The 72,089-nt window shown below is 36.9% G+C and overlaps 3 protein-coding genes across 3 annotated transcripts; all 3 read right to left on the bottom strand.

Annotated features, from left to right (window-relative positions):
• Nucleotides 1-1,052: 1,052 nt before the first annotated feature.
• On the bottom strand, nt 1,053-10,796 carry chst12a (carbohydrate (chondroitin 4) sulfotransferase 12a). The gene is made up of 2 exons (XM_048192689.1): nt 10,213-10,796; nt 1,053-6,415 (listed from the first exon to the last, which is right to left on the bottom strand). The coding sequence occupies exon 2, from the start codon at nt 6,360-6,362 to the stop codon at nt 5,052-5,054; it is 1,311 nt and encodes a 436-aa protein (XP_048048646.1). The 5' UTR covers nt 6,363-6,415; nt 10,213-10,796; the 3' UTR covers nt 1,053-5,051.
• Nucleotides 10,797-12,892: 2,096 nt separating this feature from the next.
• On the bottom strand, nt 12,893-22,653 carry eif3ba (eukaryotic translation initiation factor 3, subunit Ba). The gene is made up of 19 exons (XM_048192681.1): nt 22,409-22,653; nt 21,830-22,022; nt 20,278-20,397; nt 18,874-18,931; nt 18,631-18,759; nt 18,361-18,518; nt 17,828-17,959; nt 17,663-17,729; nt 17,533-17,579; nt 16,716-16,926; nt 16,557-16,629; nt 16,349-16,471; nt 16,177-16,255; nt 15,951-16,089; nt 14,240-14,365; nt 14,069-14,146; nt 13,854-13,962; nt 13,441-13,552; nt 12,893-13,355 (listed from the first exon to the last, which is right to left on the bottom strand). Exons 1-18 carry the CDS (start codon nt 22,509-22,511, stop codon nt 13,452-13,454), a joined length of 2,046 nt encoding a protein of 681 aa, XP_048048638.1. The 5' UTR covers nt 22,512-22,653; the 3' UTR covers nt 12,893-13,355; nt 13,441-13,451.
• An 8,663-nt stretch (nt 22,654-31,316) lies between these two features.
• gna12a (guanine nucleotide binding protein (G protein) alpha 12a) lies at nt 31,317-70,345 on the bottom strand. The gene is made up of 4 exons (XM_048192672.1): nt 69,485-70,345; nt 57,940-58,155; nt 34,701-34,751; nt 31,317-34,007 (listed from the first exon to the last, which is right to left on the bottom strand). Exons 1-4 carry the CDS (start codon nt 69,803-69,805, stop codon nt 33,438-33,440), a joined length of 1,158 nt encoding a protein of 385 aa, XP_048048629.1. The 5' UTR covers nt 69,806-70,345; the 3' UTR covers nt 31,317-33,437.
• Between the last annotated feature and the right edge of the window lie 1,744 nt (nt 70,346-72,089).

Here is a 72,089-nt window from a genome sequence, read left to right as displayed (position 1 = left end):
AGTCAGAGGAAGACAGATTCCTGTCTGCTTCAGTACATTGGTAATACCTACAGCACACAAAAGAACACTCAAAATACAAGTCCTAACAGCTCCTCTTTTCTTAATAATGGCTGTATTATCCAACACGAAGACACTACAGGCAGTTTACCGAAGGTAGTGAGAAATATTTCAAAAACATATGTCTGGACACTGTGTTGATCACAAGACCAATCGGTTTATTACTATTAAAAAGCCTTTCAATGCCTTTGTAAGTTCCCGTTATTTGTCAGGGGTCGCCAACTTTGGCAAACGAACGAAGGGATAATCGCTGAAAGTCCCTTGAACTTGAACATTTTGAGGTAATTATTCTTCATAGTCACACAGCCTGTTTTATTAAGTTGGGTTCTATAAATAGTATTTTAACTGTTTGAGATTGTTTGTTGAACATGCAGTGAACTTGTGTACTTCTGTGCCATCTAGTGGTTATGAGGCTGTCAACATGTCAATACTCTGTAGTAGGAACATATTTTATGTATTTTTGTTAGGGATGCACAATATCTACCAGCCAATATACAGATTTTAAAAAATTTTATATATACATCTCTAGTATCAGCCCGATACAAATAAATGAATAAAAAAAAAAAATTATATATATATGTATATATGTATCGGGCTGATACTGGATATTTAATTGCATATTTTACATTTATATTACCTCTGTAGTCATCTAACACTCACATAAAGTTAATATTTAAAATCTCTCACACACACACACACACACACACACACAAAACCTGTTCAAATGAATTTTGAATGTTATCTTTAGCAAATATCAAAATGAATGTTTCATACTGTACATTATAATATTGTGATGGCTAAACTCAATTGTAGCATTTTAATTTTAACGTGTCATTGTAGTAGAAAAATTATATGTACAGTGCATATATTTATCAACATGTTTGAATCGCCCTTGTGTGTGTTTACAGTCAGGTTGAACATCAGCAGAGCTCTTTTACTGGTCCTTTTATAAATGAACAGCACTTCTGTAAAACAAATAACAGGCAGATAACAGCTTTACAGTGTTTTCACCATGCACTGACCTTTATTGTTTTTTTCTTTTGAAATTGAAGCATTAAATAATATCATAATAAATAAAAGAAGAGCTATGTACACTGGCCAATAGGGAAAAAGCAAACCAAACCAAATGTCAAGAAAACATTTTTAGGCTAAGACCTGATTTAATGTAACAAATGTTTCCCTTTTGCACTCAGCATGATCTCCTGAAAAATATTTCATGCAACTAAGAAATTCCTATGACTGAAAAGTACATCAGAATAAAAAAAAAAAATATTTTCTCATTAATATTGGCATGAAAACAATCACTAAACAATATAACACTTTTCTTTGTACAATGTGGCACCAACTGTATACAAAACACAGATTCTCATTCTGAAACAGAAATCAGCATAGGCAACTGCACACACGTGTTTTAAAAACTTTTTTTTCCTCATGTAACAGAACTTGTGGTTTATGAAATAAAAAAATTGGAACTGATGTGACAAAACTCAACAGCACTGCCTGAATTGTGGCTAAAAATCTGATCTTTTCCATGACGCAACACCTATTATAAGCACTACTACATTTTTTTTAGTAGGAGTAGGAGATTTGATTGTTTTAACTGCAAGTCAGAGACTTACAAAAATACTTTTTTGTGTGTGTAAACTTTTCTCCAAAGGCACTGCTACCAAATGGGCCCAAGAGAACTGTCTGAACTGGGGCGTCCCATTCCCTTTGGCCCATCACTTCCACAACAAACATGCTACACTTGTGCTCCACAGTATTAAATCCTATTCCTAACAATATATACCATGTAATCCACTTTCTTCCATCCTCTAATCTTTCACTGCCTTTAAGATTGGTTTTATACATGCGATCAGATGTGCAAAACGCGGCATGATGATGGAAAGTACAAGAAACACTTTCTTGGTGAAGAAAATACTATAAAAATAATCATAATAAACCCTTAAATACTTCTTTTGCACATGCCCACGCTCAAATCGCGACTAGAGGAGGAACTATAAACAAAACTGACATTTGTGCTTCAGCTGTCTAAAGCAATTTCACCGAATAACTCTTCCTAAGTAAGAAATAAATACCCTGTGCCTTCAATTATATCCCTAACAATATCCAAAAAGGCCATTATTTTACCAGAGCAAAAAACGGTGAATATCGTTTGCTACAGTATTCTTGAGTGATGCATATTTATGAAGGACTGCAAGGCAGGCATGCTAACATCTATAGCATGCTGCAGATCAGACCCTGCTACACACTAATAGAAGAAAAGGATCAAAATGATGAAAGGCAAAATTTCCTTGACAAGAACAGGCCATAATCTGAATACTTCAGCCTCGGTTACAAAGAAATCTCTTTTGATGTGAGTTAGTCCATTTCCATGCTTGTTGGAAAAAAAAAAAACATTTCCATGGAAACAATAACTGAGGTTTTGCGTATATTAAAAAAAAAAAAAAAAAAAAAAAAAAACACTTAAATGCACCATCTCAAAGAAAAGAAAAACTGCTGTAAGAGCAGATCCCTTTATGATTAAAAAAAATGTGTCAAATGTTTGCTTGCATTTCAAAATGTTAACAGATTTTTCCCCAAGGACAAAAGTGCCTTCACTTTTCACATTTACTTGTAAAAGTTTACAAAAATATTCTAAAATACTCTAATATGTGCACTTGTTAAATGTACAATACTTTTTTTTTTTTATTTCTTGTGATATTTTAGTTTGGTGGTTGTTTATTAACTAATACATACGACTATACAACTAAAAATGTCTCTTTCTGGGATTATAACATCCATTCTGACCTACATCCATCCAAATGATAAGAAAAATACTGATGAGGTGATGAGTTTTAAAACACTGTTCAGTATATTAAAAAAGAAAATTGTGCAGGCTTCACTGAGTAGGTAACCATCTAAATGTCTCTCTCCAAATTGACCATGAGTTCCATACAAATGCAAACAGTAACACATTTAGGAGGGGAATACTAGGAAATGGACTGAGGAAATGTAACCTGTGTGCAAGGAATGTATATTCACTACAGTATCACTTTCAATGCCCACAAGCTCCACAAAGACTTGAAGACTCTTTCACATGACTCACATCAGCGTTCCCCCAATGCACTGAACCATATAGTGCGAAGCATGAAGCTACAGCGTTTCTTTTCATGCTTTTTCATGTGTCGAGAGGTGCGTCCTGACGTGAACTACAAGGACCTAGGCAACACATGGACATAAACGCTCACAAACCCTTCACTAGTGACTACCCTGAGCTTTGATGTCAAAGGCAGCAGACCAGTAAAAACATCCAAAACACATTTCGAGTCCTTCAAAAAAAAAAAAAAAAAAAAAAAAAAAAAAAAAAAAAAAACAGGCACTGGTAAATCATCTAAAACAAAACTAAAATACAATGGCAATATAACTATAATATAAACTGGCAAAACAAACTACACTCTTAAAATAAAGGTTCTTTATTGGCATTGATGGTTCCATGAAGAACCTTTAACATCCATGGAACCTTTCCATTGGACAAAAGGGTTTTTTGTAGTGGAAAAAGGTTCTTTAGACTATGAAAATGTTCTTCACACTGGTTCTTTAAAGTAAAAGGTTCTTTGGGTTTCTTCTATGGCATCCCTTCACAAACCCTCTTTTTGAACCTTTATTTTTAAGAGTATTCAATAAAATATTTGTGAAAAATACTTTTGTACGAACGCGACATTGAAAAAAAATTGATACTGTTGCCATGAAGCAAGAAAGCATCCCCACAACTCAATTTATGGCCACGATTTATTAATTTGTCCCCTCATTTTAGTAAAATTTAATAGTTAATTTATTTAACCTGTTAACTGCCACACCCCCTTTTTGAGATGTGAAAATAGCTGTAGTTCATGAATGCTGAGCAGATTTTTGCAGACGTGAAAAAAAAAACTGTAAAAAAGGTTATAGATTGTTTACTGTAAACCAAATGTAATGAACTGAACATTTTTATACAAAACATATATTTTACAAAATAATTTGAACACTAAACTTGCTAGACAAATCAAAGCCATGTGTCTAAGTTGTGTTCCCAATTTTAAGTTGATATTACAAAAATTAAGCCCGCTGAAAGGATTTAAATTACCATTTCTATTGTAATGCAATGTCCAATTTCAAAATGACAAAATTCAGTTCAGAACTACAAACACAAGTAAAAAGTGTTAAAAAAAACTACAAAACATGGCGGATATGCGTGTCAGATGGTGAGAGGTTTAGATAAAAGTTTGAGTGACTAAAAATCAGTTTAACCTGATAAAAAATATTTATTTAATGTTATCTGTGTTATATTTCATCTGCAATAACAATGTGGACTTTTATAAAGATCCGTTTGGCCATTAACATTTAAATGCATCATTATGCATTAATACGAGGAAAGTTCTCCGCATGAAAGACCCACGACTGCAGATTAATGTGCTACTGCATTTCTCTCCGATACAGTAGGAAATTAAATGAAATGTGGAGGATTTAAGATGATTGACAGGCCAGTTTACGCTAACAGGATGCGACAGGGAGCACACTTAAAAGTATGTACTTTTTCTTCACAAAAAGAGTACATAGTTTTAGGGGGTAGTGTAAGTAGGCGAATTGAGGCGCAGCACATAACAAGGGAATTAATTAGTACAAAGTGGTCACAATTTAACTAAAACGAGGGAACTAATTTGTACAATGAGGGAACTTAATTCATGGCCACAGTATCTTGTTTTTGTCCAAGCACATAATGTACATGGCTTCATAGTTTTGAATGGCCATCAATAGAGGAACATGCTTTTTGAAAGCTGGTTTAATTTCAGTATCTACCTGCAGGACTTAACTTGACCATGCTAACTAAACAAACATTGAGTCATGTGAAAAAGCCTTAATAAACAGCATCATGTGAAAGAGCCACGGATTGATAACCAGGCAGCATGAACTCCTATCGCTGTGTTTGTGCTGTGAATCTTTTCAGCACCCCAGTAAAGTTGATGATCGAATTATCACTCATGTAACAGATTCTCTGGTTTGGAATATCCAAACAGTTTAAAGTCGGCTTCATAGAGCCTGTACAGCTCTTTTCTGTATTCCAATGGTATGTTGGCGAACCAGTCCTGCTCCCAACTGCTGACCGTTCGGTTACGATGACTTTGCGGGAACTCGACGACATTGTCTACGCGGAGAATCCGCAACAAATGCTCAGCATCCTCGTCCAAGGTCTCCAGCTTCCCCACAAAATCATAATTTATCTGACAGGGATGGCACAGACGGTACATTTGTCTCCAGTGCTCGTTGAAAGGCATCTCTTTCTCCGTGTTAGGATCCAATAAATACTGAACGAAATTTGAGAAAGACGGTCGAATCCCAGCGGCAAAAGCATCCACGACCGACGCTGGAGGATCCGAGTAATTGCTGTATTTTTTCAGCATGACAACAGCGAATCTCTTGTAGAAGTCCTCGTTCTCTTGATCGAATTTGTTGCGATAGGCAGAGATAAGTCGTACAAAAGGATCCCTGACAAACAAAAACTTGGTGTATTTCTTAAGCTTGATTTTCATGAGGTGCCGTGAGAACTTTCCATAGCGCTTCCAGAACTTGTTGAAGGTGAAGTGCAGGCTACTGTTATGGATGAGCTCCTGAGGAACATCTAGAGGGTCTTGGTAGGGCACGCCGTCCAATAACAGGCTCTCGCTCAAAACGATCATAATGCGCTTCCAGTTTGTGCAGGCCACCTTGGGAACGTAACAGTAAATGATTCCATGCCTGTCATCAACAATGAGGTGATCCAACTCTTTATTGGGTATGTCATCGAAAGTCCTGTTCTTTCCAGGGAAGTCTAAAAAACTTCTGTTACTGCACACATCTTGGATCAGCTGCTTTCTACTCTCTTGCCTCTGTTTTTTCTCAGGGTCAATTGGCGTCAGATGGATCTTCCACTCTCGCCTCGGGACAAATTTCTCTTCTGATTTCTCAGAGGACTGATTGTGAGGGTCTCCAGGGGGTGGCTCTCCTCTCACCTGTTCGGTGGGGTCTGCGGTTCCTTCTAAAAACTGGTTGACAAAAGCATCTATGTCCATCAAGAACGAGCCCTCTTTGTCTTCCTCTACTTTCTTTTCAGGGTCACGACGACCCTGTGGAGAGAGGCGGGACGGATGGGGCCCGGAGATGGTTGTGTGCAGGTAAAAATTAGAGGCCCCCACGTCATCCCAGTATATGATTATAAGAAGGATCATGAAGACGGCACCCACGATCATAAAAATGCGAAACAGTCTCGACTTTCCCATTTTGGTTGATTTAGACTGAGAAAGTGCCATTCTCACCTCAACTCCATTCCATAATCGACATCCCAGACTGCATGCATCATACTCTGAAGTAGAAGAAAAATCAGAAAAAGGTAGTCAAGACTGTGCCCAAACTAGTTGGTTCAATGTTTTGCAATACTGCGATTATCATTATTAGAGATCGACTGATATATCAATTTACTAATATTTTCCATGATATTTAAGCATTTTATCATAATCGGATATCGGTTTTGTAATATCAGATTTACCGATAAACGCCACCATCTTGTGGGTGTTTTGAGAATTGTGTGCAGGATCGCCATTACAGCGCATTTGAGGGGAGATGAGACAACAGCGTGTACAGGTACAGTATACTTACCTGTAAACTTAGTAAACTTCATTTAACATAACAGCCATTAATGCACAAATTAGATGTGTTACATAAATGCCTGAAATGTAGCTAGTTTATGCAGCTTGTATCTAAGCTCATGGAGTCACATAAGATAATCTGTCAAGTCCTGTCCAACAAAGATGTAACTTTGCATGAATTAAATAATACAGCCATGAATGAGCACATGTTGGAAATAAAAGCACTGAATTTAATTCTCTGTGTTGTCTATGCTCATCATTAGTCACGTCAAGTCGTCTGCATTTTGCTGGTCACTCAGCGGGTTGATGCTTAGGAAATGCTCCTCCAGCACGGCCATGGAACTTTTAAAGGTCCCGTTCTTCGTGATCCCATGTTTCAAACTTTAGTTAGTGTGTAATGTTGTTGTTAGAGCATAAATAAAATCTGTAAAATTTTAAAGCTCAAAGTTCAATGCCAAGCGAGATATTTTATTTAACAGAAGTCGCCTACATCGAACGGCCAGTTTGGACTACATCCCTCTACTTCCTTCTTTAATGACGTCACTAAAACAGTTTTTTGACTAACCTCCGCCCACAGGAATACACAAGAGTTGCGTTTGTAGAGTGTGTTTGTCGCCATGTCGTCGAAACGCTGTTATTTTCATCCCGCAGTCCAATCACCGGGTCTGATTCCGGCTCAAATTGATAGGGTAAAATTAAAGACATGTTTACAATAACACTGAGCGCGTGCATCTCCACGTTATGGTAAGAGGCGTGACCTTTCCGGGCAAGGAGCGCTAAGCTGCTGTCGAATCACAACACAGGAACCGCTGGCACAATCAGAACTCGTTACGTATTTCTGAAGGAGGGACTTCATAGAACAAGGAAGTCATCAGCCCGTTTTTATAACAGTGGAAACAGCGGTATACAGATAAGTAAATTATGTGAAAAATACTGTGTTTTTTTACACGTGAAACATGAACACATGTTATATTGCACACTATAAACACAATCAAAGCTTCAAAAAAACACGAAAAACGGGACGTTTAACAAGATTCACTTGTTTAAAACACCGTAATTATATAAACATTTACTATATAACCATTAATTCGCTAATAAACATACAAGTAAACAACTCTATGGGCGAAAAACTCCATCTCATTTTTTCCAAATTCAAAATCATCTGACATCATTGTTTTACCTTTTTTTTTGTAAAAGCTGTTTAGCTTAGTCTTGGCACGTTCGCTCTATAGACACTGGATCTTTGGCACCTCAAAATAATTGAGGTGAATAATTATTTATTACGAATTGTTCAAATTTTTATATTACATTTTAAGAATACTTTACCCATCAGCCGTATAAAATACACAACACCGCTGTATGTGGCATCAAAAGGCACGCACACTATGTAAACAAACCCCACATGCACAAGAAGCACATGGCAGAATGAGTGAAAGAGACGCATTGAATGAAAGTGCACGTTCACTCTCTGACAGCAGAGGGCGCTGACGGAACAGCAGAAATGCAGCGGTTACCCCGGAAACCCTGTTAACAAAGCAGCTGTGCTACTGAACAGTATTTAAAATGCGTCAAACAGCCATTCAGTTTTTTTGTATTCGCAATGTTGTTCATCACAGCACCAAATACTTAATGCTAAAAGGACTTAATGGGCTATTTATTTTTAATCTTAAACATTTTTATATTTTAATATGGACTACAACATGCCCTATAATAATTGAAAATTTTCTGATTATTTGTTATTGATCAGTAACACTTGATGAATTAAGGCTTCATAGTTAACATGTTAATTCATTATTACCAAACTGACAATGAAATACTTGTATTATAGCATTTATTAATCTTAGTTAATGTTAATTTCTAGTTAATGTTTATTAACATTACTAAAGTCAAAAGTTATAATTATTATTTAATGGACCTAAAACTAACAATGATCAGTTGTATCCTATTTTTAAACCAATATTTAAAAAAAAATACCTTCTGTAACAAATGTAGCTAATCTTAATGCATTAACTAATGTTAAATAATGAGACCTTATATAGTGTTACCTGTTGTTCTTTATAATTCTTTTGCTCTTTAATCATTTTACTTCATAATTTGTGTACTGCGTTATTGTATTTAAATGTTCAGAGGTTTTTTTGTTATAAGAAAAAGAGTTCTTAAACCTGTTATACTGTGACAACACTTTTTTTGCAACTTATTTCAATATCGTGACAATACAGTGATAAAAGCTTAAGCAATTATCGCAACATGAAAATTTGATACCGTCACATGCCTAATATGGAGAAAAATCCTGCAATGTTTTCCTCAAAAACCTTAATTTCTTTTCGACTGCAGAAAAAATGACGTAAACATCTTGGATGACATGGGGGTGAGTAAATTATCAGGAAAATTTAATTCCGAAGTGAACTAATGCTTTAACCAGTCAGCTCTTTTATTATCGGATGCTTTAAGATAAACATTTCAATATCAGTATTTCTTGTGCATTTATTTGGACAGCTGGCCATTATCACAAAAATAAATCCTGACAGGGTTTGTTTGAGCATAATAACCGCCTGACTGTACATTATCCCTCACATAATGTAAAGGGTTTTAGTTCAAACAGACTTATTTAGTAAGTAATGTAATATAACCCCCGTCAATGTTTATTCTGCCACAGGGGTCTCATATCATCACCCTGAAGGGGTTTACAGGCTATTTACTGAATAATAAATTAAATATTGATATGATTATCATCCTCCTGGCTTGTAGGGAGTGTGGAGACTGAATACGAACACAGCTCCACAGGAAACAGCAGTGAGTAATGTATCGTTGGAGCAAAACCATTGAATTCATCTGGAACATTTGGCTTGTGTCAAACCAAGAGGATGATTAACACCCAGCTATTGGCTCGTTTCGTGAATGGCGTCACAGCACAACACAATGATGTAGGTTACAAACAAAATATGCGTGCATAGTAGAGAGGCGTCATATAATCACTCAAAAACTGACATAAAGGTTCACGAGATGACTAACGTTACACGTGCGGATGTTTTCTATGTGTGATGATTTTTTTTTATTTAAATTCAGGTCAATTATTATTCGGGAATACACTGGACAGCTATACATTTGCCATGCTCTCATTTCAAAGGCAAATGCGAGCCCTCACATTCAGCTGGACACAATGCAGCTCTTTGACACCATCTCTCTCTTACTGTGGGAGGAAGCTGCAAACATTCGAGCTCGTCCGTGAAAACTCCTCTTGTGTGGATACTTTCTACTATGCTGCTCGTTTCGGTTAAACTGGGTGATACTGTGTTTTTTTCTTTGGCGAAATGAAGATATGAAACCAAATCTAGAGCAAGTGCAAAGACGAGACTACACCACTTTTTCCGTAGGAAGTCATCATGAAGCTACTCGTGTTGTGGATCGGTTGTGATTCGAGCACACGGAATATAAAGAACACTACATTTAGAAGGATATGATCGAAATGAATGTGTAACGTGTCTAAACGTGGCTGTAACGACCACGGTCTCACCTCATCGCAGGAGTCTGAATTTCTCGGCAGGCAGACGGCGTCAGCTGAAGAGGGATGTGCGCGCGGGGTGTTGACACAGCAGCGCTTCAGTGCTCCGCTCAGATATCGCGAGATTTCGGAGTGAACGTAAGGTTCTGCTGAACCCTTGAGTTTTGTCAGCAGAGACTCTTTCTTTCGCTTTTTGTGCTTTACTTGTCTTCTTAAAACTTTACAAAAGCGTGCGTTTTATACAAAATACCACATAATGACAGGGGTAAAAAAAAAAAAAAAAAAAAAAAACGAGTATCATAAACAATAGTTTTCGCCAAAATGCAACAGTTGTTAACGCTACTACAATAAAACTTTGGTGACTTAATTGGTATTAGGCAGCACCATCAAAAAGGAATTCAAATATGTTATAATTAACATATGCAACGATATGTTTATTATAGCAATATCTCAAATAGAGATCATGAGAACATATAAAATCAAACGTGAAGGAATTATATTCTATAATTCTATAACTTTCAAGACTTAATAAGATTTCTTAACTGAAAAAAAAAAATGCTTTTCTTACTTACCAGATATCTTAAATCAAGAAGCATTTTCTAGAATAGTAAAAAATATTGTCTTGTTTTCAGAAAAAAAATGTCAAAATTAAAGGGTTAGTTCACCCAAAAATGAAAATTCTGTCATTAATTACTCACTCTCACGCCGTTTTACACCCGTAAGACCTTCGTTCATCTTCGGAACACAAATTAAGATATTTTTGTTGAAATCCGATGGCTCCGTGAGGCCTGCATAGGGAGCAATGACACTTCCTCTCTTAAGATCCATTAATGTGCTAAAAACATATTTAAATCAGTTCATGTGAGTACAGTGGTTCAATATTAATATTATAAAGTGACGAGAATATTTTTGGTGCGCCCAAAAAAGAACAAAATAACGACTTATATAGTGATGGTCGATTTCAAAACACTGCTTCAGGAAGCATCGGAGCATAATGAATCAGCGTGTCGAATCAGCTGTTCGGAGCGCCAAAGTCACGTCATTTCAGCAGTTTGGTGGTTTGACACGCGATCCGAATCATGAATCTACACAAAAGATTAATTACGCTCCGAAGCTTCCTGAAGCAGTGTTTTGAAATCGGCCATAAGTCATTATTTTGGGTTTTTTTGGGCACACCAAAAATATTCTCTTCGCTTTACAATATTATTATTGAACCACTGTACTCACATGAACTGATTTAAATATGTTTTTAGTACATTAATGGATCTTGAGAGAGGAAATGTCATTGCTCTCTATGGAGGCCTCACGGAGCCATCGGATTTCAACTAAAATATCTTAATTTGTGTTCTGAAGATGAACGAAGGTCTTATGGGTGTAAAACGGCACGAGGGTAAGTAATTAATGACATTATTTTCATTTTTGGGTGAACTAACCCTTTAAGAATTTTTAGATATTTGGACTAGAAACAAGACAAAAACTCTTAAGGCCCGGTTTCAGACAGGGCTTAGCCTAAACCAGGATTAGGCCTTAGTTCAATTAGGATATTTAAGTAGATTTTTTAAATGTACACTAGAAAAAAAAAAACATTACTGGTGTTCATCTTGAGACAAAACAGTGGCTCTGATATATATAAAGTATCTCAGTGCAAGTTGCTTTCAGTTAAAACAGCTCAAACATGTATTTTAGTCTGAGACTAGCTTAAGCCTTGTCTGTGAAACCAGGGGTAAGAAAAGTATTTTTTGCAGTGTTAAAATTATATATATACAGTCAAACCTAAATGTATTCAGACACCTTGAACATTTCATTCATTAATACAGTTTATTCACTATAGTTTAAAAAATGGTAATAAAATATGACAAGATCTCAGAGTTAAACTGTCAGAAAAGTGTTATCTGACATAATTAAGATTAATTTTAAGCAAAACATGGTCAGGTCAAAGTGTCCTAATAATTTTTTTTATCTATTTTACTGGTAGTCCACTGTATGAAGAATTTTTGGGTATGTCACAGTTTACTTTATTTTGCTATCCTCACTTACATAAATGAACTATAGTGTCTTGCACCCACTAGTAAAAAAATATATCTATAAATCATTTTTGGTTTGACTGTACAATATATATATATATATTATACACACACACATACTGACATTATTTGATTTCCTTCAACTGCCCTGCCTATTTTATACATTAAGTATAGAAAAAATATATTAAATTCAGTCAGATGTTGCATAATTTCTAAACTCAAAATCTGTCCTTCAGTTAATCATTATTAAACTTACTTATTACACATTATAACTAAATTAAACTTACTCAAGAGAATAAAATGCTTAATAAAATTTAAATGTAAGTGATCAATAAGTAGACCAATAAATCATCCACTGATGACATTATTGCCAAAGGCATCATAAACACTAAGTGCAGTTCATAGATCCATTAAAAAGGTAAAGTAAAAATTGGGGGTGGGGGCATTGTTGTAGTACAAAGGTTGAAACTAAGACAACTTGAATGTCAAATAATACTGAATGGATATTTCCTTTATACTTTTTCCAACATTTCCCAAAATCCCTGATATTGTTACTGCACAAAAATATTATTCTTGTCCAAAATATACTCTTTATCAACTCAAGCTCAGTAAGGCAGAACTAGCAAAAGTTTTATCAAGTTCAACAATAGAGAAAAACAACAAAAGACTTCAATTTCACTTAACTTTATTCCCTTGTTGTGCATTTAATATCAGGTAATCTGAATGGAGGAGGATACAGACCACTGTAGTGCCATTTTTGCACACTAGAGTACAAGTTTGCCTTTTGGAAAATCTTAGGAAACAAAAAGTTTTCCTTCAGTGAGATGATGTAAAAACAGTTTGTGGCATTTTGTGCCATGGTAACACCCTTTTGATGAGGTAGATCAACCAAAGGCAGGAACAAGAACACGTTACGATCAGATCCACCAAGAGCAAGCCTGGATGATGTTGGCAGGGCAGCTTCTCCTAGAGCGGGATGATTTTGTCAAAAAGCAGCAGTCAACAGTGGCACCAAATTCTCCTTCTGCAGCGACCAGTATTAAAAGGCACTTGACTGATGATAACAAGGAACACTCTTATTGGGGGATCTCTCAATTTGCTAGCCCACACTCCTCCAAAAAAAAACGGATACTGAAAATAAGAAAACAATACAATTACGATTGTGCCAAGGTATTACAAAGACCATATCGGAGTAATATCGCTGCACATACAGTACCTGCTGTTGGATTACAGATCTCCGATGGGGATAATTTCTTCATTGATGAAAAACTCAATGGTCTCTTCCTCCCAGTCATCGATGTTGCTCTCTAGCTCATCAGTGTCCACACCTGGAAAAGATCAGAAAATCCAGTGATGACTAGAATAGTTTAAAACTCATACTCAGCCTCTAGGAAGGGCTGTCACAATAATTACATTTCTGTTGACAATTAACTGTCACCGACTGAGCCTGGTTTCTCCCAAGGTTTTGTCCCCCCTCCATTCTGTCACCTGATGTAATTTGGGTTCCTTGCCACTAGCTATGTTTCCATCCACCCATTTTTATGTGCATTTTGGGATATCACATTAAAACAAAAAATCGTCTATCGGCCCAACCCTATGCTGAACAGAGCCATTCTCAGTATTAGTTACCTCCTCTGAGTTCCAGGCGCAGAGGTCTCTGCTCCTGGTACATTTCTGTGGCTCTCTCACGGTACTTGCGATACTCCTCCATCATGGCACGTCTCTTGTCCACCAGTTCCTGTAAAGCACAAGGCACTCATTTAAATTTGAGCACAAAAAACTTTAATCTGCATGTAAATACTGTGTGCGTCAGAAAGAAAAAAATTAACAGATCAATCTCATACCTTTGATGCCTTGGACTGACTGAGACGATCTTTCTGCTCAAAGATCTTGGAGTATTTCTTCAAGTCCTTCTTAATGAGCTGTGGGTTTCAAAAGGCAAGGTAGGGTTAGAATTCACTCTAAAGGGAGCTGACAGTGTAATAAGAGTGACCCTGCATCTGACCCCATCCCACCTTTATTTCCTCTTGAGACAGGAGAGAGGGTGGACGGGGCCTCCACAGCAGCTGGCAGAAGCGTTCCTTGTTGTTCTTCTGCAGCAGACGGCCCTGGAATGTCCACAGCCAGAAGGCGTTGTCCACCTAAATCAATAAAAACATTTTTTACCAAAGGGCTTCTGAGATGCATTTCCCACCCAAACACATTAAACAATAATAAAAAAAACACTGCCATTGTCCCCATTTATGCTCCCATTAGGGTCCATTCTTAGGAAGTTTTGTTTCAGTGTTATGCAGACGACACACAACTTTACCTGCCATTGAAATGAAAAGATGCCGGCCCTTTGAAACTACTGTTGGACTGCTTCAAGGACATTAAAGCTTAGAAATGTTTTACATCTTAATGAAAGCAAAACTGATATGAGATTAGCCCCAAATAGAAGTCGCACGGTGCTCTCTACTTCCCTACACTAAATCCACTGTTAAAAATGAATAAGGGTTTAATAAGGGACACTTTAAACTTGATAAATAGGTCAATTCTGTGGCAAAATCGAGTTTATCATCAGTTATGGCTTTTATCTAAGGTCAAGTTTTTTGTCATTTAACAACCTTGAAAGGTTTATATGTCTTTATTTCATCTCGTTTGGACTATTGTAATACCCTCCATGTTGGTGTCGGTCAGACCTCTCTCTCCCGCTTGCAGTTAGTGCACATTTCCAGTGCATTTTAGGATTGATTTTAAGGTTTTGGTACAAAGTTTTGGTGTAAGTCCATAAACGGGCTAGTCCCAACCTACCTTTCTAACCTTATACAACCACACGTCCCATCAAGGTCCTTTGGGTCTTCTGACCACATGCTTCTGGCTGTCCCTAGAGTAAGGTTGAAGCACAGGGGAGAGTGTGCTTTTGCCCATAAACTCTGGAACAATTTACTACGGTCTGTGAGGCTGGCCCTAACATTGTCTGCCTTTGAATCTAATCTTAAAACATATTTTTATGCTTTGGTGTTTGATTCAGTTTGAGAGCTGTGTTTTTTTGTTTGGTCTCTTTGTTGTTTGTTTTATAGCCCTGTATGTGCAGCACTTTGGTCAACTTGTGTGGTTTTTTAAATATGCTTTAGAAATACGATAAACCTGAACAATAACATAAAATTTATTTCAAAAATGGGTATTTTGTACAAGCATTTAAACATACACTACCATTCAAATGTTTGGGGTCGGTAAGATTTTTTATATGTTCTTGAAGGAAATGTTATGCTCACAAATTTATGCATTTATTGATAAAAATACATTAAAAATAGAAACACTGTGATGCATTAGAATTAAAAAACAAAATTTTAAAAATAAAAAAAATGTATTCTTGTGATCAAAGCTGAATTTTTCAGCATTATTACTCCAGTCTTCAGTCACATGATCCTTCAGAAATCATTCTAATATGCTGATCTGCCTCTCAAGAAACATTTCTTATTATGAATGTTAAAAACAATTGTGTTGCTTAATATTTTTGTGGACAATTTTTTTTTTTTTCAGGATTCTTGGAATAGCAATGTCGTTTCTCTCACTTTTGATCAATTTAATGTGTCCTTGCTGAATAAAATTATTTAATTTCTTAAAGAAATATCTTACTGACCCCAAACTCTTGAAAGCTAGTGTAATTACACAACAAATATCACATATAATTTTTGATGACATGCAACATGGATGTTTATGCATTTGAATCAGTTAAATTACCTTGTGACTCCACCAGGAGACAGATGTCACAACATATCGTCCAGTGGGGTCCCATTCCACGTCTGAGGCCATGTAATGCTCTGCGATGTTCATCATGGTGCAGTCTGACGTGTCCACAAAAGCAAGAGCGCCATTCATGCTACAGGACAAAACATTTGAAATTATACAAATGAACCACTATAAAAGTAAATGCATTCAAAAAAATTTTTTTTTCTTGAGTACAGACCTCCTCAACCCAGCCAAGACCAAAAACTGCCCCTGTGGACTCCAGAAGATGCTGTTTGCCTGTTGCTTGTCAAACATTTCTGAAACAATACATTTGTGGATTAATATTTATTTCATGCACATATCTAAAAACTTTCTGTCAAGAGAAATGCGTTTACAACATGAACACTCACTTATCAAGTCAATTTTGCCATTGTTCTTCACATGGTAGAACGATGCACTGATTCTGGGAGATTCACCATGAAGCACAGCAAACTTGCTGCCATTTGGTTCCCAAGCAAAAGCAATGATGCTCTCTGTAGATGGGTAGAGAAATCAGTTCCAACAGTATTTATAAAAGACAGTCAGAAACAAGAAATAGCAATATAATCCCATCTTTACCTTTCATCTCCACCACATCCACAGGCACCTGCTTCTCTCTCATTCGGAAGATCTCAAAGTTGGTGACAACACCCTGAAGTACAAACAGAATTGAGCAAATCCATCCAAGGAAATATTTACATTTAAGCTGGTAGGGCAAATTCAAGGCAGCTCTTATACCTGCGTTCCTTTGGGTGTTCGGTCCACCTTCACGCAGAGATAGTCTCCATTTTTCTGCCAGTGAAGTTTACAGTCCACAACATTAAAGAGGTTGCGGACTCTGATCTCGTTCCTTGATGGAAGCTGCATGAGTGTTACCCTTGCTGGGATGTCTTTATCCTCAGGAACCCAGAATGCAATGATGTTATCACCAGGTGACCAGGAGAAATCCCTGTGGACATAACATTCATGTTACATTAAAATGTATCTTTAAAAAAAACACACACATCAAGAAGATAAATATTACAGTGTAATGAATAGTGATAAATAGACTGTTTTAAATATATACTGTTTAAAAAATAAAAACTGTAATTATTTTTAAATTGTTTATTTTTAAAGAAATTAATACTTTTATTCAGAAAGGACTTATGAAATTGATTAAAAGTGACAGTAAAGAGACGTTTATGTTACAAACGATTTCAAACTGTTACTTTCAATTCAACGAATCACCAAAAAAATGCATCACAGTTTGTCAAAATATGAAGCAGCACATCTATTTTCAACATTGATAATAATAAGAAATGTTTCTTGAGCATCAAAGCAGCAGATTAGAATGATTTCTGAAGAATCATGTGACACAGAAGACTGAAGTAATGGCTGCTAAATTCAGGAATAAGTTACATTTTAAAATAAATTACAATAGAAAACAGTTATTTTCAATTGTAATTTTGATATAATAATTGCAAACTTGGTGAGCATGAGAGATTTATTTCAAAAACACTGAAAATTCTTACTTTTAACTCCAAACTTTTGAACAGTTTTCACCAGTTTTACTCACTTAATTCCGTTTATCTTCAAACTCTTCTTGTCCAAAAGACCCATCGACTACAAAAGAAGACAATTTGATTTGTTAATTAAATAAAATCAGAGTATTTTCCAGCTGTGCGTCTCTGACACAAGACACTTACTGGAGTCTCGTAGATGCTCAGTGTGTCCAGCGTCATTCGGGCAAAGAACTTCCCATCTGGACTCCACCTGAGCAGAACAAGTTTTAGATTGAGTAATTATATTCCAGTTCAACTATAATCAAATTAGTAACACATGCCATGAAAATCAACTCAAACCACACTTACTTGAAAATTGGCCAGTGGGCAGAGCTCTCACAGTGAAAGCCTCTTTTCTTCTGTCCTGTGAGAACATCCCAGATAATGATCGCCTGCGGGTCATCTTTAGTGTCCATAAGAGGGCTGAACGTGACAACATATCTGCAGACACGAATTACATTAAAAATGCGAGTTTAAAAGCATGAAAAAGAAAATATTCATCTGAATGTACCATGTAACACACAATAACACATTGAAAAATGTTATGCTACTTTAAAGATGTCTTTGAAAATATATGAAGTAGTGACTGAATGATTTACCCGCCATTATTTGGCTACTTTTAGATTATCACCATAAACTGAATTATGAGAGTACGTACTCAACAAGAGTTAGTTCATTCTGAAATCTCTATATATGTAGTAATAATGATATAACATTAATAAAAATCATCATCATCATCATAAAATAAATTATGCTTTTCCACTTATGTGAAATGAGTATGCATTGTGTATACATTTAATCTCGTTACAAGAACCGATTTCTGGGTCAAGTATGTGGCATACCTCTCACAGGGAGAGAAATCAATGAGCTGAACCCCCTGATGACTGAACCTCTGGATCTGCTTGAACTTCTCCCCACCCCACAGAGCAATGCCTCTCTGATGGAATGTGGCCAGGTAGGTGCCTTTTGGAGACCAGCGCACGTATGTCTCGGTCCAGCGCTACAAGCAAAATGTAACAAAAAAGATACTGAATACAGTATGCACGGCCACATGGTTATATTTTAAAGATGAATGGTTGAACGCTCCTAAAAATAACACTATTATAACTCACCGCTCTCTCCTCCACTTCAATTGGCTCCTTGACATCATTAGCAAATATGCCCGTCCTTTCACCAGAGTCATAGATTACGCTGTACTGATCACGACAGTCAGGATCCTCTAACCAGTGACGCAGATTTCCCTGAGACCGAAACATAACATGTTTAACAAGAAGCATATTAAATTTAAAAGTAGGCAGGATCGTCAAGTTTGGATTACACACGAATCAGAAAAATTCTTAAGAATAACTACTCACAAAATCTTTAAAGGGCTGCTTCTCAGGAGCTTCCCACTCATCACAGATTGACATGTACCTACAGAAACAAGAAACTTTAGTGTTTATAATCACCAAGGCTGATATATCACATTGGCTTATTTTTTTATATATTTTTTGGCCTATAAGTGTGCTTTTATCAGGACTTTTAAATAAGTATAAATTTAATTGTAGTAAAGGGCCATTCACACCAAAAATGTTATATAAAGACAATAACCATATCATCCACACCAATGCAAAATATCAGCGCATGCACATTCTTAACCCAATTATGCTTAGTAAGCTGACAATGTATGTGGTCATGTAAACGTGTTAAAGGATTAGTTCATTTCAGAATTCAAATTTCCTGATAAATTTACTTGTCTTTCTTTCTTTCTTTCAGTCGAAAAGAAATTAAGTTTTTTGAGGAAAAAATTTCTCTCCATATAGTGGACTTCAATTGGGATCAACGGGTTGAAGGTCTAAATGACAGTTTCAGTGCAGCTTCAAAGGGCTCTACACGATCCCAGATGAGGAATAAGGGTCTTATCTAGTGAAATGATCTGTCATTTTCTAAAAAAATAATAATTAAAAAAAAAGTGTATATACTTTTTAACCACAAATGCTCATCTTGCACTAGCTCTGCGATGCGCCACGCATTACGAAATCACGTTGGAAAGGTCATACATGACGTAGGCGGAAGTATCTCATTTTCTCCTCCAACTTCAGAATCATCCAACATCGTTGTTTTACCTTTTTTTTTTTTTGTAAAGGCCGTTTGACTTAATCTTTGCACATTTGCTTTGTAGACACTGGATTGGTACTTCCGTCTACATCACACGTGACCTTTCCAAAGTGATTACGTTTTGTGGGGCACATTGCAGAGCAGTGCAAGATGAGCATTTGTGGTTAAGTATATAAATTAGTTTTTTTTTTAGAAAACGACAGATCATTTCACTAGATAAGACTCGTATTCCTCATCTGGGATCGTGTAGAGCCCTTTGAAGCTGCACTGAAACTGTAATTTGGACCTTCAACCCGTTGATCCCAATTGAAGTCCACTATATGGAGAAAAATCCTGGAATGTTTTCCTAAAAAACCTTAATTTCTTTTTAACTGAAGAAAGAAGGACATGAACATCTTGGATAATATGGGGGTGAGTAAATTATAAGGAAAATTTTTATTTTGAACTGAACTAACCCCTTTTTCCTTTATAAAAGTCATAAACGACTTCGGCATAAACTGATTGACACAGCTAGCCACCTACCCCGATACCGTAAACAAATGTATGCACGTGTATGAAACGTGACAGGAAAGAGTCCTCAGCATCAGCCATCAAAAAATACTAATCGGTCGAACACCATTTTAGATGCGGTCACAATAACAGCACAATAAAGGACAACATACTTGTCAAAGTCAGTGAACAGATTGACACGGAAAGTGTGCTGCTTGTCCAGCTTGTAGCCATCAGCATTCTTGACTGCTTCATGAGCGTGACTTGGTGCAGAATACTCCAGGAAAATATACCTGTGAAGATGAAGCACATTCATTATTACAGTTCAAAGACTAACAATACAAGCACCATGCTTTTTCATAACAGGAAGCATATTAGTCAGTATTAACATGTATAACAGGTTACAAAAGTACTGCCAGAGGTGTAAAGTACTTGAGTAAACATAATTAGTTACTGTGTTTAAGTATCTTTTTGGCTACTTTGTAGTTGTACTGAAGATATTGGCAACTTTTACTCTCTACTTGACTACATTTTTGAGCAAGTAAATGTACTTTTTACTCCACTACATTTGTGATGTGTAACACAATTACACATTACATGTTGCATGCCACCTAACTTTCTCTGCAGCAGATTGTTTCTGCTATAAAGAAGCGATATTGACATCTAAGTGCATTGAAGGTACTATATCTTGTGCGTTTTGCCTTTACTCACCCAAAACTTGTCAACAAGGATACTTTTAGTGAATGTGAGTGCATTAGCAGTAAGTTGCTGATCGCAGGTGTTTGATTTATTAGATGAGGAAACGACTGCAGCTACTGATGAGGCTCAAACCAGCACATACTTTGACTATTCAATTTTACTTAACATTGTTTTATTTATCCGCTATATTGACAAGACCGTTTTGAAGGATATTGGTTTACTTATGGCCACTTGAGCTGAACTGAGACTTGAGAGTTTGTAGACGTTTAAAAGGTTGTTGTGTCGAACTTGATTTATTGCAACATTGAGGTGTTCTGTTTTATTTTGATTTTAGAAAATAAACTTGATTTCTCATCTTACAAATCAATTGTTTCTTATTTTCACCGGCATGTCTCTCAGGACTAGTGCATCTCTGAGCCTACATTCAGCATGAGTAAAATACTTAAATACTGTTAAAATCAGATACTCTTAGACTTTTACTCAAGTCATATTGGAATTGGTGACTTGTAACTTCTAATGGAGTCATTTTCAATGTAAGGTATCAGTACTTTTACTCAAGTATGGTTTTCAGGTACTCTTTACACCTCTGAGTACTGCATCCATACTTCGGTAAAGTTGGTTTTATATTCGCACATTCGGACATCCGTATTCAATAGCCTTGTTAATCACACTACATTGGACATTCAGTGGACATTCACAAGTAAATATGCCATTAAAACAATACTTGCCTATTTTGATCGACTGTGAAATATGTTGTAAGTTGACAATCGTTGGTTGTCAATATCATGTCGCTGCTTAAAATTCGCAAACATTAATTTATTGCACATTTATTGGAAAGTCTGAATTTATCAGAAGTCCGAATGTGCGAATATAAAAACCAACTTTACCGAAGTTGCATCCATGCATCTATTTTAAATAAGCATATCCGTTTAAAAAACTCTGTAATATATACAAGAATCATTCGCCATTTGACAACGATGGAGCATCCCTACTTCCCCTTGCACACCCATGCAAACTATAAGCTACCCCTTGGTCTTTCCATCTGCGTCCGGGTAGAATTCATTGGTGATTCTGCCAAACTTTGAGAAGATCTTGTGGATGACGTTCTTGAGTTTCTCCAAGCGATCTGGTCCGACCTGAGGGACATTATCAACCACAATGACCGAGTCGATGCCGTCCGCCTCCTGAGGTTTCTCCTTGAGAACATCCCCCAGTAGCTCTGCATACAGAAAAACCATCCAATAAAGACTCCATCAACATGTTATGGGTAAACAGATGCTACCATTAACTTTCTGAAAATCAAGAGCAAACCAGCTGCTAATGCAACGCAACAGCGCTACTGTGACACGCGCGCGTCTATTTCCCTGAAGCTGCTACGATGCTTTTGTCCTGCTCGCGCACATGCTGAACTTTAGCTATGACGCTTTAACTGGATTAAAGAGCATTTACTCCTAAGCAGGGTGGTTGAGCAGCATCAAGGGTCACTAAACAATGAATCCGAATGGTGTTGGTGTTAGTTGCGCGCTGGCATGTTGATCTTTAGGGTTGAGTGTGCGACTCGTAGCGCGTTAGCAGGAGGGCTATTATATCGCAGGCCTCTCTTACCCTGATCACTGATGTCATCCACGAAATCCTCCGGATCACTGAACGAGGGCTCTTCTCCGTCGTCATACTCCATCTCGGCCTCCATATTCTCCGTATCTCGCATTGAGAGATCGATCGCTGTCAGTATGGGCTGGTGAAAAGGCGGTGGTAAATTTCAGAGCAGTAATCCAGAGATTTTTCTCACTCGGCCATGTGCAAAGCAACCGGCGCCAACCACTGCGAGCGAGAGAAGGACCGTACCATGTGTGCGGAGAGCGGGTGGAGGCTCTCAGTGATTATTTAGTACTCATGTACAACACAAATATGGGAGCAAAATGACATTTTAATGTAATACAGCAGTGTATGTCCTTATAATTTTATCACTTTGGTTCAAATGCGCTAAATGCGTCGTTTTACAACGAAATGTGGCATGCTTGACCCCTTTTTTGATAACGTGGTATTTCCCTGTGCTTATCTCTGTGAACTTCCTGTTCATGTGACAAGTACCTCCCTTCTGAATATGCGTACTTCACTACTGTAGTATGCAAAAGGCTGTCATAGTGGGACTCAGTTTGCGAGTCCACCTAGACTAGGAGGCCTAATAGGATGTTCAGAGAGATGAACAAAAGGAAAGACCAAGTAGATAGAGTGTATATGGGTCAATGACGTGACGGGTCGTTTTTTTGTCCAAAGGCCTTAATAATAATTAAAAATAAAGATATGACATCCAAAGATTGTAAGGTAGTAAAACTAGATCTCTTTTATTGAATCCAAAAGGGTTTTTGTTACATATAAATGTATTTTAAAGATTTTGAAGTGTCAAACGGTCATTCGGTTTAACCGTCCAAAGGCCAATATTTCATTTCTGATTAAAATATCTTAAAATGTAATAAATGTATATATTTTTTATTCTGGCATGATTTTATAACATCATATATCAACATAGTGCAACATGGTATTAAAATTATGTGTAGAAGTCGTTGCTTTGTTATGAGAAACAACAATTTTATTGATGTCATTCAGAGTAACCAATATAAAGGGACCATTTTGGATAGAGTCATGTGGTTAATATCATGTGACAGGATGTGACATCATTCAGACACCTGCAAAGGACCACATGGTCGTCAAAGTAACTAACTCAATTTTAAAGGGTTATTTCACCCAAAAATGAAAATAATGTCATTTATTATTCACCCTCATGTCGTTCCACACCCGTAAGACCTTCTTTCATCTTCAGAACACAAATTAAGATATTTTTGATGAAATCTGATTGCTCACTGAGGCCTCTATTGAGAGCAATGCCACTGAAAATTTCAAGATCCATAAAGGTACTAAAAACATATTTGAAACAGTTCGTGTGAGTACAGTAATCTACCTTAATATTATAAAGTGACGAGAATATTTTTTGTGCACCAAAAAAAAACTAAATAAAGACTTTTCAACAATGTCTATATGGGGCGATTTCAAAACACTGCTTCATGAAGCTTTACGAATCGAATCAGTGAATCGGAGCGCCAAAGTCACGTGATTTCAGCAGTTTAGCCATTTGATACGCGATCCGAACCACTGATTCAAAACACAAGAATCGTAATGCTCTGAAGCAGTGTTTTGAAATCGCCCATCACTAGATATTGTTGAAAAGTCATTATTTTGTTTTTGGCGCACAAAAAGTATTCTTGTCGCTTTATAATATTAAGGTTGAACCACTGAACTCACATGAACTGTTTTAAATATGTTTTTAGTACCTTTAAGGACCTTGAGATTTTCAGTGGCTTTGCTGTCAATGCAGGCCTCACTGAGCCATCAGACTTCATCAAAAATATCTTAATTTGTGTTCCGAAGATGAACGAAGGTCTTACGGGTGTGGAACGACATGAGGGTGAATAAATAATGACATTATTTTCATTTCTGGGTGAACTAACCTTTTAACTTGAAAAATTCATGTTTTCACTTGCTCATACACATGTCCCGAAATATCAGGTCATTTAGTACAACCGCTATAAAACATGGAAAATGTTGTAATATTTTAAAAACTTGTACTAAATATAAAATGTTTGATTGTCCTATCTAGATATCAGCCTCTTAGCATTGTTTGAAAATATCGTCATTCGGTATAACCAAAAGTGTCATTTGGTAAAACCGAAATTTTGGTTAACTTTTTTAGTGACAAATTTTGTCCATCTTGTAAAAAATGACAAAAGCAGTGTTCATTGATTATAAAAACCACATAATCTCATTGTTAACACTGAATAAAACTTGAACTTCAAAATTAATGATGTCTCCATTATGTTTTTTTTTTACACGTTTAAAAACCTTATTCGTCAGTGACCCATAATATTAGTAGATTGATTGATTGATTGATCTTTGATGGTAAATGAGTGTGATACTGATATGTCTGTATGGTACACGTTAGTTTTCCAGTGACATAACATTTAAATTTACTGGAAGGGTATAAAGCCTGGTAATGATCTAAAACCCTTTAATCTTCGGGGCGGCTGGGAACATTACAAGAGAGTAATTTCTCAAATACATCCTCAGGGCATGACTGGCAATACACAATTTATGTCTAGTAGTATTTAGTTCATTACCAAAACATTAAGAAGCTATTTTATTTGGATGTTTTCCAGCTGATTACACTGATTGACAATGACCTGTGGCAGTCTCCACGAGGAAACTATTAAACACAATAGGAAATTATTATGTATTGAATAAGCACAGTGGAGCATAAAGGAAATTATGCTATTATTTTCATCCAGTAAATGAACTGTGGACCTAAAACACAATTCATCATCTAATGAATTATATTCACATCTGTGTGAAAATACGCTGCTGTTCCAGGTATATTTTGAGGTTTAAAGATACACTTGTTTACAAGTTTCTACATAAATACTTTTTGGTGGAAGGATGACAGCGCAAACTAACCTCCTCAAAAGGTGCTAATTAAAATCCTAATTAATTTTTGACAATGTTGGTTCAATTGTTAAAAGCTATTATTTCACAATAAGGACCTGAACCAAATAAATCAACTTCTTGTACTGTAACTTTTCCTAATTTAAATTTTAAAATCAATTTATTCCTGTGATGGCAAAGCTGAATTTTCAGCATCAATACTCCAATCTTCAGTGTCACATGATCCTTCAGAAATCATTCAAATGTGATGATTTGAAACATTTATTAATATTATCAATGCATCAAACAGTTGTGCCGTTTAATATTTTTGTGGAAACCGTGATACATTCTTTTACTTTACACACCGTGAGGGATACTTTTATGAATATAAAGTTTGAAAGAACAGACCAGTAAGCCTATTTATTTTACTTTCTTACATTATACACGTCTTTACTGTCACTTTTGATTAATTTAATGCATCCTTGCTGAATAACAGTGTTCATTTCTTTATAAATAAATTATATAATATTCAATTGAAAGGCCAACTGTTCTTTTCCGAGCAAAAACAATGAAGTTGACGTTGGACATAATATTGAATCTTTATAGAAAAAAATGAATCAAATTTAAGCATCATTGTATTTTCCCTTCTGTTTCTTTTCCCTCTTGTAATATTGAATATCGTGTTCTAATGAGATTTATAGTACAAGGTGGGGTCGTTTAAGAAAATAAACACTTCTTTACGCATAGCCAATAGGGGGCGCTCTTGTTGCAAGGAGTTTGAAGTTCATATTGGTTTTCTTGAGTTGGTGAGAGATTTCCCAGTCATACACGAGTCAGATGATTTGTTCTGTCTGAACAAACTCTGGCTATCTGCACAATGATTGGTGTCCTTCTAGCAAAGTTTTTGCAGTTGCGATTAGATTGCTAACAGTAACATTCCCGTAGGCACATCTTTTCCAGCTAATGTCAGAGCTGACATTTTCTCTCACTCCTTAATTCTGGAAAAATCACTGTTGTTGAATGTGTATTTGAAAGCCCAACACATGCCTAGCAGGCAGATTAAAATAAAGGGCAGGCTGAAACATTGTTAAATTTTCTGGCAATGACTGCTGCCCTTATTTATTACTAAATATCAGCATTCAATTTTGAAGTGCAATGAAAGGCAGCCTGGAGGAAATGCAAGCATAACAGGAGTCATGAGTTTTACCTCACGCAAATAAGCCAGGGTCAGCCCAGAAAAGGCACTTTGTGTGCTTAGACATCATCTTCTGTCTTGAGTAGGGGATTTGTCAAGGGTTATATTTGTTTAGATGCGTCTTACCATAACAGGACCTCTTTGTTCATAGTCAAACATTAGATCCTTCACAGGAAAGGTTCTCAGCGACTCTTATATGACAATAAAGCCTAAAATAGCTTGCAACAAAGACGGGTGGCGTTTTGAAAAAGACGCATCTAAGCTTCAAGTTAAAATGGTACTTACAGTACTGCTGTAAGCACAGGCCCCAGTTGGGGGTAACACTTCCTCTGCCACTTAACTCTTGCATAACCTCTGTTTATTTGTCTCTGTTTGAACTTGCTCCCAAAGTCATGCATGTGCAGGAAATGCACAGTGTGGGGACAGTTCAGTTTTTCATATATGGGAAAACAGCAGATTTAAACTTTACACACAACAAAGACATCAGAGAGCTAAAAACTAATAGTAATAAGATACAGAAACAAACAATACGTGACCTCAAATAATCTCCTGACATAAGGCTACTCATATATCAGGGGTTGGGTTGTGACCTAAAAATGAGTCGGATCTATTCTGATCCTGAATAAGCAATGCTAAATGCAAATAATGAAATGCAACTAATCTTATGATCGGTCGTATGATATTTTAAACGGGGTGTTGTTGACATCAAAAGTTGATTGTCCAATCAAACTATGGTATTTGGAGGGGAATTCATCTGTCACATGGTAGAAGTCTGCCTATGATTGATTTAAAGAGCAATAACTTGATTTGGGGTTGCAAAGGGTCATAACATTATGTTTAATGTAAAATTTGGATAGTGAAGCAAAACCAATTGAGAACTGCTGGACTATTCAGTAACTCACAAAGAAGAAAAGGGAAAAAATACTGTAAAATGCTACAGTACAAACCTTTTAATTGGTTAACAGTAAGTTATCTTAACATATATGATGAAAAACTGTAAAATTTAACATTGCAGTAATTTTACGTAAGCAACAAGGTAAGGGAGGCTGTGCTGTATCATGAACTTATTCACGATACAGCACTAGACTCGAGTACCTTATTGCTTTCATAAAACGGTTACCACACTATACAAATATTAAAGCCAAAAATATGTATCAATGCAACTTTCATGAAGTAAAGTTTCACTAAAGCCTTCCTTCTGCCGGAAAAAATAGTCCCTGACCGTGAACAGCAACAGAAGTTACATTATTACACCATTAGATGGTGGCAAAGACTGTCTGTCTGAGTGTGTCAGTCAGTAGAGAAGACTTTTATATCGAAAAGACTGAATTGTTGTGAACAGGAAACAAGACACACCTGACAAATGGAAAACCCCTTAAATGTTAATCCCTTTACTGCACACATGTTGATGGCACATGAAAACAAATATTCACAGGGGCGTAGGAGCCATTATACGTGACACGTCCCCCCCACATTTCAAAATCTAAGTTTTGTCACCCTCACTATTTCCCAATGTCAGATTTTGTTTTGCATTTGCCTATCTCTGCCGATTTCAGAGTCTCCAAATTAATCCATTCTGCAACTTTTAAATGCATAATTAATTTTTTAAAAACGAAATTATAGGCTTAAGTGCAGGTTCAGAAAGTTGGTCGTTTTGTCGCCATGGTTACACACACACACACGCACTGTAAATTGCGCTCTTTTATATGGCAAAAGTGGGAGACATAGAGCAAAATAAGTAGACTAGCACCAATTAAGTTTTCGTGCACTATATTCAAAGTCATCTGAAGCCATTCCATAGCTTCATGTGAGGGACAGAAGAAATATACATCGATAAGTTCACGGTCAGAAACTCGTCTTCCCTCCGCTACAGCTGTCAATCATTCAGCATTTAAACAGCGCGTCGCGTTCGGTAACGACAGTCAGCACGGTAAAACTCTCCAATATGATATATTCCCATTATAATACTTGATATGTAGATAAAGAGCTGTGGATTTGCATAAAATGACTTTATCTTGCTGGAGTTTATTGCTGTTTCTGAACGATGTCATCATACTGGCTACAGGATGTCTGTTAGATCGCACAACACAAGGACTATGAATTCGTGTCACACGCGCAATAACTGGAATTTAAAAATGAAAGAAACATATGATTAATAAACTGTTAGATACAGTCAGATGTACACAGGGATTCTCTTTGTGCCGTGAACTTTTCAATGCGCAGCACAACTGCGCGCTCTGACTCGATATTGCTTCAAGCGCATCATTCTGCACCCGGGATGCGCATTAGCGGTTTTTTGCTGTTGTTTTGAAGCGTTTCGTATTATCATGGTTTTGCACACTGAAAGATTATTAATAGCCTATTTTGTTCTGTCGTATCTATAGCTTGTTGCCCCATTAAAAAGCTGCACAATACATTTAAAATAAGCGTCTTTTAATGTTACATTAATATAAACACATATAATTATTTACATATAAATCTAATTTCATAATACAAATAGTAATTTTAAACTTTTTATTAACATCTGGATTTATAAAATTACTGTGCAAAGTTTTTAGGCTAGAATATTTTTTGCTGCTGAATTATATACTCGCCTAGTTTACTTATTTATTTATTGGTCAGCTTTTGAATATATTTTTATTCATTTGTTATTTTTCTCTATAATGAGATGTTGTGTTTAGTGCATTCTGGATTGGTTAACAAATCAAAGATACAGGCTCCCACAAATAAATTAATTCAACAAAGGTAACCTCTTTTGCTACATATTTTTAATGGTTTAAATGTGTACTCTACATGTTTGACCACTTATGAACTATAATTTAGCCTACTATATGTTGTGTACATGACTAATGTGCCCTACCATCACCAATAAATAAATTACTTTTAGAGCACAAAATTGTTTACAAGAGAACAAATTTCTTTATTGATCTAGTCACGTAATTTTACTCTCAGAATACACCAGATTTATGCATTTAAATTTAAAATGTACAAAATTTTCCTCCGGGGGGGCATGCCCCCGGACCCCCCTAGAGGAACCGATGTCCACCCACCACAGTCTCACAAAATCCTGTGGGAAACACTGCAATCCGTTCCCAAAAGTCATTAGAAATTACCATTTAAGTGCTTAAGTGATATATAGAAATCCGGGAAATTTCCCCCGAACCACCCTGGCATTTACTGTCCCCCCTAGGTTCAAAATCGCTCCTACGCCCCTGAATATTCAACATAAATTTTTGGTTCATTTGGGAACATTTTATTGATAAAAAAAAATTTCGTTTCGTTTTCATAGTGAAAATGATCATCAAAATCAAATAATAAAAAAAAAAAAAATGTCAAGAAATCATTAAGAAAAAAAGGGAAAAACACTTGAAAGACATTGATATATTGAATTTGATACATGCATAGGTCTGTATCATGCAGTGTGTCAAGTTTTCACTCTGTACAAAACTTCAAAAAGCAGTTCTTCTCTGCTGTGAAATAGTGGTGTGTTACAATTTTTTCACATCACTTTGGGTGTTCCTGTATTTCTTATAACACATTATTGCCAATGTGAGATATTGTCTTATCACACAACGTTGCCCTGAGGCAACGAAAAGAAAAACTGAATTTCTGAACATGCAAAATTAAAAAAAACTTCATAAAACCTGACAAAAGTCTTCTCTACACCTTCATACACACACCTATTTTTTATGTACAGTTCATGTCGTTTTAAATAAGATTACTTAAGCAAATAATCTTACCTTCTTCTCACACTATGTGCTCCTGTGACCATGTGTCAGAACAGGACGTCCCACCTTTACAGGGTGTTTGATGGTGACTCTCACACCTTACTGGACTGTTATTTGGTACTTTCTCAACCTTTCTAATTGGTTGTAATCATTTAAAGAAAAATTTACTAAACATAGGGCTTAAGAAAACTTGGGGGCAATGCTGTGCTGTAGAGAGTTAAAAGGACAAGATAATACATGGGACATTTAAACAGATTTTTTTATTATGAACATAGGACTGATCTGAAGGAAAATGCTAAATCTGAATGCAGTTAATAAACTCACTCACTCGATCGCTTTCTCACAGTAACTCTTCTACATAATACAGTAAGCTTCAATTAACAATATTAAATGAGAACAAACAGTTTACTTTGCTAAGAGTGGTTGCTGAGGGTTTATCGTGAATAAAACACAGCTATTGACCAATCAGAATCAAGGACAGGAGCTAACCATTTTATAATTTAAAATAATATATAAGTATAAACTATAAATTACCATATAATTTACAGTGAAATACAATAAATTTACAGTTGAAAAAAAATAAAGAACAAAAAAATAATATACAAGTATAAACTATGAATTACCATATAATTTACGGTGAAAAACAATAAAGAGCAGACATTATGTTCTCATCATTACATTATGGTGTTACATTTTATGTTATTTAGTGAACGTTTATTGCACTGTATGTGTGTGACTTTGGGCACCGTCTATATAAGTGTTGGCCATGTTTTATGGACAGGCCATGAACTCTGATTTATAATGTGGATTTCTATTGTACAGCCTGTATTATCATTGTGGTTATCAACACATTTTAAGGAAAAAATCGGATTGGTATATTATTAGTATATCACTTAATAAAAAATACAGTTATAAATTGTAAGATATACAGGCACTAATATTCCATCCTGTAATACCTGAAACATTGTACTGTATTTATCATGATGAATTTTTGGCAACCACAGCTGCCTGTTTTTTTTTTTGTTTGTTTGTTTGTTACCATAAATAAAACATGATATTTGTTACAGTGTACATTGAGTTGTAAAACATGCAGTAAAGAAGAACAAGCCAAAAACCATAACTTCAACATTTTTATTGTATTTATATTGTTCTTATATACAAAACACACATAATGCAGTTAATCTGGAATTTCACACTTTTTACAATCACTGGATACATAAAACAAAAAGGGAAGCAAAATATGTAAGTGGAAAAAAGTACAGTAAAACAATGAAAGGGGTGTTGATGTAGACATCAAGTTAACAGTGACACTCATGAGATCCTTAAAGAGGGACAAAACACCAGAGCAGCAAATGTAATGTAAATACCATAGTTAGATCATCTTCAGTAGATTGAAATCGCAACTGGAAATAGTTTCTCTGATTATTATTCTCCAAATATAATTTATATTAAATTAATTCCACGCCATATGCTTATCTTGATTGCAAGTTTTAATAGCCTTTATACTTGTGTCTGCATTTCTTTTCCACTATTTAACATTCAAACTCTCCCAATGGTCTTAAAAGAGGAAACAAGGATGAACACAGCCTTGAATTAAAGAATATATTCCCCTTCTTCATGTGCACAAGAGCCAGATATCTTCCAATAAATGCATCTGTGTTGCTCCCACTGGGAAGAGCTGTCAGGGACAAAGGTTCAGGGTGTGTCCAATTTCTCAAATCAAATCCCTTCCTGCCAACTTTCAGTAAGCCAACATGGCACTGTGGCGATTACAAGGAAGGACAGAATTTAAATTGCCTTCAGGGTATAGAGAAACTTTATCAATGTTGCTTTGTTATAGAAATGAGTCACAGTGTCCACTGAAGTACATAAAACAGAAAGAAAAGGGCTTGATGCTCTTGTTAAAACTTGAAAACTATCTGATAACATATCTCAAGTGGTCCCTCAACACAAAACAAAGGCAAAACAAAATTCTGACAAACGAACACCTGCACTGAAGTTGAAACCGCTCGCCCTCCGAGGAAACTGTGAATCAGCGACTATCTCTGATGACAAAAACAGATGTCTGGAAAACGGATCAAATGGTGCCACCACCACCAACAAACACTCCTCAGCATTGGCTGAAATCACTGGGAAGACACTTCACAGCCCGTTCATGGAGTAGTTCAAAAGAATAGATCGCTACATGAGTGAAACTAATTGGGGGCTCGTCCGGGATCACAACCTGGGACTCTTGTAGGCACATCAGCTAACACCAAAAGCACACAGCTGTTCACAGCTGCCATTCAACAAGATAAGTCCCTGGCTAAAATCAAGGAGGAACTAAGATCTTTACATCTGCTGATTGTATAACTGAACAGCATCAGGTTGGCTTGAAGAGTCACAGGTTATATACATTTCGAGAGGCTTAACATCATATGAATACTCATAAAGTACATATGCTGTGCAATAATAACATTTAAAAAACACCATTAATGCATTATTCATCTTAAGTTAGTGGTGTTAGAGGCATAACCAGTGATTTGACCCTACTCTATATTTCAAAGCTTGTAGCTTAACGTGAAGAGACACATAAAAGCAAACACAGTTAACATGTACAAAAGCCACTATTCACTCTATGTACAAAAACCCTGCTTAGTTGTTAATGAGAATTTTGCATACATATCTATAAACTCACAAGTATAGATAAAGCAAAATGTGATTTAAATGTTAGATTATATCAAAAATAAACCTGTCAAATGACACAAAAATTAACTACTTGTATCAAGCAGGATGTTCAGTGCAGGTTTGCCATTTATTTTTAGGATGTTATTTGGGAGATGGGCCAGTGTAAAGTTATTGTGCATTGTTTGAGTGTATCCTTGAGAAAAGAGGTGAAAATACGAAAAACAATTGACTACCAAACTGCTTCATTTTCTTTGCATTGACAAACTGTAACACCCTCAAATGTTCTTGGTTTTTCCACCATCCAAGGTGTTTTCAAACTTCCTGTTTCACAGGAAGAAATTAAAATGAGTGATGACAGAGAGTTTGAATATCATGTCTCTAGTATGAAGGTCTGCATAATGGAGTACATGATCATCTAACACAAGATGCAAATTCTGCACCATGATTTTTTTCCTGCACAGTTGTCAAGGTTAAAACGTTCAAATGAAGTCCAGGTGGCATTTTCTCCTGCGATAGGATGGAAAATGGTGGCAAAAACAATGGCAAAAAACAGATCAAACTACTGTAAAAGTCACTGCAACATTATGTCCTTAAGGTTCTCCTGAAGAATCGTGTCTTTGACGGCATGAAAAACAAAGCGAATGTTCTCAGTGTCAATGGCAGTGGTAAAGTGGTGGAAGAGTGGCTTGCTGCGGTTGCGACGTTTGCGGTTGAAGCATTGAACGAGATAGGCCTGCACATCCTCCAGTCGGTGAGGGTCTCCCCGGAAGTCAGAAAAGTGCTTGCAAATGCTGACTTTGCGTACCTTCTCCACCAGAAGGTCCATCTTGTTGAGGAAGAGGATTATGGACACATTGGAAAAGAGCTTGTTGTTGACTATGGTCTCAAAGATGTTCATGGACTCCACCAGGCGGTTAGTGCGGCGGTCTTCCATCAGTACCTGGTCAAACTCGCTGGAGGACACCATGAAGAGGATGGAGGTGATGCCATCAAAGCACTGAAACCATTTCTGTCTCTGAGAGCGCTGGCCACCCACATCTACCATCTTAAAAGGGATCTTCTTGATGACAAAATCATGCTCCACAATTCCCTTGGTGGCCTTCCTGGCCAATAGGATGTCTTGTCGGCTTGGCACATAACTCTGTAAAAATAGGTTGAGTGAATAAAGTCAATAGCACATATATATATATTAGCACAACAATGACAATTTAACAATTTGCTTTAGCTAAATTTATCTGAAATATTTTTTATTAACAAGGATGATTGTTTGCTTTGCACAGGTCTATTAGAGTTTCACATTCTACCAAAGTCTTTTTACCCACTTAAAACAGAAAAACTATACTTTTTGCAAATGTGATCTTTCTGAAATCTATGTAGTAAAATAAATTAAAAATAAAAATCTAAAGTAAAATTGAGGCAAATACACAATTCTTAATGAAAATTGCCACAAGGGTAGACAAAATGATACTCGGAAGTAGTTTTCAAAGGACCCACATCCCACCAAAACTATACCATGTATCTGTTTTGTATTTGGACTTGGTCTCCATGCTCACACTAAACACTTCCAGGCCTTTTTTTATCACTCATCTGAGAAACACTATGTGTTCTTGGCAACATTGGCCAATCAATCTGAAGTAGACCATTTTACTTTCATTTTCAGTGTCTCCAGTCTTCAATGTCACCACCTCTGCTGGGAAACATTGCATCTGACTAACTATCATTTCAGATGACTATCTTTGTTTCTATAACAGCAATATAATTTTTATAAACATTGCATGGTCATATACCATGAAGAAATGGCATTATGAAATAGTGCTGTATTATCATGACTCACCAGTTGGCCAATCCGATCCAAGTTGTCCAGGAAATATTTCACTGATTCACTCTGTGAATATAAAGACCACAAAAAGGATATTGTTTTACTAGATGCCCAGAACAATAAGATTTCAGTTTATTCCCATTTATACAAACAACAACAACAACAACAACAAATTAAATATAATAATAATTGCATAAATGACATCAGTTCAGCATCTCCTAATAAAGTCACTATAATTAATTAAAAGTTTCATACCAGGATGTACAGTTAAAAAGTTTGGGGCCAGTAATACTTTTTTTTTTTTTTTTTTTTAAAGAAATGAATACTTTTATTCATCAATGATGCATTAAGTTGATCAAAAGTGACAGTAAAGACATTTTAAAGATTTCAATTTCAATTAAAGGTGCTCTAGAATTAAAAATTGAATTTATTTTGGCATAGTTGAATAACAAGAGTTCAGTACATGGAAAAGACATACAGTGATTCTCAAACTCCATTGTTTCCTCCTTCTTATGTAAATCTCATTTGTTTAAAAGACCTCAGAAGAACAGGCGAATCTCAACATAACACCGACTGTTACGTAACAGTCGGGATCATTAATATGTACGCCCCCAATATTTGCATATGCCAGCCCATGTTCAAGGCATTAGACAAGCCAGTATTAACGTCTGGATCTGTGCACAGCTGAATCATCAGACTAGGTAAGCAAGCAAGAACAATGGCGAAAAATGGCAGATGGAGCAATAATAACTGACATGATCCATGATAACATGATATTTTTTGTGATATTTGTGAATTGTCTTTCTAAATGTTTCGTTAGCATGTTGCTAATGTACTGTTAAATGTGGTTAGAGTTACCATAGTTTCTTACTGTATTCACGGAGACAAGACTCGTTATTGCAGTCTGTATAATGCATAAACACAACTTCATTCTTTATAAATATCTCCAACAGTGTGTAATGTTAGCTTTAGCCACGGAGCACTATCAAACTCATTCAGAATCAAATGTAAACATCCAAATAAATACTATACTTACGTGATTAGACATACTGCATGACGAACACTTTGTAAAGATCCATTTTGAGGGTTATATTAGCTGTGTGAACTTTGTTTATGCTGTTTAAGGAAAGTGCGAGCTCGGGGGCGGGGAGCACGAGAATTTAAAGGGGCCGCAGCCTGAATCGGCGCATATTTAATGATGCCCTAAAACAGGCAGTTAAAAAAAATTAATAAAAAAAAAAATCTATGTGGTATTTTGAGCTGAAACTTAACAGACACATTCAGGGGACACCTTAGACTTATATTACTTCTTTTAAAAAGACGTTCTACAGCAACTTTAAATGAAATAGAAAACCCTGGGAAAAAAAGTATCACATAATGTATAGTGTAGCGTAAAGCAGGGCAGGCTGAGAGTCGTGGAAGCGGAGTGAATGTTAATGAGTGTCAGAAAAATAGAAAACAGTTATTTGAAATTGTAATTATATTTCACACTATTTCAGATTTTACTGTATCAAATAAATGTAGACTTGGTGAGCATTAGAGACTTCTTTCAAAAGCATGGAAAAAATCTTATTATTAAATGTAGATCTTCTACTTCTACTCAAGCAGGACAACAAAAGTTTATATCAAACACATTCCGAGTTCTTCTTCTCACATATTACTTTATTTGCAAAACTATCTTTTAACATTTTTATTAGAACAAACAGGGCAACAAGATCCCAAAAGCTGTTCTAATTCAGGAATGGAAAGTCTAAAAGTAACAGGATGTTCCTATCTTTGTCTGAGAACTATTTGGGACACTCATACCACATAGTGCCTGTCAGCAGAACTTCAGTTAACTGTAAAACGCAGCTTTTACACATAATGCCCATAATCTCCTGCTACTTCATGCTGTAGGGAGTCAGATGAAAAATCATTCTCAAGTATCGCTCCCTTGGACCACCATTTGGTTAAGTGCACATTAACACATTTTACAATCGTGACTGCATTACATTAAGGTCAGTTTACATTACAGAACGTTGGCTGTAATAAATGGATTGTATAATTTCCAGATATTACAAATGAGCAGGCACAGGAATGACTGCAGGCTTTTTGTCTTGAACTCAGCTCAGACTTTCACTCCTATACTACAGGAGAATCAGGCCAGAGGTCAGAGCCAAATCCATAAATAAAGCTGACTGATGAGATGTCTGAAGCTCAGGGTGATCGGAGTCAGTACGGCATGTTCACACTGGTCTCTTCTTCCAAGAATCAATTATGTCTGCAGCCTTCATAAGCCACAATCTACTGATAACCGCATTTATTGCCCAATATCTGGAGACTTTTCCCAGGAAAAACATGTCTTAATGGAATGGACTCCCTAGAATGAAGAAATAGAGAGATGAACTAAATTGCTGTGTTGAGCATTATTTCCTGACAAAGTTGTTTTCACGCAGGCTTTTTGATGGCAGACACTGCGGCCTTGGCGTTTCAGTGAACATTGTCTGGAAAAGCAAATTGTGTTCTCTAGTTTGTGTGTGTCTCACAAAGGCCCCTAGCCAGGCCCATGTTCCCAACAGGAAACAGCTGTGTGTGAAAACAGGGGATTAGTAGAACAGCACAGACTGAAGCCCAACACCCCAACCCTACACACACACACACACATTGGGTTTCCATGTTTTATGGGGACTTTCCATAGACATAATGGTTTTTATAATGGACAAATTCTACATTCTATCCCCCAACCCTAAATGCACTCCTAAACCTACCCATGACAGAAAACCTTCAGCATTTTTACATTTTCAAAAAAAAAAAAAATCACTTTGCATGATTTATAAGCCGTTTTTCTCATGGGGACTAAAAATGTTGGATATTGCCATCTTTGTGGGGACATTTGGTCCCCATAAAGTAGGGTTTACCTGAACAACACACATACTGCTTTCCATGTTTTATGGGGACTTCCTATAGACACAATGATTTTTATACAGTACAAACAGTATATTCTAGAATATAAACTCTGGATAAACTCTATAATGTTCAAACTGCATATTCTACACTAATCCTACCCCTAAACCTACCCATCACAGAAAACTTTCTGCATTATAGATTTTCAAAACACTTAATTTAGTATGATTTATAAGCTGTTTTCCTCATGGGGACTGGTTATTACTGGTATCACTATCCTTGTGGGGACACACACACACACACACACACACACACACACACACACACACACACACACACACAGCATCATCATCAGGCTTAATGTAACACACGCAGGAAATCACAAAGATATCTGATAGCAGCGCCTGTGGCATTTATCAGTCTCTCAATACACACACACACACACACACACAATAAAAACATTCCTCTACTGCACTAAAAAAAAATCTTTAAGTATATATAAAATATATATAAATAATTATTTCTATATATATCTTTTATATAGGCAATGAAAAAATACTTTTTAATTATATATTGTTAAATATTATTACTAAATTGTTAAAAAAATATATTTTTTTACATTTACATGGCTTGAAATAAAGTCCAAATGCAGTCCAAAAAGAAAAATAAATGAAACTATTTCAATATGTTATTTCAATTAAACTGAAATATAAAATAAATAGTGAAAAACTAAAACTAACACTAAAAAAAAAGTCAGAATGAAAACGAGACTAAATTAAATTAAAATTGAAATTAAAAACTAAAATTAAAAATTCAAAGCTATAATAACCCTGAACCAGATGACTATTCATATTTTTAATCACTTTTCTATAATAATTGTGATGTAATGTAATCGACAAGTTTGAAAGTACCATTATATAAATGTATATAAATATCAATATGATAAATCCATCCCTATGCAGTGTAGTCAGAAGCTGCAGTGGAGCAGAGCTAAAGCACAGGGCTGTTAAGTGACCCTTATCTGAGCTCTCTGATTGGTCCCTGCTCTGCACAATAGTATATGCTGCAGGTCATTGGCCAATAAAGATCAAGGTCTCCCTCCTCCCTCGATCTGAGCTCAACGCACACATGACGGCCTGCTGAGAGTGTGGGAAAGATCTATGCTGAGGCCTTGCAGGCCACAGCCACAACTTTAGCACAATGTAGGAAAGTGTGCCCATGGGTATTTGTGCAGTGAGTAAGGGGAAGCATGATTGAGCACGGCCATGTTCAGAGGCCTTAACCCCTCCCTTCCCAGCGGTGATCTCAGTCGCTACAATTCTGCCTCAGTCCTCTTCAAATAAACAGCCGATCTGGAGAAATGAGATCCAATTAAAGTCATCCCTCATGACCCTTGACTCAAACACAGACCCTAATCGCTCAGAAACTAAGGGAAATGCCTTGAAGGCAAACATCTTTGAAAATTTTCAGAGGTACATGATATAAAACTAGCCCTGACAAATCTCTGTTTCGATCAAATGGCGTCGGTGTCGTCTTGGGAGAGAGCTTATACGAACAAAGCTGAGTGGAAGGGATGAATGCTTTCAGTGAGTCCATCAGAGATTCTTTTCACCTCACACTTTGTTATATCTGACAGTAAAACCTTCCTCGGCAGCGAGTAGAGATCCTGTCAAAGTGATGTTTAACTGCCAGATCCAACAGCTGTGCTTTGTTGGTGGATAACTGTTCCACAGTGACTGAGAACAGACATATCACTGAATGTTTTCATTTTTCTCTCTGTAGGAAACGTATTGTGCCTAGAAAAGCGAAATACAGCTGTATGTTCCCATTTTTTTCCAAGAAACATAAAAAACCCTTCAAAAATAAAAAATAAATAAATTACATCCTCATGTCACTTCAAACCTGTATGGCTTTCTTTTTACACTGGCCACAAAGAAATTTAGCAGAATGTAAAAAATAAATGGGTCCATATGTCAAAAATGTATGCAAACACAAATGTGATTTCAGCATTTAAAGGGTTAGTTCACCCAAAAATGAAATTTCTGTCATTTATTACTCACCCTCATGTCGTTCTACACCTGTAAGACCTTCAATCCTCTTCAGAACACAAATTAAGATATTTTTGATGAAATCCAATGGCTCAGTGAGGCCTGCATTGCCAGCAAGACAATTAACACTTTCAATGTCCAGAAAGCTACTAAAGACATATTTAAATCAGTTCATGTGACTACAGTGGTTCAACCTTAATGTTATGAACCGACGAGAATACTTTTAGTGCGTCAAAATACAAAATAATGACTTTATTCAACAATATCTAGTGATGGACGATTTCAAAACACTGCTTCATGAAGCTTCGAAGCTTTACAAATATTTTGTTTCGAATCAGTGATTCAGAGCACGTGTCAAACTGCCAAAGTCACGTGATTTCAGTAAACGAGGCTTTAAGTGTTTTGAAACGTTTCGAAATTTCAATGGTTTGCATGACTTTGGCAGTTTGATACATGCTCCGAACCACTGATTCGAAACAAAATATTTGTAAAGCTTCGAAGCTTCATGAAGCAGTGTTTTGAAATCGCCCATCACTAAATATTGTTGAATAAAGTCATTATTTTGTTCTTTTGGTGCACAAAAAGTATTCGCATCACTTCATAACATTAAGGTTGAACCACTGTAGTCACATGAACTGATTTAAATATGTCTTTAGTAGCTTTCTGGACATTGAAAGTGTTAATTGTCTTTCTGTCAATAAAGGCCTCACTGAGCCATCAGATTTCATCAAAAATATCTTAATTTGTTTTCTGAAAATGAACGAAGTTCTTCCGGGTGTGGAACGACATGAGGGTGAGTAATTAATGACAATTTTCATTTTTGGGTGACTAACAGTTTAAGAAGATTTTCTGCAAATAATGAGTTAAATTTCACTCTGTTCATCACACAAAGCTAACATGTAGCTACAGAGGACTTGCAATGTAAAATATTATCATTTTGGGAGCTTGAAAACTCTCGTCAACATATATATGTTTGGAAAAGGAGGAGCTCAGACATTCTGCAAAATATCTCCTCCATAGAAGAAGTAAAAAAAAATTTTAAATGATGATGGAAATGTCAGGTAACACTTTACAATAAGGTTCTATTTGTTAACATTAATTAACATTAACAAAGATTAATATATACTGTAACAAATGTATTGCTCATTGTTAATGCATTAACTAACATTAACTAATGGGACTTTATTGTAAAGTGTTACCAAATATCAAGTTCATAGCAAAACTTCCAAATTCATTTCTGTTCTTTTCAGTGAGAAAAGCAACCCTCTTTTGTAGTGACGATGTCCGCCCTTGCCTCCGTAAATATCAGACTATGTAAATAATCCTCACGCAAAACAAACAGAGTTTGATTTCCCGGTCCTTGGAGTGGGATTGCCTGTTTGGTTTGGATGCGAGAAGAGAACTCATATTAATCCCCCACATGGAGATCCTTCACCTCCAGAACTTCACAAAACCTCGGGCTGCTCCCACACTGTTGATCTAGCTGTAACCGTACACCTTCCTTTTATCTTTGCGGATAGACTCGTATTATGATTTTTGAGTTTGGAGGAGACCAGTAGAAGGAAAATGGATGAGTGTCAGGGAAATCTGAAAACAATTTGAAGACTTACATTATGCCAGAGGTATGTTAACAATAACATGAGCTGTGTTTCTAGAAACAAAAGACTAGAGTTGTGTACCTTAATGCTGATTATATATGTACACTGCCGTTCAAAAGTTCAGGGTTTGTAAGAAATGAATGACTTTATTCAACAAGGATGCAATAAATTGATCAAAAGTGACAGTATAAGATGACATTTATAAGGTTACAAAAGATTTCTTTTTCAAATAAATGCTGTTCTTTTGAACTTTCTATTCATCAAAGAATCCTGAAATAATATCTATCACTGTTTCCACAAAATATTAAGCAGCACAACTGTTTTCAACTGATAATAATTATAAATGTTTCTTGATCATCAAATCATCATATTAGAATGATTTCTGAAGGATCATGTGACACTGAAGACTGGAGTAATGATGTTGAAAATTCAGCTTTGACTACAGGAATAAATTACAGATATTTTAAATTGTCAAAGTATTTCACAGTATTACAGTTTTTAATGTATTTTAGATCCAAAAAAAAAAATGCACTCTTGGTAAGGATAAAGGACTTCTTTAATAATTAATTTAAATTCTTTAATTTAATTATTAACCACAATAAAAAAAGTATGCTGTTAATCATGATTGACAGCACTATAAAAATATAAAAAATGTAATGCTTTAGTTTAAAAGTCTGAAGGAGCTCTGTACCCTCCAGAGCCCTGTCTAATATATATATTTTTTGTACAGTGACACATTGCTGCTCTCTCAATATAGAAAATGGCCAAAACATGTCAAACACATGGGCAGACTACCTGAGAAATCTGTCCACGGGTTTCTGACATCTCACATTAGTGGCAGTGGATGGCAACCACTGCTGAAAAATACTTAAAGGATGACAGAAATGTCACTTCCAAGCAGAAGTTCTGCACACCCTGTCAACCTAATGCATTGCTCTGTTTCAAATCAGTGATAGAAGAACAGGAGACACCTGTCCTGTTGACCTAGAAGATAATGTGGTGTAAGCTAGGGCCACGACAAAAAACTAATCGAGTAATCTGCCAATTTCATCTTCGACTAAATAAACCAACAACAAAGATTTTATTTCCACGATAATACCGTAAAAGCATGTTATTCCACATCCAGCTCAATGTTGTCCTCTAAATAATGTGCAAATCACTGGGTATTCCACATACTGTTACTGTCCTTTAAAAATATAAATATTACTCTAAAAATCACTCATAGTTTTTCGCAAAATCCAAACCAAACATACAAAAATACTGTAAATGTCAGGAATTCTTTACTCTAATGCCACTACAGTTACTGTTCTTATAAAAAACATAATTACATAGTTTTATGATGATAATTTGATTATTTTAAACACTGAATTTAATGTCAAACAACCTATATTTAATAAAAAAGTGTAAAGTGACATCAGTGAGGACAGGTATTACGCATCCAACTAATCAACAGATAAATTGTTGAATGATATTTATTATGGATTTGTATTCATTTTATCGGGTTAGTTGTTGCAGCTCTAGTGTCATCATTCCAAGTTTCAAGTTTAAGTGAACTGTGACTGTGACCTCAGCAGCAGACACAGTCTGTCAAGTCCTCGGTAATGTGAGAATGTGTAAAAAGTGTGAGACTAAGAGCCGAGCCGCTGTGTTTGTTCTTCCTACGGCACTCTATGGCTCTTTGGGTATTTCCCACTTTTCTCTCCTGTGTCTCACCTCAATAAGTTCAGCTCCTATCTTATCCATTTGCCTAATGGCGGCCCCTCAGGGAGATTGACCCTCGACAGGCTTGGAAACAAACCACTGACGGGTGGAATAAAAACAGTGTGGGAGATAAAAAAAAAAAAAAATAGTCAAGAAAAACAGTGTGGGTGTATGATGTTTTCAACAACAGCCAAACATCCAAGGACATGGCTGCCTGTAAAGTCAGTTTTTCCTCTTGCAGTATGGTGTTCCCCTTGAGTCTGTTTTCAATAAGAGCAGCCCACTCGCCATCTGTTTCACAGGGGCTCAAAACTTATTATCTACTACTAATCCTCACACTTTTCTCAAGGACATGAAAGAGGTATTAAATTGTGTCCTGAGATTTTCAGAACATGCAGATGGAGCAATATGAATTTGTTCAATGTCTCTCTGAGCCCGTCATTCCCAGAGGACCTTTCAGAGAGCAATCATGAAATCTAAAGTTTGTGCACTTTGAACAAAATGCACACACACACACACACACACACATATACAGTTTAAAAGTTTGGGGTACGATTTTTTAATGTTTGCTCACTAAGGCTGCATTTATTTAAAGGTGCCCAAGAATGCTTTTTCACAAGATGTAATATAAGTCTAAGGTGTCTCCTGAATGTGTCTGTGAAGTTTCAGCTCAAAATACCCCATAGATTTTTTTTAATTAATTTTTTTAACTGTCTATTTTAAAATCTATACTCGGCGCCGCCAACTTAATTCGCGTGCTCCCTGCCACATGAGCTGTCGACTATATTACAGCGCATTTACAAAGTTCACACAGCTAATATAACCCTCAAATGGATCTTTACAAGATGTTCGTCATGCATGCTGTATGCATGCTTCGAATTATGTGAGTAAAGTATTTATTTTGATGTTAAAGTTTTATTCTGAGTGAATTTGAGGCTATCCTCCGTGGCTAACGGCTAATGCTACACTGTTGGAGAGATTTATAAAGAATGAAGTTGTGTTTATGAATTATACAGACTGCAAGTGTTTAAAAATGAAAATAGCGACAGTCTTGTCTCCGTGAATACAGTAATAAACGATGGTAACTTTAACCACATTTAACAGTACATTAGCAACATGCTAACGAAACATTTAGAAAGACAATTTACAAATATCACTAAAAATATCATGCTATCATGAATCATGTCAGTTATTATCGCTCCATCTGCCATTTTTCGCTGTTATTCTTGCTTACCTAGTCTGATGATTCGGCTGTGTGCAGCTCCAGACGTTAACTGGCTACCCTTGTGTAATCCCTTTCATAATGTTGGGAACATGGGCTGGCATATGCAAATATTGGGGTGTACACCCCGACTGTTACGTAACAGTCGGTGTTATGTTGAGATTTGCCTGTTCTTCGGAGCTCACTGTATGTCTTTTCCATGTACTGAACTCTTGTTATTCAACTATGCCAAGGTAAATTCAATTTTTGAATCTAGGGCACCTTTAATAAAAAAACTGAGTAAAATAGCAATATTCTAGTAATAATAGGTTAAATATCTGTATCTGTAAATATCTGTTTTCTATTAATACATTTTAAAATGTAATTTATTCTTAATTTATTCATGGCAAAGCTGAATTTTCAGCATCATTACTCATTACCGTCTTCAGTGTCACATGATCCTTCAGAAATCATTCTAATATGCTGATTTGATGCTCAAGAAACATTTCTGATCATAAATACTGAAAACTGGGGAGCTTCAATAACGCCCCATTAAAAGGCACCATAAAAGTAACAAAAAAAGTGACAAACATGACTATTTTCCAAGTCTACTGAAGTCATACAATAGCATTGTGTGAAAAACAGATTAAAATTTAAGGAGGTGGTTGATTGTGATTTCACTTTTTTAACTTTAGTTAGTGTTTAATGTTGCTGTTTGATCATAAACAACATCTGCAAAGTTAAGACGCTAAAAGTTCAATGCAAAAGGAGATATTTTCTTTTACAGAAATCACTTTTTAAGAACTACAACAAACGGCTGGTAGGGACTACAACAAGCTTTTTCCCGGGTTAGTGACATAAAACATAAACCCCGCCCCCGAGAACACGCAACAAAGGGGGCGAGGCCATGTTGGGCTGCTTTAGAGAAGAGAAGAGTTGTTGTAGTAGAGTGTTGTTACCATGTCGTCATTTTACGCCAGACTGCTTCACAAATGAGGGTCAGTTCAACACTGGATTTACACAAAAGGATTTACAACATGACGGCACATACTAGTCGATGAGTTGAATCAACTCCACAGCAACTACATAAATTTATCCACTAACCATTCAGAAATGTCCAGATGCTTTCTAAAAGTTGTAACTTCTTCCTGAGTCTCTCCATCAGTGTCCGACTCCGGTTTGAACAATGTAAGGCTGAACACCGTTACTGACAATCCTCATTTTGGCTGCGTGAGATTCTCCAGCTTTGTTGTTGTTGAGCAACCGAAGCGTGAGCTGTTAAAGCTAGAAGCAGGCCGGGAGCAGCAGCTCATTTGAAGGGGGACACACAAAAACGGCATGAAACTTCACAAATACATTCTGGGGACGCCAGACACTTATATTACATCTTGTAAAAGGGGCATTATAAGTTGTCCCCTTTAAGTTGTTATTCGCTGATAACCATTGTGAACGAATCACTTAGACAGTGAGATGAACTTGAAAACCAATTTATGAATGATTCATGATCAGTTGATCAACTAAAAATTTGACTAAAAAAATTCTTTTTACAGCTTGAAATCTCCAGTCTATATCATTGACATTACACATAACTCAACAACAACAACCACCACCAACAACAATTAGATTTTTTTTAAGACGAAAATAATAAACATGTAATCATCATGGAAAGATTTTTTTTTTTAAGGAATTATCAAATTATGCTATTTTAAACTTGTTATGAATGGGTGTTTAGACTGGAAACCACCTGCTGACACATGCACAAGCCTTTCAGTTCCATTATAAGGAGTGAAATAACCTTGATAGGCCACTTAGGTGTATAATCTCCAGCCTAGGAATGTCAAGGCAATAGAAGTGTTTGTCATGGTCATATCAAACCTCAGCAATGCCTGTGGAGTACTTTGACTAAGTTGTACTATAATGGCCTAGATAGGGCAGACAGACAGATAGGACACTGGAGGAGCAGGCCAAAATGAGCATGCGTTTATCGCTCCTGACAGTCTGTCTAGAGATAGCACATGACAGATGACAGGGCAGTCGAAGAAATATGGCTGAATGCACTAGTGACACCTCTCAGAGTCAAAAGCCTTTCTGCCCTGTCACTTCCATTATGCCTCCTGAGAAATGAGGGGTTATAGTGATGCTAGCAAAGACATGACGGCCAGAAAAGATGGAAGAAAGGGGATGAAGGAATGATAGGAATCTGGGAACATTGAGTTTACTGCTGTTTGAGATGTTGGATTGCATGTCAAGGTCTATAAATGATCTTTTTTGACAAAAATGAACTGTTTGTGTCTTAGTGTTTCTTATTTTTAATTCATTTTGGATAACAGTGGCTATAAATAAATGCAAATTCAAAAATGTTTAGCGCAACAAACAGTGATTTTTGAAACTGATCAAAATTTTTTGATTCAAAACTGTAAATAAGGATATTGAGATATTAACTAGCAATATAAGAACTAGCAACCAGTGCGGTCCCTCAAGATCTACATTTCCCCTAGTGCTATTTTCCTTGTTGCAATTGCAACGCCTTTAGGAACTCTGAAGTGACAAAAGTCGGCCAACATTGACAGTATTTAAGTGTTGCATTCAGCAACATCAACGTTTGTGGACTAAGTATATGTAAACATTGTGTACAGAGCTTTTTAAAAATTATATTCTCCCCCCATTTCTAACTAAAATCGTTCCCAGTTCCTGTGGTTCAAACACAGCAAAAAAGTGGGTACTTCCGCCAATAGTTATACGAACTATGAAATTCTTCACAGACACACAGGAGATGATGGGCCTCTTTTCTCAGAAGCACAGAAGCATCAAATATTAGCATCAAAAAATTTCCACCAATACTACAGTATGTGTTTGGAAAAGTGTTACATAACAGATATCCAAACATAGTGAAATATACATGTCTATTTTCATCTGATTCCCGGATGACCTAAAACAGGGAAAGTATTATAACTGCTTTAAAGCTATGTTTATAGATTAGCTATGTGAAACAATTCAGTGATTAATTGAGTTTTAAAAGTAGCAATAATGCCATGAAGCCATTTAGTAGCAAAGCTATTTATCTAATGTCTACATCTGCCTTATTATGTGCTTTTTCTTGCTCTCTGTAAATAAAAAAAATGTAAAAAACTGAGGAATTAATAAAATGTTTTCTGGAAGTGATCTCGGCAAATATCTCGGCCAAAACCCACAAAACATCTGGTCAGCGTGCCTTCATCAATCTTGCCACTACCGATTAACTGCAGTAATGAACCGTAACCCTCTCTGAACCATGAATGACATTGTGTCTGGGTTTCCTCCATTTATTCATACATTTCAAAGTGGACTCTGCTATGAATGTCCCAGTACAGTGTCTATATCCCAGCTGTGTGAATATGTCTGATTGTGTTCCGGGGTGGAGAGTGTTACCCGCTGACCTGGAGTTAACCGAGCAACAATAAGGCATTATTTACCCAGGCCACAGCCAAAGGAGTGGCGGGACTCGGCGAGAAAAGTTCTCCCACAGCTCAGCACTTATATTATTGCTTATTGCACACACACTTAGGCGGATTTGCTTTAATTACAGAGTGTGTAAAAACCAGGCAACTATTGACTAAGCATACTCTGCCTTAGCGGCCACAAACGCTCAGCAGTAAACACAACCACATCCGCTGGAGGGAGAATCTAGATTGATTCAACAAGAAGAGAGGATTGACAAAAGCACAAAGTATAGGGAGGTGCCGATACAAATTAAGATGTCGCAAGCCAAAACTGGAAGATATCCACAATGAGATCTCTATGAAAAATACAACTTCATTGATTCAATGGATTTAAAGGAATCGTAAATGGAAATTCTGTCATTTATTCAGCTGAGTGGTCGTTCTAAACCAATTTTAACATTTTTGCTAAGGACACCCAAGCATGCAAGGGAACCGCCTTCCTAAAGGATATTGGTAGCTTTAAATGTATAAAATTGTGTATTTATAATGTATGAGAAAATGATTACAATTTCATCTGGAAAATATTTTCTTTGTACAATGCTGACAGTGAACTTTTTTTATACTCATTAAGGCTTGTTCACACCAAGATGAATGTTCGGTGTAAAAAAAAAAAACTAATTTGGTGCAATAAACATTTTACTCTGAATTAAAGGGTTAGATCACCCAAAAATGAAAATTATGTCATTAATGACTCACCCTCATGTCGTTCCAAACCCGTAAGACCTCCGTTCATCTTCGGAACACAAAAGTCATAGTTTTTGTTATTTTTGGACCAAAATGTATTTTAGATGCTTCAAAAACTTCTAACTAACCCACTGATGTCACATGGACTACTTTGATGATGTTTTTATTACCTTTCTGGACATGGACAGTATACCGTACATACATTTTCAATGGAGGGACAGAAAGCTCTCAGACTAAATCTAAAATATCTTAAACTGTGTTCTGAAGATGAATGAAGGTCTTACAGATGTGGAATGACATGAGGGTGAGTCATTAATGACATAATTTTACATTTTGGGTGAACTAACCCTTTAACAATATGTCTGTTCATGAACATTTGCATGAATGGATTTTTTTTTATTATAGGTATTTCTTTTCCATCACACTGCAAATAAAATTGGCCAACCAGTAAGATTTGCACTTTTGGGCACATTCCTAAAGCTGTTACATAAAACTATAACTTGATGGCAATAAACATGATTTTCGTGAGTGACAGAGCTAGCTGTATAGACCTGAAAAGAAAGATGTTCAATCCATTTTTATTCGTTTCATTCTTTAAAAGTATAAATATTATTTCAAGGCAGTTTTACAGAGAATACTGCCTCCATTGGAAGCAAAGAAAATCCAAAATGTAAAAAAAAAATTCTACAAAATGAAATAACATAATTGTAAATAATATGAAAATGGGCACGTGTTTACATTTTTAGTGTTAAACATTTTCATTGCTGTCTAACGCCAATACATTAAATTGGGCAGTACTAAAAATGCATTTTGTATAAATAAATAAATAAATAAAAATAATAATAATAATAATATAATTCGATAACACTGCAGTATAGGGAACACATATTCACTATTAACTACGACTTTTCCCTCAATAAACTCCTAATTTACTCCTTATTAATAGTTAGTAAGGTAGTTGTAGAAGGGGACTCAAATCCACTGTTTGGAAGTTAGTCGGGCCGAGTCCAACAACAAACGTCTAACCAATCAGCATCAGGGGGCATATGACGTGGAGGAGAGAGAATGAGCAAGAGGGAGATTTGAAAATAAGAAGGAAAAAAAAAAAAAAAAAAACTGCAGAAGAAGAAATGGGACACAATACAAAAGAGCTCAAAAGCATATCACTGGAATGAAGGTTTATGCCTGGATACTGACGGCCGCTAGAGAATGAGTGTTTAGTGTCATTGGTAGTTCATTCGCCAGCAGCGATCGGGCCGGGGTTCGAGACCGACTCAGAGCAGGGTGGTTAGGATTGGAGTGTGAGTTTTGGAGGCGGAGCAATGAAGAGAGGGGTGTGTTTGTTTGGGTTGATTTCAAATATCAACAATGTCCGACAGCGTACTTCAAATACTTACTGCACCTTTAAGTTTAGGTATGGGGTAGGATTAAGAATGGGGTAGAATAAGGTCATGCAGAATAAGGCATTAATATGTGCTTTATAAGTACTAATAAACAGCCAATATTGTATTAATATGCATGCTAATAAGCAACTAGTTAAAAGACCCTAAAATAAAGTGTTATCAAAATTTCTTGCAAATTGCTTAGTCGGACAATAGCATCCTTCAAATAAGAAGTTGAATCAGAAGTTGTGTTGAAACAGTGAATTAAAGTTGATCCTGTTAAGGTTGATTTTTACTTCTTTTGCCTTGTGTAAATAACAGTAAAACGGTTTCCACTGAAATACGATACATAGTCATACTTAAATACATATGTTTCAAATAAGTTTAATAGTGTGCAAGTTGTAACTTAGTGCCCCTTTACATCGCAATTATGCCAAGTTGTAACTTAAGCACAACTGATGCAACTTGGTTTGCAGGAGCTCACATACAAGGAGAAGTTTAGCATAACGTTAAAGCTGCACTTTCCCACCATTTTCCAAATCATTCCCATTTGCATATTTTCAAAGAAGCACGTCAAGACACTTGTCTGTTAAATACTCCTTTAGTGTTCCACATTAGTTTTTTAAAATGGGTTTGGAACGACATGCGGGTGAGTTAATGTATTTGTCATTATGAGTGAACCATTCCTTTAAAAAATCTGCAGAAAACCAAATAAACATATATAAGTAGTAGTACTAGAAATAGCCATGCATTGGCTTCTAGTTATGCTTTTTTTCATTGTGTTTGTGTTGTGCTGATGTCTAGGCTGAGTGTGTTATTGGGGAGGTGGACTGGTCTCTGGAGATCTACGCTGCAGCTGCTCAGGAATGCGAGCTGTTCTGCTTATCTCCAGCTCTTCTGAGGACGGCTTATGTTCTGCTATAAGCCATCGCTCCTAACCCGCTCAGTAAACAAATACACCCTTCCTCTGTATGGATTCGCTTTATATATTTTGGATTGGCCCTCTAAGACCATCAAACAATTCAAATGGTCCCCACATTTACAGAGTGGAAACAGAAAAATAGAGCAAGGCAGGCCCAGACCTGATGAGACCTCCAGGAGGCATCGTAAACTATTAAAGATCATCCTTAAAATTGTTGTTTCTGGGTAACTATACGCACAGCACGGCCGCTCAGTCTGCTGCCAGGAATCTCTTTAAAACATCTCGTATAGAAAAAGCGGGGTAACAGGAAGCTTACGAGCACCCATCTTATTTTCAGCCGTGAGGAATTTAAGACACATCCCAGCAACATCAATCTCCCTGAGGAATGTTGAATGCCGCCCAGCTCTTGGGCAGCAGCGGGGGTATCTTTCTTGGGTCACGAACTGAAATGTTTTTATGCGGGGCGGGTGTGTGAAATCTGAAAAATGTCTTCATTTCTGCTCTTTGTGTACATGAGATAACAGGCTGACTAATGGAATAGCATATAACCATGTTCTGTGTGATTATACTGTATGTGCTGAAGCTCGCAGGACAAGCCTCACTATCCTTTGGGAAGGTTTTCTGTGTAAATGACACAGCCCTCCCTCTCTTACACACTCTTACAAAGAGACATCATTACTTCTCCTGCAGATTCTTTCGCTGGCAAATCCCAGCGAGCTTCCCTAAGTGGCTGAGGCAGCTTTTCATGGATGAAATATGACTGGGCCTTTACTTAAGAAACCAAAAATTTAAGAAACATAGATCTTGTCCTCTGACAAAACTCTCACATATGTGCTACAAAACGCTTTGGAATCCATTCATCAGATCCTGATCATCATGATATTTATAACATGTCAAGAACACATCCAGGTCACATTTCTATGCCTGTAAAAAGTAAAAAAGGTAATTGTGAAATAAAGTTTACAAAAAAGTAATCTGACAAAGTCACATTTATGAGAATCAGAATCAGAATGAGATTTGTATATTATGTATATTTATTCTATATTTAAATAAAGTCGCACTTACAATATAAGGTTACACTGTGAGATATAAAATTACATTGTGAGTTATAGGCCCGGTTTCACAGACAAGGCTTAGACTAAGCCGGGATTAGTCCTTAGTTCAATTTAGGTATTTAAGTAACTTTTATAAACATACCCTAGAAAAAAAAAAAAAACATTACTGGTGTGCATCTTGAGACAAAACAATGGCTCTGTCGGTACAAGTTGCTTTCAGTTAAAACATTTTAGTCTGGGACTAACTTAATCCTTGCCTGTGAACCAGGGGATAAAGTCGCAATTACAAGATTTAAAATCATATTGTGGGATAAAAAGTTACTTTGTGAGCATATAAAGTTAAATTTGGGAAGTCACAATCGTGAAACAAGTACCTTTTTATTTTTTATGGAAACGGGCTTTCGTATATTTCATTTCCAACTCAAAATAAAAATAAAATTAAAAAAAATATATATATATATCATATTTCAAAATTATTTGTTGTAATGTAGTTTGTTGTAATCTGCATTACTGTAGTGAAAAATAATGTCTCACTGCAAAAAAAAAAAAAAAGGTCTTAATGGCTACATTTTCTGTGCAAAATATGCCCCATTTTTCTGTTGATACTGAGAATAAATATGATCCAAAATACGAAGCATGATCTTTGGAAGAATCACCCAGTTATGGACCCTTCCGCCAATCCTAGTAAAATTGCGATTACTCAATTTTTATTTTCAGTTTCAAACCAAATACCTTAATTTGGAACGTATTAAACTTTCCTATAAATCAAAAATATGCGAGAAGTTTTAAGAAGATTATTCAACAGTGTCTCACATTACTTGATATACAAGCGACCCACCCTTTTTTGTCTGTACATGAAGATTATGGTGAGTGTGTCAGGAAGGAATTTACGATGGCTCTGACTCAACCGCTGTGAAGCTGCGCTGCTCAGACAGATCTGCTGGTCTGGGCCGTGAGATCTAGTGCGGTTTCTTAGAGGGGCAACAGCATCAGCCTTCAAAAAAGCAGCAATACAGACTTCCTGTCCATGAACTCTCCGCAGCCTTCAAGCAAAGCAACGTTTGCGTCCAATCACAGTATGACCAGAGCCGCCTTCCCGCTAACCGCGAGTCTTGGGATTTTGGCAGCCTTACTGACAATGGATCCAGTCCATCTTCTTTGCTTTTTTGTATGTTAATGTGCTATTCTCACACACATTAAAGCCAGTTTTCCGTTAAATTTTCCTCATATAAATGCTAGTGGAAGGAAATTACATCCCAGCACAAATCACATCACTCAACCATTAAACTCAAATCACACAAATTCACCAAGATCCATTCAGCCAACTAAATACAATCCCTTATCATTTATCACATCTAATGGTCCTACGGAATTCTGACATTAATTTAGGGTTGCATGCTGACAAAAAGTCTTATGCTTGTTTCTCATAGTCAATGCCAATACTTTTCCCATAAGAGATCCTCTAATAGACTACAACCAAGAGCTGAAGGACCGCCCTCGCACCACCACAATCCTTCCAAGAGCCAAAGGAACAGAGCAGAGACTGGTGGGATGCGGGCCAAGTTCCTCACAAAGAGATGCATGAACTCCACAAGTTTGTATCAAACCTGATGATCATATTCTCCAGTATGATTTGACATGATCCAAAGAGCTTCTGCAACATCTGACCAAAGTCACAAATTTACTTAAATGACTGAAATATTTCTTCATTTCCTATCATAACATTTCTTTGGTACTAAATGTTCAAAATACAGAATCGTTGTGGTGTAATTCAGATTCTGAATCAATTAGATTCAGTGTGGTGACTGTGGTCTCTTATTTTTGGACCCTGCAGTGTACTACACACCCTATGTACTGTTTGGAGATGATTTATGGGATCTAGAGAGAGAGTTTATGGTCTCAATAGCATGTAGATCTTTCTGTAAAGGAAAAAAAGAGAAGCATTTCCACAGGCTCACTTTTGTTTGGGGTAGAAACTAAGACTTTTAGGACAGGGTTAATGCTGGGTCTCTGGTCGATAGGGAACAGGAGTTACTCAGTTGGACAGGCTGAGCCCTGTAATGTCCTCCCACTCACAGGCTTCTGAATGGACTCGCAAACAAACAGGCCTTCACAGAGTATAGAGAACAAAAGAGACTGAGGGAGGCAGAGGCACCAAACCTTTGGCCCAACGGCCAGTTCAGCGTAATGACCCTTATAGGGTCAAAAGACTCATGTGACAGACCGAAATTAAAAAACAGCTAGGTCAAACTCCATAGACGTCACACGCATGTTTCATTAAAGCAGAAATATGCAATTAATGGCTTTAGAATGACAGAAGAACACTTAAAAAAGCTTACCCAGCTAGATGTTGAATGTTTCTTAGTTCTTCTGTTCTCACTAATTTTCCTGATCTGACTCTATTCATAATCACTATCACTTTGATGGACTGGGTTTCAAATTCCCTATAATAGACTGTTTTATCTTTCATTAAAGTGCTGAATTGTTGGTTCTTGGCTTTACTTTTTATTCTGTTCCCACAATGGGAAAAAGACAACAGACAACGCTTGACATCGGTTCACTTTATTCAATTAAATAAATGAAAAAAAAACAGCACTCTGCTTTATCTGCTCCCATAAAACTTTAATATAATATATAATTTTCTTCTAATCCATATTAGAATACTGTAGTATAAATAGTCATTCAGGCCATCATCAGTTCTTTTTTTTTTTTTAAATATTGAAATAATTGCAGCATTTTGTATAAATATTATTATCTACTATACGTAAATTATATTATGGGCTAAATCAGCATTATAGATATCAACACTGAACTTGGTCAATACAAAAAAATCCATTCGACCACTAATTTATTCTAAAGTTTTCAGATTTTTCTAAAGTCACAATTAAAGTTTGACAAAATCATTGTGACTTTAATTAAGAAGTTGTCAAATTTTAACACAATAAATTGTCCAACTTGAGTAATATGTCGAATATCTTTTATCCAAAGAAGTAAATTGTCTTTTTTGAAGAACATGTCCTTAATCAGGACCATCTGTGTTTCATCACAGTAGCAAGGACCGATGATGCAAACTCACTTGTGAAGAAGAAACAAAAAGACAAGGGGTTTGGGGGGTGGAGCTCTGTCCACAAATGAGCTCATCACATTCAGAGCCAAAGACAGAAATTTGATTTAGCGGATTACAGCCGTCTGTTCTCAGCCTTTGAAATGAGAATGACCGCAGCAAAAGGTCAGGAGCTACTTCATCAAAATAATCTATGAGATACTTCAGACACTTTAAAAGTAGATTTTATGAAAAACGTGAGCAGTGGAGTCGTCAAACCATCTCATGCATGAAGGGAAATTTGTGCCATTTCCTCACAGGTTTCCTCACTGTCTATCCTGTCCTCCATCCTGCACCACTGACCTAGATCTTCAGGACTCTCAACTAAGTTTAAAAATTCATAAAGATCCAGAGGTGCTGTGACAGAGATGTGTATGCGATTCTCATCGCTCCAGCGCACAGTCAGAGCGATTCAAGTTTGAGAGACTCCTGTGCACAGCTTCTGAACTCATTAAAGTCCTGTGGCAACGTACATGCTGAGATGAGATGCACATAAATAAGTCAAGCTTCCTCTGCTTTTCTGCACTCAGCAGGTTTAATTAAGGTCTCCCAGAGTCTAGCTTTAATAGCTAGGCCAACGATTTTCATCTAAATGACAGTGAAATATTGCTGCATTTCCCGTACCCTCTTGACTATCAACTGGTAGAGGTTGTGGTTTTGATTCCCAGGGAACACACATACTATTAAAATGTATGCCTTGAATAGTCAGTAAGTATTTTATTTAACACAATGTTTTTATTTATTATTTTATGAATATACACCACTATTTAAAAGTTTGGGGTTGGTAAGATTTTTTTTTTTTTTTTTTTTTTTTAAAGAAATGAAATATATGATTTATTTGATCAAAAATACAGTAAATATTATGGTAATATTACAGTCTTCAGTGTCACATGATCCTTCAGAAATCATTCTAATATGCTGATTTAAAAAACATTTCTTATTATTATCAATGCTGCTTAATATTTTTGTGGAAATTTTTGCATTTTTTTCATGATTCTTTGATGAATAGAAAGTTCAAAAGAACATTGAAATAGAAATCATTTAATTATAAATATATAGTTCATTCATAAAACTCTTATGAGCAGCTGACTGGTTCATCTAAAGCCGATTGGTCATTCAATCTTTTCATTTGTACTATCTAGGTAACCTATTTATTCCTGACTTCGAATTGGATCAGTCATTGCCAAGCCATGGGATTTCGCTAGCCCTCCACCTTCCCCAGCACCACCTGCCTAGATCTGCTCGGGGGTTCTCCGTATGTTTCCTCGCAGCAGCTTGAATTCAATTCACTGTTTTCGTGTGCATTTTTACATGTATCTTCACTCAGCAGCAGTGTAGCAGGTTTATAGGTTTCAATACCATATGAAAGCCCTTTCTATATCTGTTTTTGTTATCTATTGTTATCTGAAGTCGTCTGATCGCTCTGATTTTCAGGAACGGAATTCTGAGAAAAACAGGTGCTTTGGAATATAGACCTACGGTTGGTCTTGTTTTAAAGAAGACACTTGTCAGATTTTTGTAGAAGTGAAATTAATTATGAAAGTGAAATTAAAAAAAAGTTATAGAAATTTAAGGTTTATGAAAGTGTAAAAATATAATTGTTTATATTTTATAATAATATATTACAAAGCATGTTTTACTTTTAAACTGCAAGAAAATAAAAGCCGAAAATGTCAACATTCCAAATTTTTGGTTGAAATATTTCAAAAATGAGCTTTCAGTAAGATTTCGTTTGGGCTCAGTACCAAACTTTTTCACTAGATGACACCCAAGCTCCATATCTTAAGGGCGCCTTTATTTATTTGAGTAATCTGAACCATATATATTCAGAAGTAGTATGTATAAGTAGTATAGCATTTGATTTGAATTCAATCTCTAATAAACACATAATTAGAACTTGTGTTCATTATAGCTCCGTCGTTCTCTTGTGCTCCGCCTTCTCATGATAACGTTGTATTAGAAAAAAAATGTTTGAGTGCCATAGTTTATACAGGACTGGTGGGAAATTTGCATTAATACACCTTCATTCTACATGTTGTGTGGTTTATTTTGATAGGTGAAATGTCTTTGTAGTGTTGAGAGAGAAAGCTATGGTGTTTTTTTGGTTTTTTTTACCTCCGCTGGGTGTGTTAAAGAAAGAAAAAAGCCTTGCCACTATAAATCACTATTTTTCTGCACTTAACAGGCAAATTTTGCCAAGTCATTTTCAGAGATGATAGACAACATGTTATGGAATGATAATTTAATGAAAACCCAATTTTGACAAAAAAATTACATCCAACCTATTTTTTGACTTTACTGAAAAAGTTCCATCGCGACATCCGATGACTTTTCCCAGATCGCTTCACATATACATTCAATGCTTATTAATAAATGCTGGTTAAATTTATTCCGAGTGCGCTTGGCACTCATTTCATTCATAAAGTTTACACTTATTCGTCTATGATGTCATACAATGTTTAAAACATTTAAATATACATATAAAATGATGTAGAATTTTACACTAGACCTACTCTTGACAAAGCTCTGATTTCTGAGACAGAGACGACAGTGCGGTTATTTGATTTGTGGCTGCTCTCAGTAGTCGTTCACTTCACACACACACATTATTGGCATATTGTCAGTAATTTTAGAGGCTCGTGTATAATTTTGTGCTATCCCCTGGCTCACCTGTTATTCGGTAGAATTCGTTGTGCTGATTTCCCTGCATCATTTGGCACTGTAATAAGTTTTCCCTCAGTAATTCTTTGCCTTATCGCACTCATAGTTAGAGGTTTGAGTGTCGTGTGCCGTGTTGTGACCGAAAGAGTGCACAAGAGCGGGAACACGTGCGCAAAACCGTTAATATATAAATGTGAATTATAAATGCGCTCCCACTCTCGCACGCTCTTTTGAGCAAAACACAGAAGACAGCATGCAAGGCTTATATAACAGCCTAAATAGTTTTTCTCAGTTACAGACCCGAACCCGAAGCTATTCCTGAAACCTTAACCCGACCCCGACCCGAAACCCAGGAGTTCTTCTGGGCCGTCGGGCTCGGGTCGGGTTTCAGACCTCTAACCCCAGGTAAATAATAGATTATTTGTTTTATGAGAATACTCGTTGCCAACTACCCATGAACAGTGTGGCTCTTCCTGTGAAGAGTAAGATTATCCAGATGGCACAGGTTGTCAGGAAATGTATTGTGATTACACTCACCAGCTGAAACTCACTCCGTCGGCCGTAGGCTTCCTGGATGCCGCTGTCATTCCAGAGTGCCTGCAGGGCGGGGACGTAGAGCTGAAAGGTGCAGGGTTCCACGGGCATGCCTGCTTTGTTCTCGAAGGACATCACAAACATGCCATGCTTCTCATTCTCTGAGTTCTGCCAGGAAACACCAAGTTTGTCTCGGGCATCTACCAGTACTCGCATCCCCTTTGAGAAAAAAAAAAAAGACAAAGAGAAGGATAGATATGAATACCATGTTTGTTTGTCAAGGGTGGGTCCTCTGGAGCTGAGCTTCTGTAACAGGAAGTTGGATATAGCAATTCTTTTGGAGACAAAACATAGATAGGAGCACTGTTTTGAAGTTACCTACAGACAGTGGCTCACCAGCCACTGTGGCTAATGGTTTTCCAAAGTCACTAGCCACTCAGCATTTCACTGGTCACAATTTCGACATCGATACCAAGGAGAAAAACTACCATTATAGATATTTTTAATATTATCTCATAATTTGGCAGCAGGTATATTAGGCTGCTGTCACTTTAAGACCTGATGCACAGATCTATTATATACTGTTACAAATGCATTTTCTTTCTCAACTGTTTACGTTCACTTAAAACTTACCTGACATGAAAACTCACCAAGACCAGCATTTTGACATTATTTTGTGTGTATTTCACTGTTTAAGAGCAATAAGCAGTGAAAAAGAACTCCATTTAGTACTGAGATGCGGGTTTATGTACACACACTTTGGGTGCGATCACAAAATCTGCAGTAATGAGTAAAATTATGCTCAATACACGCAATCCCATGCTGAAATTCATGTCCTGCAACCAACTATATTCATTTGGAGCAAATTATATATTTATATCTCAATATTCAATCAAAAAAATTTATATTTTTGACAACATTGCACTTAGTTTATTTCAGATGTCTTTTTAAAAGACCACAATTGAAAAAATGTATATATTATAGGCCTATATAAAATTCAATTCGCCAAAATGGCTAGTATAAGTGACTGTTACACACCACTTCTGAAATCCACCCGCAGTTGTTAATGTCAAGCCCTGCCTACAGAACACTTTAAACATGCTAAAACCCTGCCTCTGTAAATCTTCCACACTCAGTTTCAAACCAGTTACCAACTCATGTTTAAGTAAAAAGGGTTTATTACTTGAAAAAGGGTGTAGACAAATATACTTGTGAGCCCATACCATTGCCAATTCAGTATTCAGCAACATGGCCTGCCCTGAAGATCAGCAGCATGAACTACCTATATTGGTCTGAAGTGACAAATCGCAAGTGAATTTGTGTGTTGAACATTTATGTTGGTGTGGACAGTGTTTGATTGTAAACGAAAGTGTCAGAGAGAGGGAAGGACATTTTGTAAAACTACTACTGTTGGTGCAAGTTTTGCCTAGCATTATAACTGTACCTCAGGGTAAAAAAAAAGTCACGAATATGGTCTCTTTACATACACTCTCAGTTGAGACTTGCAGTGACGAATCTGAAAGGTCCTTGTACTGCATTTGGGAGAAGCTCAGATTGCTGCCGCTCAGTCATGACAAGATTTGTGCCTATGCCTGAAACACTCAACTCTGAAGCCAAAAATGAAAACATCTCCAGAAAGCCCTGTTAAGGACAGCAAATGCACTGAAACTAAACTTCCGCGATGAGCCTCCTCACTTGTTCCAAGCATAACACTGAATACACAAACCCCTGAACTGAGCCTCTGGCAGTAACCAGGAAGGTTGGGCTCTGTGGAAGAGCAGAAATATCATGAGACGCTTTGTAAATGTAACATAAGGAAATTGACTTTTCATGATAATAAATGCAATACTGTCAACCGAGGCAAAATCCTGCTTTGCAGCACATTTCACCCTCCTTTTGTTGCACTGGAATAACATCCTGATGTTCAGAGTCCCAGAAGGAGGTCCTAGTCCTCTCGCTGTGCTCTACAGGGCCACGTATGATTCATCGACACTAGCACTTAAAAGTGCCCCAGGCAAACGTATGCTACAGTAATTAGAGCGCCAGTCAGATTTTGCCTCCAAAGAAGATAAAGGGTCCCTCAGGCACAGGTGCTTCAAGGGATTTGACCCAGTGACCCGGACAAGTCCGTTTAATGCCATTCCAGCACGACAGGTCACTGGGCTGGGCGTAAAGGCAACAGAGACTCTTAGTCTGTCCGCATGTACGAGGAATCTGTATACGAGACGCATACAATACAAAACCAATAAAACAGCGGGTCAGCGACAGGAAATGAATGTGGTACAGTCCTGTTAGTCTGGCCGTCTCCATCAAATCCATCATATTTCCCCCACCTCCCAAATCCCAAGATTTCCCAAGCCATCAAACAGTTCACAAATGTAAACAGTTGTTCGTGCTTAAGGCCTCCCTGCTGGTTACGCTTAATGCTCTTAATAGTGTGCTTTGGTTCAGGGTTGTCAGGGTACTTTCCTAGGGGCCAAACTCAGTCACACTTCTGCCTTTATTTGTCTCCAAGAGGCCCCCTCTCTGACCTTTCACCTACTTCTGGCCAACACTATCTGGGAAGCGTAGACGTATCCTCCTGTCCTCCTTGGCTGGATCCGTCGACACAGTCAGGGCAAGAGGAGAGAGAGAGAGCGGGTGAGGCGGCTTTATCACAGCAGAGAGGTCAGTTGCAGGGCTTCCAATCTCTTCCTGAGTCGTGGCAAAGTCCCAAAAATAGCTCTGAAAACCACCAAAACCTCACCTCGCCGTGAGTATGTCTCCTAGTGTTTCTTGAATGCCTCCTGAAAACAAGCCTTGTGTGTTTGTTTTGAATGGCATCTTGTTTTTTAAGTCTTCAGCAAAAAGCCACAGACTTTACCATGAGATTTTGAAGTCTAAAACAGACAATTCATGATATTCTCTTTGTTGTTTGTTGGAAAAGGAGGGGATTTCCTGAATGTTCGGTCAACAAAGAGCAAAAATGAAATTCAGGGATATTGGTTTCTGTCGAGAGACACCGCTGACAGCGAATCCCAACCATCGGTCCTCATCTGACACGCATTAGACGGGCCCTGCGTGTCAAGCGCAGTAATTACTCCAGTGGTGGTAATGGCAGTGCTGTGATTTCGCAGCATAAGCAGATGTGGGGAGCAATCCAGGCAGCCGCTCATGGGTTCCCCACCGCTGAGCAACCACAGCTAAATCAGCAACAACTCCTTTGCCATAAACAAGCTGCCTGTGAAGGAGCCTCCCAAGACTTTGGCCACAGAGGAACTCTCAGATTTATCACACAGGAAGATGGGCTTGATATATGCTTGCTCCCTGTGTCACCCTTCAGCTACTTCCTGTATCCTCCCCCGCAAACATCTTGCAAACAGGACGCGTGAATTTAAACCTTTCGGCGTGGCACAACTTATTGGTACTTTGCTCCTCCGTACACGCTCTCCTTAGGATGACGGAGCAAAAACACATTCTGAGCAGTTACTAAATACCGCAACTATTTTCTCAAGGATGTAGTAAACAGAGGAAATGCTTCACTGCCAGTGGTGTCCCATTGCACAAGAGAGCTTAGCAAAAGGCTAATTGACTCTTGGAGGGTCAGAGTGATGAGTGAGGGGTACGAGGGGCCAAACAGAGGTGAGATCTTATCGTGTCCCGACGCGTCATGTCAGTCTCAGGTCAGACTTTAATTCACTCTACCATCAAAGATAGCTTTCTAAAGGGCCACTAAAGAGTTAACAGCAATGAACAGATAGCTAACTGATCTAGGAAGTAATAAATTCCCAGACATAAATTACACAACCTACTCAAAGTGGGTTAGCAACAACAAGACAGGAAAGCAAAGACTGACTGTGGTGTATCAAATCATTTATCTGGACATTGAAGGCCGTACTCACAACACATTTAGCTTTTGTAATGCATATTTCTAAATCAAATGACATCCAGTGGGAAAGAGTATGGGATGGGATTTGATTTTATCCATCTGGTTTTGGATCAGATCATCAAACCATCAAAAACTTGAACTAACAATGAATAATGCTTCTATGGCATTTATTAATCTTAGTTACTTTCAAAAATACATGTTTAAGATCAAAAGTTGGTAACACTATTTTACAGTGTCATTGTTAGGTTACATGTAGTTACTGTAGTATTAACTAGAATTACATGCAATTAACCCTAAACCAAACCCTCACCCTAACCCTAAACCTATAGTAAGTACATGTATAGTTGATTATTTTTACTCAGTATAATTAGACTGTAAACCTTAAAATAAAGTGTAGCCCAAAAGTTGTATCTGTTAACATCACTTAATGCACTGTGAACTAAAATGAACGAGCATTTTTATTACTAATCATTAACAAAGGTTAAGTGCTATAAAAATATATTGCTCGTCGTTAGCCAGTGTTAGTAAATGCATCAACTAATGTTAGCAAATCAGACCTAAATTATATATACCCCTTTTTTTCAATAATGTGCACTGACAAATCACGTACAATATGCCCGAGGATGATGATATAGGATTTATTTCAAATTTGATTTTAACTTACAAGGTTGTCTTTAAAAATAATCATTGTTTGTAAAAATATTTACATCCTTTGCAGATCACCTCTACAAGCTGAGGGCAAATGGTGATGTAATACCAGAAGGGAATAATGGAAGGATCTGGAAGTAGTTGAGAGGACTATCTCCTGGACTTTTGCCACCGTAAAGTGGCTGAAATGAAGATAACGTTATCTTTAAAATAACCAATAATTTGATCGGCACGTAGGCTGAGAGTCGCTCACACGACGGTTAACCTCTGCAATTATGTGCTCATGTTGTTTCCACCCCTGAGGAAAAGTCTGGACTGGGGTTGCTCCAAATTGGTATCAGTGAAACAAACATAACCAACACTGTCATCATCCGAAAGCCTACAGAGGGATGGGCTGAACAACAGCGTGATGACAAACGGTCAGAGGGGAGATGATGGCACGACTGAATCGCCATTGTTTGCGGCATTCGCTGTCTGCACTGAGGAGAGGCATTTCCTCTGGCTCTGTGGACTGTGCGATACCAAGAGCCCATAGAGACCACCATTGTGGAGCTATTCCAATCTGACCTTGACTTCATCGCTGACAAACAAGGTCTCCATTCCAGCTCAGCGTCCAATTCAAACATCTTTTGGACTGTGAAATAATGCATTATCACGTGCTTTACGTTTACTGGTCATTTGCCCTGCTAACACACTTTGCCCCAGTAAAGGTTAACTGTATGAATTAAGGATAACTGTATGAATTGTTGATAAAAAAATATATATATATTTCTGACTCAACATTAGAAGCTCCATAAAATCAAACATTTTAGGCTTTTAGTCACCATCTCTGTATTTAAAAAAAATTATTTAGATACCACTTATAGTACATTTGAACCCATAGTGTACTACAAGTGTTAGCTAAATATATTTTTTAAATACAGAGATAGTATATTAAAAGCACATTTTAGTTCATATTTCATGGTGTCTCAAAATAGCACAGTTGAGTACACTTAGATGTTCCTTCAGAAGTACTTCAGAGCAATTTTTAGTATATTAAGTACAAAATTAGTGCACGAAATAGAGCACTTTAAGTATATTATAGAAGTGTACTTTTTTTTCACCTGGGCAAGTTAATAAATATTGTCACTGTATTGGTGTGAACACTAATATAGTTATCATTACTGTACTTAGTATGAACGAGTCTTTAGTGTAAATAGGCCTTTGTTTCTTTTTTCTTCCTAAACCCTGATAATCTAAGTTTTTCAAATCTACACAATGTGTTTCATACAGCTTTTTGACATCTACAGTTAATGAAACCAAGCGTGGTGACTGGTGACAAGAAGCCATGGCAAACCATTCAGAAACACAAATCGTTAGGCACATTCTTCATGCCCATTTGCTCTTTTCACTTGACTGGCAGGGCAGTGAGTGGACCATGTAATCAGTGCCAACACATACACTTAGGTCGTTTAGTGCAGCTAGTCATAAAACTCACTTCAAGTTCTCATATACAGTATACATAGATGCTCCAAAACACAGACCTCAACGTTTGCCTCTGAAGCTAAATGAAAGAGATCAGAAGTACTAGTTACTTTGTGGTGAAGGGGTCTTATTGAAAATAAACTGAGATGACATCATCTACACAAAGAAAGCTCAGTTCTGCAGCTTTGCTCCCCCAGGTCCTCTGTGGGGTTAGAAGAGGATCTGATCGCAATCAGTCCCATTCGAACAAAATGAATCTTTTAGCTGTGCCTCAATCATGTCCCTGTACGACAAGGTCTCCTGGAGTCACTCTTGTCCTGAAAACTATGGACAAACGCTTACATAAGAACATTTCACTGGCTTTGGGAAGGATGCGTGAGTGTTTGGTGGACAAGAATCAGGGAGATGGAACATATGGACCTCTGCACTGACGTCCTGAGAAACACAACCTTTTCCATATAAAGCAAAACTCTTCCACTGAGCCAGACCTCTGATCTGGCAGCACTGCTTTTGACCAAACTGTGGGTAAGATAACAAGACCAAGGATAGGAATATTTATCATTTCAGTTTCCCGCTTAATAAATGACCATCATAGTTTGCCAGAATACAGACATATTTGTGTTCAGTAGAGCTGAAAAGGCATTTTGTATTGAAGTTGGTTTGAAAAACTTAAAGGGGTGGTTGATTGTGATTTCACTTTTTAAACTTTAGTTAGTGTGTAATGTTGCTGTTTGATCATAAACAACATCTGCAAAGTTAGGACGCTCAAAGTTCAGTGCAAAAGGAGATATTTTCTTTTAGAGAAATCACTTTTTAAGGACTACAACAAATGGCTGGTAGGGGCTACAACGAGCTTCTTCCTGAGGTAGTGACATCACTAACCCTAAAATTTACATTAACCCCGCCCCCGAGAACACGCAACAAAGGGGGCGAGGCCATGTTGGGCTGCTTTAGAGAAGAGGAAGAGTTGTTGTAGTAGAGTGTTGTTACCATGTCGTCATTTTACACCAGACTGCTTCACAAACGAGGGTCAGTTCAACACTGGATTTACACAAGAGATTAACATGACGGCACATGCTAGTCGATGAGTTGAATCAACTCCACAGCAACTACATAAATTTATCCACTAACCCTTCAGAAACGTCCAGTTTCATTCTAAAAGTTGTAACTTCTTCCTGAGTCTCTCCATCAGTGTCTGACTCCGGTTTGAACAATGTAAGGCTGAACACTGTTACTGACAATCCTCATTTTGGCTTCGTGAGATTCTCCAGCTTTGTTGTTGATGAGCAACCGAAGCACGAGCTGTTAAAGCTCCGCCCTCTTCTGGAAAGCAGAGCAGCAGCTCATTTGCATTTAAAGGGACACACACAAAAATGTTGTGTTTTTGCTCACACCCAAATAGGGGTAAATTTAACAAGCTATAATAAATGATCTGTGGGGTATTTTGAGCTGAAACTTCACAGACACATTTTGGGGACACCAGAATATTATATATATTACTTCTTGTGAAAGGGGCATTATAGGTCCCCTTTGTTAGCAATTTTAAAAACTAAAATGTAATGACTGATGATAAATGTCATGTGGTGTAACCATCAAGTAAACCAGTGGTCACCAACCTTTTTAAGCCCAAGATCCTTGACCTCGACCTTTTTTAAAGACAAGATCTACTTGATAGAAAAAGACAGCCCAGATTGTATTTAGTATTTTTTTTGTGGTCAATGTAGATTCTGATTTATTTTTTTATTTTTACAAGCAAATTGGCAGATTCTGATACTGGTTGCAGATATTTATTATTAATATTATTATAATAAACAAAAATACATAGCCATTTCAAATAAGAGGGAACCACTGCTTTTAATCACAATCCAAACAAAGATGCTACGCACGTTGCATGAGCAGTTTATTTGAATTAGATTTAATTTCAAGATTTAAAGCAAAAACAGAACAGTCTGACTTTATCTTTGTGAAATTATAAATGCTACACACACAAAAAAAGCATGAAACGAAAACAGCAGGCTGAATGAGACGCAGATTCACTCTCTGACAGCAGGTGGCGCTTATGGAGCAGCAGTGATACAGCGTTTCCTTGGTTACCGCTGTAAACAAAGCTGAAATGCGCTAATAATTAGCTACTTTATTCGGAGCTAAGAGGAAAATAAAATGCCATTGCCATCGAAATCTTCCTGAAGACTGGTCTCCTTTTAGAGATGAATTCATAATCACTCGCCCCCAATTCACTATTTTCTTCCTCTATTTCGAGCATCGTGAACAGTCAGCTGCTCTGCCTGCTACAGAATTTTCTCCTCTTCGCATCCGTCTTCAGCGTCTCTGGCCTCTTGTTAACGGCCATTTACACCCTCAGACATAATGTGGGCTATTTACCTTTATCTGTCTGTCCCAGTAGCTCCAGAAAATAACATAAAATAAATACAAAAATACAGTACAAAGACTGGAGAAATGTAATGTATTTTTGTACTCATATTAAACTGTTATTTTCGCGAGCTACTGGAACAGTGATAAAGATCGACGGGTTGGCGACCACTTAAGTAAACCATAATGTTTTCTTTATACCTTGAAAACTTGAGTTTAAATTTTGATTACTTTGAAAAAATTCCATGTATTTGTGTTTCTCGATAGTGTGGACCATGTTTGTTTTACTTGTGACAAAAATGCATGTGGCAGCAGGAAACAAGCAGGTTTGGGCAAGGAAATCTTTTTCAAGGTAATTATTCATTCGTAATCTATCATTACATTATGGGACATTTTACAACCTGAACTAACCCGGCCTTGTCAAAAAGGTAAAACTGACAGATATTTTGACTCACTGACCTTGACACGCAATCATGAAAGTCTGCAGGGGTCCTCACTATGATATCATTTCCTGTTTTGCATTTCTGCATGTTTCTGCCTGTTGTATGAGCAGTATTTTTAATAAATTATTAGATAAGACAAAAAATGAGCATCATGACATTGATCATATAATTTCAGCTCATCTAACATAAAATCAAAGCAACAAAAAAAAAAAAGACGACAATGACAAGAAAATGCACAACACTATGATTCTTTAACAAAGGACATGCTCTACTATAAATAAACACCAGAGAAAAATTCTGACTCAGTCAACTGCTTGTTAAGCACATAGACGTATTGAACAACATGAAAGAGTGTTAGATCTTCTCTATCTCTGTTGTAACATGGAAGTAGGCTGTAATTAGAGCATGTCTTGTGCTATCAGCAGCCGATCTCAAAGGCTTCACTATGATCACATCAGATGCATCAGTAAACTTCCCAAACCTAATGTGAAACCAAGTAAGAGAGGAAGAAACAAAAGCAGAAAGTACACAGATAAGGGAGAATAACAGAAGTCTTCTCTATCAGGACATATTGAGACATCCAAAGACACGTGAGCTCAGAAGCACATGAGCTGATCACAATGACAAGTCAGACACAGTCTCTCCGTTCATTACAGAGCAAGGGATGAACCTAGACAAAACAAAGTGACTCAATGTACTGCTTAATTGTAAGGACAGCTAAGCTTAGTCTTGTGGTAATTACGAGAGAACATTTGCCAGCCTGCAAATGTTAAGATGCTGATTTGTGATTACAGGTTTGTAAAAAAGTTGTTTCTACCAGAAAGGCCAAACATTGTTCCTGATGTTCCTCTCCAACTCCAACAAGCCCCAGGCCCATCTCATCTACACACACACACACACACATTCTGGGACGCATTTTCACTCTTTTCCCGTTAACTCTGTGCTGTGAGTCAAGCCACTGTTATTAAACACAGGCATCTTAAACAGACGTGCTTATAGGGAAATGACCCAAGAATAATTCCCATGGATTTTGCTTTGCCGTAGAGCAGACGCCTAAAAAAAAACCATCACATGACTAAAAGCAAAATGAATTAGTCAGATACAGGATACAAAAAGTGATCATTTTCACATGGCTTGGGTGTCCAGAAACCTAAGAAGCCTAATAAACTGATCTGGACATCTAGATATAGGCCTATATGAAGAAAGAAAATTGGTTTGATAGCAACTCATGTGAGTCTGCATGTTTGACGGGCTTAGAGGAATCATGTACATGTGATGGGAGTTCATGTGAGCACTTTCTGATGACTGAAGCACAGACGCTGAGGAAGTATTTATTATGTTGAATGCAAAAATGCATTTATTTATGTTTCTCATTTTTGAGGAGCATGTTTATCTTATTGTGACAAAAGTGCCTGTCTCAGCAGGAAACAGGGAGGTTTGGCAAGGAAACTTGTCCTTGGTGACCTTCGAATAACTAAATCTGAGGCAACATCATTTTAAGACGTTTTGAATTTTGATGCGATAAAACAGTGTTACTTTAAGATTATAAATGCAGTAGTTGCATTAAGTTAAATTACTAACTTGAATAATTAAAGGGTTAGTTCACCCAAAAATTAAACTTCTGTCATTTATTACTCACCCTCATGTCGTTCTACACCCGTAAGACCTTCATTCATTCTCAGAACACAAATCAAGATATTTTTGTTGAAATCCGATGGCTCAGTGAGGCCTGCATAGGGAGCAATGACATTTCCTCTCTCAAGATCCATAAAGGTACTAAAAACATATTTAAATCAGTTCATGTGAGTACAGTGGTTCAATATTAATATTATAAAGTGATGAAAATACTTTTGGTGCACCAAAAAAACAAAATAACAACTTATTTAGTGATGGGTGATTTCAAAACACTGCTTCATGAAGCTTCGGAGCATAATGAATCTTTTGTGTCGAATCACGTGACTTTGGCGCTCCGAACAGATGATTCGATACACTGATTAATTTATGACCCGATGCTTCCTGAAGCAGTGTTTTGAAATCGGCTATCACTAAATAAGTTATTTTGTTGTTTTTTTTGGCGCACCAAAAATATTCTCGTCGCTTTATAATATTAATATTGAACCACTGTACTCACATGAACTGATTTAAATGTTTTTAGTACATTAATGGATCTTGAGAGAGAAAATGTCATAGCTGGCTATGCAGGATTCACGGAGCCATCAGATTTCGTCAAAAATATCTTAATTTGTGTTCTGAAGATGAGCGAAAGTCTTACAGGTGTGGAAAGGCATGAGGGTGAGTAATAAATGACATTATTTTCATTTTTGGGTGAACTAACCCTTTAAGTATTCTATATATTGATCTAGTCATATCCACTGTAAAGTTAATTTAAATTAAAGTTTATTTGGAAGGATGCTGGTTAGTTCATCCATCCATCTTTTTAACTAATTTTTATATATATATTTATGATGAAATTATGACATATGATGACCAAATATGAACTAAAAAGTAATGTATCTAACATTAATTCAAACTTGAACAACTGATTAATCTTTTCTCTATCTTGTCAACTCCGCTTTTAAAGTTAATTTAAGTTGTTTGTATGAATGAACAATATTATTGATCATCAAATTTGTCATAAATACTGAATTGACAAATTTAAAAGGCAGCAAATCCACAAAATTACTGACAAAACGGACAGTTGTGACGCCCGAAACAACAAAAACTCGTGCAAAACTGTCATGTATGAAAAAGTTACCTTGATGACATTCTCGAAGATCGTGTCCCTGAAGTCGAGCAGCGCTTTCTGGTCAAACTCTTTTCCGTGGATGATCCTCATTTGTTTGAGGAATGTGGATTTGCCGCTTTCTCCGGCGCCTAGCAGCAGGATCTTCACCAGACGCCGTACCGAGCGCCTCTCGCGCGCGATCATGGCATCTATCTCGCGACTGCGCCGCTTCGCCTCGCGCTCCTGGTTCACATCGCGCTCGCGGGCTCGTTCTTTCCCGTTGCTCCTGTCATCGTGAGCGGCCTCAGCGGGCAGCAGACACCGGCTCAGGGTGCGCACCACGCCAGCCATCCTTTCACACTTCGACACGGTTAGTTACCACCTGATGTATTCATTAAAGTGCCAGAGAACTTGACTTTATGTTTTGTACAAAATCTACATGGAATAGACTCAGCTGGCGCCGGCAAACATCTATCTGCGGATATTCAACGGTTAAAACAAACATTAACTGTAAAGGGCTGAAACACAGTAAGCATATTCCTCCATTATAAAGACATTTGTGAAGGAAAGCGGTTCACACTGAAGAAGTTCTTCCCCAGCAAAGCGACCAATGCTGTCCGTTGAAACTATGAAAAAAGGCAGCTGCCTACTAAACAAATCCGTTGTCCGTGGTAATGAAAAAAAAAGTATCAAGCGGTAAATGTTATTTAGCTATAAAAAAAGAGAGAGAGATCGTATTCCTTTATATACCGACGTAAGTCCCAAAAGTTCATTCTGGAGCGAGCGCGAGCGACTTTCTGATGTTTCCTCTGAGTCCTGAGAAGTTTCTTTGCTGGACTGAAGCCCCTCCTGCTGTTGAGCGCATGGCCGGTAGGGGGCGCCAGTGAAATGGGCGTCTGTATGGACACGAGGGGGATTCCAGTGTCAGAAATGTCTGTGGCCCCTCGCTGTATGTCTGTCATGCACTATTTTCTGTGTGGCAGTGCCTACTAAAACTTGAAACCTGGCAAAAGGCGTAAAAGAAAAGGTATGATTGGCTAAAACAATCTGCATGATACACTTTGTACAAAGCAAATGGATCAGTGGCAATAACATAGATGCAAACTCCTCACCTTTCAGTGAGAACTCACCTTTTTGAGATCAAAATAGGTCACCCATGGGATTTGCATAGATCCAATGAGAAAGTGGTTTTATGGAGGAGGGGGTCTTACAAGGGTACTTGTTGTGAACTTACAAGGGTACATTAAGTACTGGTTGTTTCATAAGTACTGTATAGTGTTTCCTTCACTCTTTACTTTAAAAACTATGTCTATAATGGGTAATATTTTATGTATTTGAGGTCTGAGATGTGGCAAACATCTAATCAGCCACTATTGTCTTAAATATCCTGTATAGCACTTTGCTATACATGAGATTTTAACCAAATGTTGATTTTGTTAAAATGTTGCAACAAAATGTTATTTTTGAAAAATTACAGTTTTGGACATATAGGGTAATAAAAAATAAATAAACCTTTTTACCCCCTTACCTGTTTGCATCCATGAAATAAGTATGTCTGAGATGTGAAAGGTAGGCTGACCACTATCAAACAAACCAAATGTGGGACGATTAATGATGTTTTATTAACAAAATTTGGGAGGAGCAACGTTCAAATAATCTGACTAATCATCACGTCAGCAATCAGTAATCAACATATCTACCCAATCAGCATGAGTGAAAGCAAATATATATATATTAGACATGGTCAACTCACCCATATTCCTCGACAGTTTTACAGCATCCCTCCACCACCCCGTCTCCTCATACCTGCCTGGTTACTTTCCTAATTAGAATACGGGGGGAATACTGGGTTCGGGCCAAAATACAGAGCTCGGAGCCCTCTCCTCGGACAGCATGCCAAATACGCATACTATTACGCATACTATTTACTGTCTGATTATTTGTAAGTGTGAACTCGTGAACTAAGTTTATGTGGGACATGTTACCAACACTAAAACACAGCCTGAAGCTGCTATATTATGTCTATCTAACTTAATAAAAACATTTGTATTCTGCCTTTCAGCTGATAAAAATACTTTGTTCTTTAGTCCTTTCCAGAAAACACCATTACATCACAATGTAACATAACATGTCTTTATTTTACATGCCATTTAAATTCAACATCACTGGCCCTAAAGGCAGCAGGCATCATGCAGATAACTATTTTAATTTTGAAACAGTTCTGACCAAGTCCAACTCCAACTCCGCTCCACATTTCGATTGACTAGTGACCATATTTACTCCTTTCTTTTCAACCATTGGATAGGATTAAAAAACGGCTATATAGGGGAAAAACTATGCCGCAAAAAGAATAAATAAAATGAAAAAAGTCAAAGAATGCATGCATGTTTTCCTAATATGATAATTAAAAACCAAAAGACGGGACAATTTCTCAATATGCGACGTGCGGGACAAGGGGTGAAAATGCTGTGCGGTACAACACAAAGCGGGACGGATGGTCACCCTAGTGAAAGGAGAAATCTCTTCTTTTCCTCCTATTTATTTTAAAAACACATAAGCCTAGCCCTTGGAAATGTAATATTTGTATTCATTTTGGTGTCATAATTGTAACAATTAAGGCAAAAGTATAAAATGC

This window comes from Megalobrama amblycephala, linkage group LG1 (genome assembly GCF_018812025.1).
Source record: "Megalobrama amblycephala isolate DHTTF-2021 linkage group LG1, ASM1881202v1, whole genome shotgun sequence".
NCBI lineage: Eukaryota > Metazoa > Chordata > Actinopteri > Cypriniformes > Xenocyprididae > Megalobrama > Megalobrama amblycephala.
The sequence above is the reverse complement of the archived record's forward strand: the minus strand, read 5'-3'. Positions and strand labels throughout refer to the sequence as shown.

Excerpts from the sequence above, each read along its gene's own strand:
- chst12a (XM_048192689.1), bottom strand. The coding sequence starts at position 6,362 with ATGGCACTTTCTCAGTCTAAATCAACCAAAATGGGAAAGTCGAGACTG.
- eif3ba (XM_048192681.1), bottom strand. The coding sequence starts at position 22,511 with ATGCGAGATACGGAGAATATGGAGGCCGAGATGGAGTATGACGACGGA. Across the intron at positions 20,398-21,829 it reads GCAGATGGAAAGACCAAGGG|GTATATTTTCCTGGAGTATT; the intron begins GTAGCTTATAGT and ends TCATCTTCACAG. Across the intron at positions 16,472-16,556 it reads GGATGTGGTGGAGATGAAAG|AGAGCATCATTGCTTTTGCT; the intron begins GTAAAGATGGGA and ends ACCCATCTACAG.
- gna12a (XM_048192672.1), bottom strand. The coding sequence starts at position 69,805 with ATGGCTGGCGTGGTGCGCACCCTGAGCCGGTGTCTGCTGCCCGCTGAG. Across the intron at positions 34,752-57,939 it reads GACGGAGTGAGTTTCAGCTG|AGTGAATCAGTGAAATATTT; the intron begins GTGAGTGTAATC and ends TTATATTCACAG. Across the intron at positions 34,008-34,700 it reads TGGATCGGATTGGCCAACTG|AGTTATGTGCCAAGCCGACA; the intron begins GTGAGTCATGAT and ends CTATTTTTACAG.